Raw genomic sequence first — 55373 nt, 5'->3', positions numbered from 1 at the left:
CTCTGTCGGCGGCGACACGGACGCGACAACGAAAAAGAACACGGGCCTCTCTTGGGGGTCTCGGGACGGCAGCTCAGGGAGCGCAGACTCGGAGCGACCAGAACGTCCCGCTCACGTGGGGAAAACAAGAGGTTCTTAGGACCACGAGGGGACGAGTCATTACGTGATTTAGCTGAAAAACAGAAGAGGAAAGAACCGCTGCTTCGGGGCTGACGGGGCTGACGGGCCGATGGGCAGAGCGGCCTCTGGCTACTCTTGCGGTGTTTGGAGGGTGATCGCAAAGAAAACTATCCCTGGTATGTATTAATTTACTGTCCTAATTTACTGTAATTTACTTTACTCTGGTCCTTTTGGGGAGCTCATTGGTCAGAAAGGAAAATGAGGGTCCCCTGGTGGCTCAGTGGGTTGAGCCTCTGCCTTCGGCTCGGGTCATGATCTCGGGGTCCTGGGATCGAGCCCCGCATCGGGCTCTCTGCTCAGCGGGGAGCCTGCTTCCTCCTCTCTCTCTGCCTGCCTCTCTGCCTACTTGTGATCTCTCTCTCTCTCTCTGTCAAATAAATAAATAAATAAAATCTTTAAAAAAAATAAAACGCACAGCAACGTCCTGTTCTTCGGGAAGGGAGAGGTTTGCAGGAGTCTCCTATGGGAACCAGTTCCGCTTGAGAAGCGCCCTGACTGTTCCAGGATGCATGTGGCTCAACACCCGGGGCGGGTGGACCGAAGCCAGGTGGGTGTTTCATAAAAAGAAAGGCCCAGGGGCGCCTGGGCGGCTCAGTGGGTTAAAGCCTCTGCCTTCGGCTCAGGTCACGATCCCAGGGTCCTGGGATCGAGCCCCGCATCGGGCTCTCTGCTCAGCCGGGAGCCTGCTTCCTCCTCTCTCTCTGCCTGCCTCTCTGCCTACTTGTGATCTCTGTCTGTCAAATAAATAAATAAAATTTTTTAAAAAATAAAGAAAGGAAAACGGTGTCTGTGATGTCGAGAAATTTCCTGCGGTCCCTCCCCTCCTTTCGCACCAGCCGCTGCCTCCGGAGGGACGAGCGCTGGGGGAGGTCGCCCTGCACAGATGCCTCCCTGACATGGGAAAGGGTTGGATCGCCTGTCAGCCGCACTCTCTGAGCACCTACTGTGTACAGAGCAGGCGTGCGTCGGTCTGGAAGACCAGGAACGTGGCCGGAGCAGAACACCCGTGGTTGCTGGCCCCCTGCTGAAGGAAGCGTGCAGGCTGGCAGCTAACCCCGCACCCCACCCCCCCACCCCCCACCTGCACAGCCCAGGCCTCTCCACCCTCTGCTCTGCGACCTGTCCCATCCCGGTGGTGCCAATCCCAGTGCGATGTTCTCCATCAGGTGTCTCCCAGCAGCAGCCCAGCCCGGCAGCTCTCTCAGCTCTGACCCTGGCTACGGGCCTCCCTCCCTCCCTCCTGCCAGCACATCCAGGCTCAGGCTGTGGTGGGGGGGGGGAACCACCCAGGGAGGCCGAGATGTCCGAATCTGCCCTCTGGCCAAGGACTGCCTGCACCTTCCCAGGGCCCTCTGACCGTTCCCCCCGGGCCCCTTCTGACCATCTGGCCTTGGGGAGCACTCCCTGTTCCGGACAGCCACCCGGTCAGTCTCAACCCCAGGCCTGTTTGGTCCAGCTGTGGGCCAGGAGGGGAGGTCAGAGGTCAAATGCAAAATAACCCTTCTGTGGGATGGACAGAAAGGGGAGGGCCAGGAGGTGCTCCTTTGTTCCTAAAATGTCCTGGAGCTGAGGGTTCCTCTGCTCAGCCCTAGGTAGCCAAATCCTTTCCCCAATTTGCGACCTCCCCACCCCCAGCAACCTCCATGGCATTCACCTCCTATTCAAGGCTGAGTAAGCCTCTGGGGGGAGGGTGTCAAGCCCACCCAGAGTCACCCGGGTCCAGGACGGCCTCAACCCCCACCCTGTCCAGACGGCCTCAGCCAGGAGAGGCCGTGCTGCAGGCCAGGGCCCCCGGCCCTCCCCTGAGACAGGCTGGAAGTCAGGATGGCCTTCAAGGATCCCGCATGTGCACTCAGCCCAGGGCCATCCCAGCCTGTCCCCACCACCCACAGACCACCCAGTCAGCCCGAGGGCCCCCCCTGCTCTCCTTCTCCGCAGTCAATGCACCTCTCTCTCTGATGTAATAAAAATTGCAGTTTGTTCTTTTTATTTTTAAGATTTTATTTATTTATCAGACAGAGATCACAAGTAGGCAGAGAGGCAGGCAGAGAGAGAGGAGGAAGCAGGCTCCCTGGCGAGCAGAGAGCCCGATGTGGGGCTCGATCCCAGGACCCTGAGATCATGACCTGAGCCGAAGGCAGAGGCTTTAACCCATTGAGCCACCCACCCAGGCGCCCCAAATTGCAGTTTATTCTTAAAGAACGTGGTCCTCCCAGATTACTGAAGTACATGTCCACGGCAGAAATTCTGGAGGACAAAGAAAAAGTACAAGAAACTGCAAAAACCCACAGTTCCCTGACTCAGTTAATTTCTGGTAACATTTCACGCCTGTCTAGCTTTTCAGGAAATACACCTTTGAGTGTTTGTTTATTTATTTATTTTTATGTTTGTGTGTTTTCAAAATGAAATTGGACCAGGGCGCCCGGGTGGCGCTGTGTATTGAGTGTCTGACTCTTGATTTAGACTCAGGTCATGATCTCAGGGTCGTAGGATTGAGCCCCATGACGGGCTCTGCGCTCGGTGGGGTGTCTGCTGGACATTCTTCCTCTCCTCCTCCCTCTGCCTCTGCCCCTCCTCCCACTCCTGCTCTCTTTCTCTCTCACACACGAATGAATAAATAAATAGACTGAAATGAAATGGGATCAGGTGCTGTCTGTCCCACCTGGGTGTGGCCGCCAGGAGCTGCCGACCCCAGACGCCATCACCGGACACGCCCTGGCTTCCGAGCAGCCCCTTGGGGTCCACACTAGATAGTCTGTGTGACGTTCTTGCAGCCGCTATTGGGCCCCTCGGGTGGTCCAAGAGGTGCCTCTCTGGGTCATGCCCAGCAGGTCTCTGGAGAAGTCTCCAGCCCCCTACCCAAACTGTGGCATCCCTGAGGCCCCCCTCCAAGCAGCCCCTGGAGAAGGTCTGTCTCCGTGGTCCCCAGCTAAGGCGTTTCCCTTTGTGCGAACTGCTCATCCGGAGATACCTCTCGCAACCTCCCTCTTCCCACAGGGCTCATGGGGGGGAGGGGCTCCCGAGAAGGCCTTTGGGTCCAAAGGAGCCGCTGTCCCTCATCCTGGCCCGAGGACCTTGGGGACACTGGCCCTGGCCTGCCCTCTGGTTGGGTTGGGGTTAGAGTCTTCCCAGGGAAGTGTCCTAATTCTGGGGTAATTCTAGGAATCGGAGGCCGGCCGCTGAAGGGAGAGGACAGGGTACAGGTGTGGGGGCCCCTCGTGCCAGTGCCCGGGTGTGCCTGGAGCGCTGGGACAGACTCAGGGGCAGGGCGAGGCGGGCGCCAGAGTGAAAGCTGCCTCTGCTCCATGTTTGGAAATTCCCGCGCTGTCTGATCCCAGATGCCGGTCCCGTGGGACTTCCTGGGGTTGGGGTTAGGGTTAAGGCAAGTCTCCCTGGGCTGACGCTGCTCGGCCCTCCACAAACGTCTGCCAGGGGAGCAGCAGTTCCAACTCTGTGGGAGCAGAGCAGTTGAAACACCAACAAATGAGGGGTGCCTGGGTGGCTCAGTCAGTGAGGCGTCTGCCTTCGGCTCAGGTCATGATCCAGGGTCCTGGGATCGAGCCCCGCGCTGGGTCCCCTGCTCAGCGGGGAGCCTGCTTCTCCCTCTCCCTCCCCTGCTCCCCCTGCTTCCCTCAGTCAAATGAATAAGTAAAGTCTTTAAAAAAAAAAATGGTGAGGTGATGTCCACCTACCAGAGATGCACCTAATGCTTGTAGACACACAGCGGCTGGAAGGGAAAATCTGGAAAAGGATCAGGAATATTCTAAGGAAAGGAAGCTGTTGTTGCTGTACTGACAGCAGACGACACAGCCGGAAATGAGTTGGACGGTCAAGGTGCGGAGGGTCACTAACGATAAAGGCTCAACTCAGCAAGAACACACACCAGTTTAGAATCTGCGTCTAATAAAATTGCTTCCAAGTATACCACCGAAGATCGCTAGGGCTCCAGGGAAATCAACAAGCCCCCATCACACTGAGGGATTCCAGCCCACCCCTCTCGATTACCGACAGTTCAAGCCGGTCAAAATCGGCAAGTACGGAAGCGAGCACACTTCCCCACTGACCCCCTTGGCAGGAGGGGCACAGCCAGGGAACGTGTGTACATCTCAGGACACACGAGGCGTTCCCAAGTGTCGATCGGTTGAGCCATGCCCAAAACCGCTGCGAGGTTCGGAGAAGGGGAACCAGACGATGAATGAAGTTAGAATGGGGTCGCCCGCTGGGAACAAAAAAGTGACCGGACAGCTGTGGGGAGTGTGAGAACATGCTGCTGACCAGCACTTTCAGTCTGATAGGAAATCACAACTGAAACCACAAATTCCAGAAACCCAAAGAAAGAAAGCGAAACCCCACACATCATGTGATGCAGCAGAAGCTATGATCCAAGGAAAGGCAGGGGACGGGGCAGCCTGCAGAGAGGGAAAAACGGGACAGTTCCAAAGGCCACTTTGGAAGGAGCCGAGCACCTGTCCGCAGACCAGATCCCAGGACTGTAGGAAAGTGGAAAGGGTCCAGGAGCGCCTGTGGGGCTCAGTCCGTTGGGTGTCGGACTCTTGATCTCAGCTCAGGTCGTGATCTCAGGGTCATGATTCAAGCCCGGCATTGGGCTCCGCGCTGGGCATGGAGCCTGTTTGAAAAATAAAGAAATAAATAGATTAAAAAAAAAAAAAAGAAATGGGAAGGATACACACATGGGTATGTACGTGTTTGTACACACACAGAACATTTCTAGAAAGTTACGAGGAGGTGTCCACAAGCGTGTCCTCTGGAGAAAGGAGTCTCCATGAGACACACGGGCACCTCTCATTGTTCCTTCCTGGAACATTTAAGTGGTTTCATAAGGTTTCTGCACGATCCAAAATAAACAAACTTGTTTCACTTTCAGGATTCAAGGTGTTTTACCTGCGCACAGAGATAAAACAGTCTCAGCCCTCAGCTCACGCTCAAGGTCCCTCACACTGTGGGACCCTCCTACACTCCCACCTGAAGAGCCCTGTGCCTCAGGGTCTTGGTGGCCACCAGCTGCTGCCCAGGAGCCCCTGCTGAGCCGAGGGACCCTGGACAATGCTGGATGTGATGGGGAGGAAGGGCTGACTTGGGAAGTGGCCTCAGGGATGAGCCCCTCCTTCCGGCCCAGGGGCAGTGCCTGGGGGGCTCGGTTCGGGGAGGCACAGAGGCCTGGGGCAGGCTGGGTGATCATTTGTGGGGCCTCCCTCAAGAGCTTTGTTGGGCTCTGGGTGGGGGCAGGGGCTTCCAGCCTCTGCACCCCCAGGGAAGTGCCATCGTCCTGGGAGCATGACCAGCTCTGGGCCTTCTCTGCCCACCAGACAAGTGTTCCTCCTTTGGAACATCTCCCTGCCTGCAGGCCAGATCCTCCCGCTGCCCCTCCGTGAGGACAAGTGGGCTGGTGGCTGGGGAGCGGCAGTGAGGGCAGGAAAGGCTCCCACTCTGGGTCTGAACTAATCGAAGCGGGGCCCAGGCCCAGGACCGCGCCAAGAACAAACACCTGGACAGCAGCCAAACCTCCCCACGCGCCTCCGTGCTGCGTCTCCGAAGACTCAAGGAGAAAGTTTCTTCTTGGTGATGTTTGTAAGAACCCCGCGTGTACGTGAGCGATGCGCAAACCCTCACACCCAAAGCTGCTCTTTGGTTCTGACCTCATACAGGTGCGCCTCGGGGACGGGTCCCCTCGCCCACGCAGGACCCTCCGTGGGGACAAGCTGGGAGGAGGGCCGCCTTCTGGAGAGTCTGACCTTCTCCCCGCGCGGGCCGCCCCCGCTCACTCCTGCCCGCAGCCCAGGCCCACCTCGACGTCGTGGGGCGCCCGCCCGCGCGCGAGACAACTCCGGGCCTTCCCACGCTCCTGTGGGGTCTGAGCGGACACGGCTGGCCCCACGCGAGCGTGCACACGCCGACGAGGACCGCAGGGTCCCCCGGTCCCTGCGGGGACGCCACCCCACCCACCCCAAAGGAGCATCTGGCGCTTTCCTGGAAGAACGCCCCTGCTGTTTCCCTGTTTTCTTTAGGAGGAACGTCTAATGAAGTGTTTTTATTTTTATTTCTTTACGTAATTTTCTTTTTTCAGTGGTCAAGACTCATCGTTCACGCACCGCACCCGTGCCCCACGCGAGTGGAGTGTTTTAAACAAAGACACGGCGGAGAACTACCAAGAAAGTCGTGAACCTCTTCTGTGAACCCAGGGCGGTTCCCAGGACTCCAGACTTCCCCGAACTCGGGGTTTCCTTCCCGGCGGCACGAGCCGCGCGCGGTCCGGGGGCCTCGCTCCCGCCGCCCCCGCCCCGCCCCGCCCCGCCCCCGCCCCGGCCCCGCCCCGCCCCCGCCCCGCCCCCGCCCCGGCCCGGCCCCGCCCCGCCCGAGCGCCAGACAGTCCGCTCCGCCTCGGCGCACAAACGGCGGCGGCTGCGGCGCCTGGAGCAGCGGCGCGCGGAGCCCGGGCGCAGGTGAGCGCGCAGGGGTGGGGACGCGGGGGACGCACGACCGCCCGCGGCGTGGCGGGGGCTTGCGCGGTCCGAGGGCTCCGCGAGCGGAGATGGAGCCCCTGGGGCGCTGCGCTGACCCGCACCCGCAGACGCGCGGCCCCGAGGGCCCCGCCGGAGTCCGTGCGCCAGGGGACCGCGGGCAGACGGCGCGCGCGGCTGGGGAGGAAAAGGGACAGAGGCCGCAGGTCGCACTGGGGACCTGCCTCCCCGCAGGGCCCGCTCCTGAGAGGGCAGGGAGGTCGCATCTCGGGGTCCCGCAGACTCACACTCACTTTCGTGGACTCACACCCAGGATACGCGCACAGTCGCTCTCACACCCCCATAAAAGAGAAGTGAGTCGCCGGAGACTTCCCCGACCGGAAAGGGACCCCGTGCCTGCGAGCCGGGAGAGGAGCTGCCCCTTCCCATGCTTCCCTTGGCATTTGGTTTGGCAGCGACTTCGTGCATCACCTGCGGCTGGTTAATGAGCTGCGGCACGGAAACCACTTTCCGGGCTGGGCCTGTGGGTAGAGGAGCCCAAGCCCCCGGGAGGCTCGCCTGTCCCCCGGGACTGTGACAGTGAGGGTGGGGGAAGATGTGCTTTTGGCCCCAGGGCCCAGGGGAGGAGGCTCCCGGGGCTGATAGTGGGAAAGAGGGTTCTTGGAGCAGGCGGCTTGGGAGACAGGAAGTGTGTGTGCGCCCAGTCCCCAGGCCTGGAGGATTTACTGCCCAGTGGGGGACCCCTCCCAGCAGGGCCCATGACCCCATGACGGGGGCAGCCCCACCCTGGCTGGGGCACTTCCCCTACTCCTGCTCAAGCTGGGGGTCCAGAGCCCTTGCGGGCCGCACCTGTCTCCTGGAGGTGCACGGTCGCAGCGCTGGTGAGAGGCTCGGCCCGCTGGACCTCGTGCACAGGTTCGTGCTCCCGGGCCGCAGGGGAGAGAGTGGCCTCCCTTCGGGGCTGCGGGAGCACCCGGCCCCCTCCCTCAGCTTTCCCTTTTCCCAAACCCGGACACGCACTTTCCAGATCATGTTGAGTTTTAGAATATGGGTGAGGTTCAGTCGGGTGAGGTCCGGAGCCGACCACCAAGAACGAATTCTTGAGACGTCTTTGGTGCAGAATGATGGTTTGTTAAAGCCCGGGGACCGGACCCGTGGGCAGGAAAAGCTGCTGCCCCAGGGGTGTGAGGGGTGGCATGTTATGGGGTTAGGGGAGATAAGGAAAAAGGGAGGTTTCAGTAGAACTTTCATACGCTAAAGACCTACGGGCTGCGGTACTGGAGGCCTTGCCTTGCCCAGGTTGCTATTCCCTTCTTAGCAGGGTGCGAACATTAAGATGGCTGGGAGACCCCTAAAGAATGTCACATATGTCCCACCCAGGAGTGGGAGTGGGGGAAGGCTGCAGGGCTCAGCTTCTGCTTTGTGCTCAGCCACCCTTCTGTCCCCTCCTCACTATCACTGACTCCCACGTGTGGATAGCTCCAGAACCCGTGAGTCGCCCTTGGTCGGGGACCCACAAATGCCGGCTGTATCGCTCCCTCCCCGGCAGGCAGACGCGTCCCGGGGCGCTCACCGGGGCGAAGCCTGCACCTCGTTTGTTCCCCTGCAGCTCGCGCCGGCCGCCTGCCCTCCTGCTCCACGCCAAGCTGCTATCTTCTCACCTGTCCCTTTCCCTATCACGTCCCAGTCTCCCTCCCTCTGGTTTTCCTCTCCTTTGCTGTGTTGGGAAGTGAGACAGTTCAGGCAGGGGGAGTGAAGCCGCCACAATTAAAAGACACTTTATTTCGGTAAATGAGTCATTCTTCACACACACGTATGTCCCCAATCCTGCATGGAACGTGGGCTACAGATCTGCTCCTCGCACGTACCTGGGTGTCTGTACTGTGCCTGGCAAGCCCAGAGAGGAGCCTGTGTCACCAGAGTGAATTTTCTCCAAGCAGATTCCCCAGAACAGCCCAACAGCTGTCCGTGGCTGCGCTTGAATCTGACGCCAAACAGCCATGGGGGGTCAGGTCAGCCAGGGCTGGGGGCAGGTGGACACAGCCACCGCTGGGAGGGAAGAGCGTGGCTCGGTACCGGCAGCCACCCTCAGGGGCCTCCAGGACCCAGGCACCGAGGTCTGGAGGCCCAGCTGGCCTCCCCAGCAATGAGCTTTGCTGGCCGGGGGTCCAGCTCTCATACTGGGTAAGGGCTGCCTCCCAGAGATGGCCCGGACTGGGTTCTGTTCCTCACAAGACAAATGAACGGGCGGAGCCAGCACACCAGGAGACAGAAACTGCATTCTGTGGGACCTCTGCTGCCTTTGGCTCTGTGCCCCGAGAGTGGCCTCCTGTGATTCATGGTCAAGAGTGCAAAGTCCCCGGAACCACATCCGAATGGGACTCACACAACCTCCGGGCCTGCCAATAAAGATGGGATTCCCCAGACCTGGGAGCAGGAGTACCAGGAGAGCCAGAACAGCGCCGTGAACTGTGAGGGGGAATCCCGCCTGGCTCCCTGCCCTGCCCTCTGGTCTCTGGACTGTTCCAAGGCGGACAAGCTGAGCCAGGGAATGTCCTCATAGATAAGCCCGGGGTTCAGCATTGGCACCCATGCCACCTGCCCGGCGGAGGTCCATGCTCTGATCCAAAAGGAGGACCACTAGTCAGTGGTAAAAGCCAGGTGGTGTCCAGGACAGCTGTGGGAGTCCCCAAGGGCTCAGGGTGGCAGGATGTGCAAGAGGACATTGGAAGCTTCCCAGTCTCTGGTCCGGATCCCCCATCTCTGGTCCGGATCCCCCATCTCTAGTCCGGATCCCCCATCTCTAACTCTAGTCCGGATCCCCCATCTCTGGTCCGGATCCCCCAGTCTGTAGTCCAGATCCCCCATCTCTAACTCTAGTCTGGATCCCCCATCTCTAACTCTGGTCCGGATCCCCCAATCTCTGGTCCGGATCCCCCAATCTCTAGTCCAGATCCCCCATCTCTAGTCTGGATCCCCCATCTCTGGTCCGGATCCCCCATCTCTAGTCTGGATCCCCCAGTCTGTAGTCCAGATCCCCCATCTCTAACTCTAGTCTGGATCCCCCATCTCTAACTCTAGTCTGGATCCCCCATCTCTGGTCCGGATCCCCCAGTCTCTAGTCCGGATCCCCCATCTCTAGTCTGGATCCCCCATCTCTGGTCCAGATCCCCCATCTCTAACTCTAGTCCAGATCCCCCATCTCTGGTCCGGATCCCCCATCTCTAATTCTAGTCTGGATCCCCCATCTCTGGTCCGGATCCCCCATCTCTGGTCCGGATCCCCCATCTCTAGTCTGGATCCCCCATCTCTAACTCTGGTCCGGATCCCCCAATCTCTAGTCCAGATCCCCCATCTCTAGTCCAGATCCCCCATCTCTGGTCCAGATCCCCCATCTCTAGTCTGGATCCCCCATCTCTAGTCTGGATCCCCCATCTCTAACTCTAGTCCGGATCCCCCATCTCTGGTCCGGATCCCCCATCTCTGGTCCGGATCCCCCATCTCTAACTCTGGTCCGGATCCCCCAATCTCTAGTCCAGATCCCCCATCTCTAGTCCAGATCCCCCATCTCTGGTCCAGATCCCCCAATCTCTAGTCCAGATCCCCCATCTCTGGTCCAGATCCCCCATCTCTAGTCTGGATCCCCCATCTCTAACTCTAGTCCGGATCCCCCATCTCTAGTCTGGATCCCCCATCTCTAACTCTAGTCCGGATCCCCCATCTCTGGTCCGGATCCCCCATCTCTGGTCCGGATCCCCCAATCTCTAGTCCGGATCCCCCATCTCTAGTCCAGATCCCCCATCTCTGGTCCAGATCCCCCAATCTCTAGTCCAGATCCCCCATCTCTGGTCCAGATCCCCCATCTCTAGTCTGGATCCCCCATCTCTAGTCTGGATCCCCCATCTCTAACTCTAGTCCGGATCCCCCATCTCTGGTCCGGATCCCCCATCTCTAGTCTGGATCCCCATCTCTGGTCCGGATCCCCCATCTCTAGTCTGGATCCCCCATCTCTAACTCTAGTCCGGATCCCCCATCTCTGGTCCGGATCCCCCATCTCTAGTCTGGATCCCCCATCTCTAACTCTAGTCTGGATCCCCCATCTCTGGTCCGGATCCCCCATCTCTAGTCTGGATCCCCCATCTCTAACTCTAGTCCGGATCCCCCATCTCTGGTCCGGATCCCCCATCTCTGGTCCGGATCCCCCATCTCTAACTCTGGTCCGGATCCCCCAATCTCTAGTCCAGATCCCCCATCTCTAGTCCAGATCCCCCATCTCTGGTCCAGATCCCCCAATCTCTAGTCCAGATCCCCCATCTCTGGTCCAGATCCCCCATCTCTAGTCTGGATCCCCCATCTCTAGTCTGGATCCCCCATCTCTAACTCTAGTCCGGATCCCCCATCTCTGGTCCGGATCCCCCATCTCTAGTCCAGATCCCCCATCTCTAGTCCAGATCCCCCATCTCTGGTCCAGATCCCCCAATCTCTAGTCCAGATCCCCCATCTCTGGTCCAGATCCCCCATCTCTAGTCTGGATCCCCCATCTCTAGTCTGGGTCCCCCATCTCTAACTCTAGTCTGGATCCCCCATCTCTGGTCCGGATCCCCCATCTCTAGTCTGGATCCCCCATCTCTAACTCTAGTCCGGATCCCCCATCTCTGGTCCGGATCCCCCATCTCTGGTCCGGATCTCCCATCTCTGGTCCAGTTCTTTTTCTTTTTAACTTTTTTTTTTTAATCGGCTCCACACCCAATGTGGGTCTTGAACTGAGGGCCCTGAGATTGAGTTGCATGCTCTACTGACTGCCACCCAGTGCCACAGGGACTTTGATGGAGGGCGTGACACCAGCCCAAGGTGGGCAAGTTTGGAAGTGAAAAGGGGTGCAACCCAGGTAGTCCCTTATCCTAAGTGTGGAACCAGGGGATCCCACCAAGAGGCGGGACCTCTCCCAACATAAGGAAAGTGTGGAGAGTGGCGGAGAGAGGCTGTGAGTGAGGGGAGGGCCATCAGAGCCTGGAGGAAGGTTCAGAGGAGGCGGAGGGCTTTGGGCAGTGTGAAGAGAAGCCTGTAGCCCCAGCCAGTGCCCATCCCGGGGCCCATGCCCTCAGTGGGCACAACATCCGGCCTGCCTTGGAGGACACAGCAGAAGCTGGCCAGGGGCTACGGGAAGACGCCGGTGGTGGTAGGAAGTCCGGGACACTTCCTGGTTTGTTGTGTAGACAGTTCAGTGCCCATTAGAAAAACATACATAGAGGGACGCCTGGGTTGGCTCAGTTGGTTGGGCGACTGTCTTCGGCTCAGGTCATGATCCCAGCGGCCTGGGATCGAGTCCCACCTCGGGCTCCCTGCTTGGCGGGGGACCTGCTTCTCCCTCTGCCTCTGTCGGCCTCTCTGTCTGCCTGTGCTCCCTCGCTCTCTCTCTCTCACTCTCTCTGACAAGTAAATAAATAAAATCTTAAAAAAGAAAAACATACATAGAAACAGCACATCTAACCATTGCTGTAGATGCGTATTTCTTTTTTTTAATTAATTAATTTATTTGGCAGACACAGATCACAAGTAGGCAGAGAGGCAGGCAGAGAGAGAGGGAGAAGCAGGCTCCCCTCTGAGCAGAGAGCCCAATGCGGGGCTCGATCCCGGGACCCTGAGATCATGACCTGAGCCGAAGGCAGAGGCTTAACCCACTGAGCCACCCAGGCACCCCATAGATGTGTATTTCTTAAGGTGAGGTCAGAGTAGATAATAAGATTTTAAAAATTAGTCAATGTAAAGTAATTGTTAGGGTTGGGGGATGCATGGTGTGTTAGAAACTGCAGAGGCTGGTGGAGCCCGTGAGGCTGGCGGGACTGGGGAGGCTGGCGGGGCTGGGGAGGCTGGCGGGGCCGTGAGGCTGGCGGGACTGGGGAGGCTGGCGGGGCCGTGAGGCTGGCGGGACTGGGGAGGCTGGCGGGGCGGCCCCCGCTGGTATGCTTCCCTCAGCAGGCAGATGAAAACTTGAGAGCAGAGGTGACCAGGCCAGGACCGCCTGGGGCTCGGGGCACCCGACGACCCATCTCCTCCAGGGGGCCGTGCCCTGGATGAGGACGGCCAGTATCTCCCGCACCAGCTGCCTCCTGGGACAGAGGCGAGGCTGCCTGCCTTTCACTTTCCTTTTGCTGGTTCGCACACCACACCCTCTCCAGGTCCCACCGGTCAGGTCAGCACGTGTGACGTGCACACACCTTCACGGCGGTGACCAGCTCTCTGTGTTGCCCCGTCCAAGGGAGGACCAGAGGAGGGGAGGCGGGGAGGCGGGGAGGTGGCTCAGGTCCCTGGGGCTGAGCACCCGCCGTGCGCGTGGGTGGCACGGGGTCCGGGAGCCTGGCCCCCATCGCAGTGCCGGGGAAGCGTGGGCACCCGAGGCGGCGCTGAGCTTGGCCAGGGGCAGCAGGGAAGAGAAAGGTGCACCGACGCCCGAGAGGAGACCGCGTCGGGGGAAGCTCTGGCCCCCATCTCAGGGGGGCGACCCTGGGAAGCTCAGCAAGGACTCGAGGGAACTCCAGAGGCCCCTGCGGACTGTCCCCGAGGCAGGAGGACAGAACTATCGCGGGGCCTACCTAGGGTTTCTTCCACGGCCGGGCCGAGGCCAGACGCCACAGACGGGGCTGGCGCTCAGCTCGCGTGGTGACCCACGGCCCGACTCGGGGAGGCCGGTGCCCGCACAGAGCTCTCCCTCAAGCTGGCACAGAGGGCTCTGGCCGCGGGCCCAGGAGAGACCACCGGGATCAGCAAGGGTGCCTGGGGCCAAGGGGCACGATTGTGTGTTTTCCCATTTCAGAAGATTTCTGTCGGGTGTGAAAGAAAGAAAAAAAACCTGTGTCTTCTAATTTAAGCGACGTTATTTTGTAATAATGTTTGGGAACAGCAGAGCAGATCCTATCTGAGGTGGCAGGAAAAGACCCAGCACAGAAAGTTTCGGTTCCTCTTCCTAGAACCTTCCATCCACATAAGCGGCATTTAATGGGAATGAGCTGTGCGTGCCTGATCTTGGCGGTGGCTGATAGGCATCGAAACCGGCACGGCTGCCGCGGGATCGCCTCCAGCTGTGAAACGGCCGCGTCTTCTGTGTTATCCAGAGTGGATTCATTCTGGCGGGACCGGGGCCGACACCCCTCATCAGCAAGTTCTGGTTTGAAGAAGAAAATTGATTTTGGTTACACTAATAATATTCTCGTGGGGAAACAAACCTGTAGGGAAAGATAAACAGCAGAGGGGCGAGCCCGCCTTCCCGGGGTGAACACAGCTGACAAGGCTACGTTGGGAGTGGCGGCGTCCCGGGCGAGTCGCCCACGGTTAGCGGCGGGATGGACGGGACAGGGGTGCCGCGCGTGGGATGTCTTGGGCGCCGCCCACTTTCTTGGAAGAAAGCGTGGACCCTGTCACGTGACGCTTGCAAAATGGCCTTGAGGGGATTCGTGATTCGCACGTGGAGATCCAGTTCGGTGCCCGTGGATCCCCCACGGTCTGGGAGGTCTCTGGAAGAGGACACCTGAGAACAGCAAACAAGTAACACTTCACTTAACAAAACCGTGACTTTCAAAGAAAACACGGACGACGTAAACATGTAGAGTCTTGTTGCTCCAGAAACAGTCCAAGGAGAAATGTTGGAGCAGGAGCACGTTTGCCTTGCGGGTGGCAGTTTGTTTCTCTAAAACACGAGTCTTACAGCCCCGTAAGGAGGCGACGCTCTACCCCAGAAACGCAGGCAGACTTTGAGAAGGCGGCGGCAGCACGGGCCCCCGGTATAGTGGGTGGGGACGCGACGAGTAGCTTCCTAGGGTGCCAGGCACGTACAGCACATCAGCCAAAACCGTCAGCCGCGGGGACCCAGGGTCTGTGACCCTGGGAGAGGGGGCACACACTCACACACGGGCCACTTGGCTCAGCACAGGTGCTCGCCCCTGGGAGCCCAGAGCCCCGTGTGGACTGAGAGAGAAGGAAAGCCTCCATCCATCAGCCTGGCCGAATCCCCATCCTTCTGTCTGTCCCTCCTTACCCGTCTCCGTGGAGGACCAGCCAGCTCAGGCCAGCCCTGAGCCCACTCCCCAGGAGTGTGGCCGCCTAGCCAGAGCCCCTTGGGCTGGAGGCCAGGAGCCCAGCAAGTGGTTTGCACTTAACATTGTTGAAACTCTTCCCACCTCAGATTAGATGTTTCTTTCAAAAGCTGGATCCGGCCGTTTTCCTTTCTTAGTGGTTGTGCAGGGCAGGGCAGGCCTTCTCTCGCTGCCCCAAGGCCCCCAGATCAGCGTGTTTTCACAGAAGACCACACCAGGAGACCCGCCATGAACCCTGGGGTTGGCTGGTGGGGTCAAGGTGGGAGGACACGCCTGCCTGCTCAGGCCCCCGGGGGTCTGGGGAGCTACGCGCAGCAGCACGGAAGGGGGTGCTCTGTGGCCCTGGTGGGGCTGGGATCATTCCTCCCGGCCCAACTGCCCTTACTGGGGTCAGGACTGGGCCTGGTCACCAATGGCCCCAAGTGTCTGGAGGCCATTAAGTTCGAAGTTCCCAGTGCTCCTGGCCCTGGTGCCCCATTCCCCCCAAACAGCTGAATTCAGGCACAGCTGCGGAGACACGAGGAAGACCAGGGGTTGCCAGGGGCCCGGAGAAGGGGTGAGCAGCTGGGGCACAGGGTTTGGGGACAGCTCTGTCAGGGACATGATGAGGGATGCAACCCATTACGCATTTGTCCAGACGGCCCTTCCGTTCGACACACGAGTGAGCCGGACTTCGGGCATCGGCCGCGTGTGTGCCGGCTCACGAACCGTGACGCGCGTGCCGCGGCGGGTGCGACGAGCGACGCGGGTGCCACCACAGCGCTCCCACGTGTCGACTCTGCACTTTCTGCCCAATTTTCCCGTAAATCTAAAACTGCCCAAAGACAAAACAAAAAGTCTATTATTGTTATTTTTTTAATCTAAAGGTCAAGAAATGATCTGGCAAGCAATTTTAAAATACTTTTAAATAAGGGCGACCGGCCGGCTCAACGGCCAGGAGGCGAGACTCGGTCTCGGGGCTGTGAGTTCGAGCCCCACACTGGGTGCAGAGTTGATTTAAAAACAAAATCTTAAAAATAAATATATAAAATAAAATACCTTTAAATAATTTAATCAGAAAAAAATGTCATATTAACCAAGGTCAAGAGGGTAGCAGAAGCCCGTGGGGGCGCTTGCGTGAAAGGGGACGGAAGGCTGCCCTGTGAGTCCCACAGGAGGGCTCCTTTGGTTGAGAAGAGCCCGTCCCCTAAGGGCGTCTCGAAGGAAGCAGGTGCCCCCAGCCCAGGAAAGGGCGAGGGCGGGGAGGGCAGGGGTATCCAAGGCAGTCTAGGAATGGGGTCAGATCCGAGCGGGCATGACCCGTGTCCACAGGAACACAATTCAGGCCAGTTTTGCACATTTTATCGTCACTATGGTGCTGTCAGCAGGGCTCTCTCCCGGTGACGTCCCTCCTGGCTTGTCCGTGTTTCTTGTTTGTCTGTCAGTGACCAGCGTCGCGCACATTATAAAGGTACAGAGAAGGTGCAGGAGAAGAGGCCTAGTGGGGGCTCTGGCCTCCGGGCACAGCTGGTCAGGGAGGAGCTCGGGACTGCTACCCGCTCCTGGCCAGGCTGCAGCCCGGAGACTTCTGATCCTGTGGCTTTCCTTCCTCCAGGGAGTGTCCCAAGAACCAATGAAGAGGACACAAGACCCCTGAGGCCTCCCTGTCCTCCTGGCCATGCTGACCCTGACATTCCCCCTCTCAGTTCCCCAGCTGCTGTGGATCGTCCTCCTGGTCACCTCCCTGAGTACTCAGAATGGAAGTAAGTCTCAGGATGCCTCCCTGTCTGCTGGTGGCCCAGCAAGGGGTGGGGGAGGGGGAGGCAGGGGTGGGAGGAGCAGATCCACATCAGGTCCAGTGGGAACCAGGCCCCAGGTAATGACCGTGACCTTGAGAGGGGCTGGCCCAGCACTCCTGGGTCACAGTGGGATAAGCCAAGTCCTCCCACGGATGGCAGACAGGAGGTACCCGCTCCAGCACCCAGTGATGACCATCAGAACGCATATGGGGACGGCTAGGAGCGTGTCCAGTTTCCATGGGAAAGAGGGTCGGGCCCGTTAGTGACAAGAGCTGTGGCCAGAGGAAGGGCGGCAGTCGGAGGGTTCTCTGCCTCTGCTTTGGTCCCCGATCCCTCCTTGGGCCAGTGGCTCCAGCATCACCTGGGAGCTCGTTAGACATGCAGACTCTTGGGGCGCGCTCCGTCCTGCGGCTCCAGGGGAGGGCAGAGTAGATACCGGACCCCAGGGCACCTCATCCCGGTGGAAGAAATCACAGGCGGAGGGAGCATCTGTGACCACCCCGGCTGTTCCTGGGTGCGGTTGGGGTGGAGTGCCCCCAGGATTGGCAGGAAACCTGTGAGCCGCAGAGGCCCGGGGCTACCAGGCACTGGACAGATGACGGCAGTCCTGCCCGTCCCCTCCCGGTTCCGGCTCTGCCGGACTCTGACAGCCCAAGTCAGCCCCCCTCGTGGGCGTGGTGACGGTGCCGGCAACCAGTGCGGAGGGCTCTGTCTGGCCTGGGGACCCCGCCCGGCAGCCTCTCTGTAGGTGGGACGGGGGTGCCTCAGAGTTGTCTGAATTTCTCTGCCAGGTGTGTGTTCATGCAACACTTTGACAATTTTGTAAAGATGCAGAGAAGGCATTTTATTTTATATTTCTATTTAAATTCAATTAATTAACCCAGGGTGAACTATTAGTTTCCGGGGTCAGTGACGCATCAGTTGCTCACAACACCCGGTGCTCATCGCATCCCGTGTCCTCCTTAGTGCCCGTCACCCAGTGCCCCCGGCCCCCCAGCCCCTGGCCCCCCAGCCACCCTCGGTCTGTTTCCTGTGGCTAAGGGTCTCTTACGGTTTATCTCCCTCTGATTTCATCTTGTTTTGTTTTTCCCTCCCTTCCCCTTTCCTGCTCTGTCTTGTTTCTCAAATTCCTCGTATCAGGGAAATCATACGATAATTGTCTTTCTCTGACTGACTTACTCACTGAGCACTTGCAAATGGCAAGATTTCACTCTTTCTGATGGCTGCGTCGTGTCCCTTTCCTCTATAGACCACATCTGCAGAGAAGGCATTTTAAAACCCTTCCTCGGGACAAACTCCCCAGCTGCTGAGGGGAACAGCGGGGAGACCGGGTCGGGCCCCTGCTGCGGACACGCAGGTGGAGGTCTACGTCCACGGAGCTTTGACCGGCCGCACTGTAGCCGCCTTCTGGAACCCGGGCAGTTTCCTGCCGGCTCCCACGGCCTCCCCGAATCGAGCCCCCCCCACCACTCTGGTGCCTGCTGGCCCGTGCCCACTGGCTGAGCCGCCCTGGCCAGCTGCACGACGTGCAGACACGGGACTGCGGCCTGGGAGGGGCCCACGGTCCCAGCACTCCGGGTTTGCTCAGGCTTGTGCCTGCCCTGCAGAATTTCCACCTCACGCACCCTCTGCTGTGGGCTCCCAAGGCCCCGGGCACGTGGCCACATGTGGCACCTGCCACGCTGTGAGGACTTGGTGAACTGTGGTCTCGTGCAGCACACGGCGTGCCCAGAGCTCGTGCCGCTGTCTGGCATCTGTGCACCTGGGCCTGGGCCCCGGTGGAAAGTGCCACAGCAGGACCGGGGGGGCCGGCTCATGTTGCGCGAGGCCCCGACTGCCGTGTGCCGGGGCTCTGGGTCCCTGTCGGTCAGAGCTCGCTCAGACTGTGCGGTGAGGCTGGCGACGGGCGACTGTTCCAGGACTCGGCCTCCCAAGATGGTGGGGCGGGTTCCACGGCCAGCAAGGCAGCCAGAGGTTGGGGCCGCGCTCGTGGCTTCTGACAGTGGCGGTGGCGGTGTCCTGCAGGAGCGGGGAACCTTCCTTGTGGAGCTGGGTGTGCATGCCCGGCCCGGGAGCCCGGGGACGGTGAGGCGGCTGCGGGTCTGGCCACGACTGCACAACACTCCCGTGAGTGCACAGAGTGCGCGCGCCCCTTCCCCAGAACCCGCCTGCAAGGAGGGGAGTTCTGACGGATGTGCCCGGGCCTGGTGACACGCCACACGAGCTGCGCGTGGGGACACACCCGCACGCACACACACAGCCTCCCCGCTTTTATTTCGGTGTTGTTTTCCCGCTTGGGGCACACGTGCTGATCTGTCCGATGGGTGGGTACGGAGCTCCCCGCGTCCTCCAGCACCCTGAGCTGGGCCTGGGCGTCCCTGGGACCCTCGCCTCACCACCGTCCCTCCCTCGACCCCAGGGAGGGCGGTCAGTGAGCGTCCTGAGGCCCCGCCATGACCCGTGTGTGACCCGTCCCCTGCACACAGAATGGGACAACCCCACCTGCACCGAAGGAGTGGTGTCCGTGCCCCGAGGGGAGCGCGCCGTGATGGGCTGCAACATCTCCAACCCCTTCCTCAGCGTGGCCGTCGCCCTGGGCACCCCCGGGGCCAGTGTCCAGCCGCTCTTCCGCGTGCAGTCCCCGGGGTGCTTCTGCCGGGAAGGGTGGCGGCTCTGGGTGCAGGGAGGCGTGGCCCAGCTGGTGATCGACAACGCCAGCGACTCCCAGGCCGGATGCTACAAGTGGCACCTGCAGGGTCTGCAGAGAAATATCGGAGTCACCACACTGAACGTTTCAGGTGAGGGCGGCATCTTTGTCCCCCCAGCCCACCCCACCCCAGGGGCTTTTCGTATTTGGGAGGGGCGGGGGAGCCGTTCTTTCCCCCCCAGAAGTGCCCGGGGCCCCGGGATGGGGCCCAGAGAACGCAGGCCTGGGTTCCGACAGAGCAGAATGAAACGAGACCAGCCTCCGCTCCTCCAAGGACCTGCGCCACAAGGGGGTCAGGCGGGGGCTGCCCTGTCCAGGGAGGAGGCGAGGCCGTGTGCCTCTCCCGCTCTGCCCCAGACCTCCTCCCTCTCACCAGCTCGGTGTGGGGGGGGGATCCACAGCAGCCCCTGCAGAGCTTCGTCTGCCCCCAGAGGGCCCACCTCCCCGCTCTCACCCAGATGCCCCATGATGCCTCCACTCCCCCCCGAGCTGGTCCCACTTCCCCAGCCTTGCCCTGTCCACCTTGTCCACCTGAAGGGTCCAGCGGTCCCCCCCAGACCCGGGCCTGCCCTCCGACCAGTCCACACCCATGCCCCCGCCACCTGCCCTCCCCCTTCCACTGCCCTCACGTGAGTGGTTCCTCACTTCCCCTCTACTTGGAGGAGCGCTCCCTGTCCCGCATCCCCTCCGGGACACTGCTCAGACCCACAGGCAGTGCCCGCCCCACCGGTTCCAATCACAGTCTCCCTGGGCTGTGCGGTGGCTGAGAATGTGCCTGAGAATGGTGCCCCGGCCTGGCCAAGCCCGGGGAAGGGACCCAGTGAGCCCTTCGGGGACTCCTGGTACCCTCCTCTCATCTGATTCCTGGGCCTGGGGGGCTGTGTCAGGGGCAGTGTCCCAAGACCTGAAGGAGAGAGGACGTCTGCTCTTTGCAAATCCCTGTGGTAGGTATTCTTACCCTACGCCCAGGTTCCCCTGGGCTGTCCCCATCCTCCATGCCGGCACCCCTGTCCAGCCTGCACACCCTGCCCCCTGCTCCCGGCCCATGGGGGTGATGTCACCCTCAAGGGTGCGCTCAAGGCAGGCAGTGGCTCCTCATAGGTGAACAAGTGTCCCCCTGCCCCCACTTCCCACAGGCCCAGAGACGCCATGCCCGCCAGAGGCCGGAGACCCGCTCACGGTAGTCCTCGTGGTCAGCAGCATCATTGTCGGCCTCCTCTTCCTGGTGCTTGGCGTGTTAGCCTGCACCAAAGGCACAGGCCCCCTGCGCTACTTCCCCCAGAAGTGCTAAGGACCCCAGGTCTGAGGCCCTGCACCTAGTCTGTGGGCTGGTGGGGGTGGGGGGCACCTTGGGCCCAGAGAGAGCACACGCCCCTCCCTCAGAGGACCCCAGCTGGCTGCGGCAGGTGCCTCCCTCCCGGTCAGGCCCCCTGGGTCCCCAAAGCACTCATTTGTCCCAGGACCCCCTGGGGCAGTACAGAGGCTGGACTTTTGGCTCCTTCCGGGACACCTAAGACGAGGGGCCCAGCGGGTGTGTCTGCATGCATGTGAGCACACGTGACCTGAGTGTGCCCACACATTCTGACTCGGCTCTCATCCCTCCTTCCCTCCCCAGGAGAGCTGGTTCTGAACGGGCGGACGGAGGGCCTGTGAGGAGGGTGATGGACAGGCCTAAAACCCAGAGCCGACCCCAGGAGTCCTGCCCACTCTGAGGCCACCAGCACCCGAAACCTCCCCTCAGGAGTGGAGCCCCACGTGTCCCAACTCCATCCAGTTGACATGCCCGTGCCCATGAACCATGCAGCGGGGCTGACAGAAGCAGGCCCCCGTCCCTGCCTCTGGCCCAGGAGACCCGCTCAGCCCTTCTGCCCCAGAGGCCAGCTTCTGCGGCGCAGAGGAGGGAGGAGGGAGGGGCGGGAGGAGAGGGTGTGACCCGGGCTGACCCCCACCCACCTCAGCCTCCCACAGCTGTCTCAGCTCCCCGACTGCCCCCCCCCCCAGCCCCACCAGATTCTCTGGTCAAAAATGGGAAAATCTCAGGGACGCCTGGGTGGCTCAGTGATTAAGTGTCTGCCCTCAGCTTAGGTCAGGATCTCAGGTTCCTGGGATGGACTCCTGCCCAGCGGGGAGCTGCTTCTCCCCCTGCCTCTCCCCTGGCTTATGCTCTCTCTCTTCCTCTCTCTCCCTCTCTCAAAAAAATAAAAAATCTTTGGGGTGCCTGGGTGGCTCAGTGGGTTAAGCCTCTGCCTTCAGCTCAGGTCATGATCTCAGGGTCCTGGGATGGAGCCCCACATCGGGCTCTCTGCTCAGCGGGGAGCCTGGTTCCCCCCCCCCCGTCTCTGCCTGCCTCTCTGCCTACTTGTGATCTCTGTCAAGTGAATAAGTAAAATCTTTAACAAAAAAAAGAAAAAAAAGTCTTTAAAAAAAAAAGGCGGGGGAAGAAATCTAAAACATTTGACCTCAAAGAACCTCTCCCTTCCCTGCCCCGTCGGCGCCTGGGGCCTGGGCTTCCAGCCTCGGGTGCAGAAGCGACAGGCTGCTCTACCCTGGAGATGCCCCAGCTTGGGTCTTAGCTTGATCTGGGCACACTCCTGTCTTTGGCCCTGGGCAAGAACAAGTTTGGCGTCCCTCCTGCCCCGGGGTCCTGAGGTTAAGCTGTGGGGGAAGGAGGCCTGAGGGGGAGCTCCAGCGCCACCAGCACCAGGAGGGGTCGCTGTAGCCAGAGCCCCTCTGCTAGGGAGCGGCCAGAGGCACCTGGCAGTCAGGTGTCCACGCAGCCCTGCCCACCCCGACCTCCCAGCCGCAGGGTTCCCTTCCCCCACCTGCCCACCTGCAGGCCCTTCCCTGTCCCCGACCCTTTTGTCAGATGTCTTCATAATCTCAACGTGTGACTCCATGGAGTGGATTCTGAAGACGCACACAGGTTTTTCTGAAGTACACATTCGGGGATACCTGGGTGGCTCAGTCGGTTAGGCATCGGACTGTTAATCTCAACTCAGGTCCTGATCCCAGGGTCATGAGTTCAAGCCCCACGATGGGCTCCAGGCTGGGCATGCAGCCTACTTAAAAAATAAATAAAATATACATTCGGTGTTCTGAAAACCCATAGCACTAATCTTTACGATGAATAAAGTAACTCAACCAAGAAATCATCAAATGATCTGAGAAATACTCGTGCTTTAAGTGGGGAAAAGCACAAAAACTAAAAGAAGTTGCTTCCTGTCTTAAAGCACTAACTAACAAGGCAGAAAGGCACCCAGAGATGCTGCGGGGGCGTCGCCCTCCCTCACCGCGGAGAGCCCAGGCTGCAGGCCCTGCCTGCTCCCTTGCCTCGGGCCTAGACCTACAGGCAAGTCCTGGGCCTGGGTCCTCCACTGTTTTCGTTTCCTCCTTGTTGCTTGTGTTTTCGCGGGTTTCTGTAAGAAGATTGGAGTTCTGGGCCTCCCTCCGGGCCCCGCCCCTCCCTCCGGGCCCCGCCCCTCCCTCCGGGCCCCGCCCCTCCCTCCGGGCCCCGCCCCTCCCCGGGCCGCGCCCCTCCCTCCGGGCCCCGCCCCTCCCTCCGGGCCCCGCCCCTCCCTCCAGGCACCGCCCCTCCCCGGGCCGCGCCCCTCCCTCCGGGCTCCGCCCCCTGCTCCTGGGGCCCTCCGGGCCCCGCCCCCACAACGCGGGGGTCACTGAATGGTGGGCCAGATTTCTAGGCATAAATCAGGTTGGACAGAAAGTGACCCAGAGGACCCAGGGCATCCGGCCCCTGAACCCACCCCCCCGAGGGACTCCCCCGGCTTTCTCCTGGTCCTGCCCCCCACCTCGGGCCTGTGGAGACACGGCGGCTGGGGGGGGGGGAAACCAGGACAACTGGTCACCCATTGGGCTCTCAGCAGGACAGTGCGGAGGGGTGAGAGGGGGTGAGGACCGCCCCTCCCAGCCTGGCCCTCCGCACCTCCCCTTGCCGGTGGCGCCGCTCCAGGAAGCCCTCCTGGAGGGCCCGGACCACCAGCCACCACCTCCTGCCGCGCCGTTACCTGGGGGTTCGGGGCGGTGCCTCCGAGCTGGTGGCTCGCAGGCGGGCGCCGCAGACAGGAAGAGTCTCAGCCAGCCGTGAGCCGGGCCCTGCTTCTCCCTCGGCGCTGGTCTGCGGGGGGCAGGCTGCGGCGAGCATGGCCCCAGAGCTCCCTCTGCTCCCCCTGCGCCTCTCTTATGCCTGTACCCTGCTCGGGGCTCTGGCCACCCAAGGTAAGCCCTGCCCGTGCCTCACCGCGTCCCCCACTGTGCCCCCACCTGGGGATGCTCCTTCCTGGGAAGGGGGTGGTCTGGGGATCCTGAGCGTGACCTCCCCTCGAAGCCCTCCCCACCCCCAGTGACGTCTGGGTGCAGAATCTTTTTCTTTACTTAAATGTCTGGCGATTGTCTTTTACATAATTAGCAAGGTTACCTTGGTTATGAGAGAATGTTGTCTGCTAGTTTGCTTTTTTTTTCTATTTTTTAAAAAGATTTTATTTATTCATTTGACAGAGATCACAGGTAGGCAGAGAGGCAGACAGAGAGAGGAAGGGAAGCAGGGTTAGCTGAGCAGAGAGCCCAATGCGGGGCTCGATCCCAGGACCCTGAGATCAGGACCTGAGCCGAAGGCAGAGGCTCAACCCACTGAGCCACCCAGGTTTCCCCACTAGTTTGCTTTTTAAAACAGATACATGTGCAAAGTTCTGCAGTAAGATGGAAATAGTGGGGTGGGATGGGGAGACAGCAGAAAAAGAAAGAAAAGAAAAAGGAAGTTCCAGAATTTAGTTTGCTGAGAAGCTGATGCTTGGATTACATTAAGGAAAGTTCACTGGGACACCTGGTGGCTCAGTCCATGAAGCGTCCGCCTTTGGCTCAGGTCACGATTCCAGGGTCCTGTGATCAAGTTCCATGTTGGGATCCCCGCTCGGTGGGGAGTCTGCTTCTCCCTCTCCATCTGCCTCCTGCTCCCCTACTTGTGCTCTCTCTCCCCCTCTCTGATAAATAAAGTAAAGTAAAATAAAATAAAAATAAAGAAGGTTCATGTTTGCACCAGGAAGTTGGTCTGGCTGGGCCCCAGCTGGGCAGACAGACACATTTCCAGGTGTCCCTCAGACAAGCCAATGTGCCCACCCCACAGAGCCACCAGCTCTAGGCGCCTGAAAATGATGGGGACACTGAGGCAGCCAGCAATGGAAAGAGAGGAGACAGCACGGCCTGGCCGGCCATCTCGGGCACAGTCTGTTAAGAGAAGGAGGAGGTGTAGGGCGGGGAGGTGCTGCTCGGTGAAGGACCAGCTGCTCTGGAAGGAAGGGGCTGCAGCCCAAGCTTCCCTGCGGCCCCAGTGTGGAGAGAGGTCACGGGCAGCTGGCTCCCCGTGTGGCCCCATCAGTGTTCCTATCCCGCCACTGAGGTGTGTGTGCCCCAGAGCAGCGTCCAGTGAGAGGGCTCACTGTGGTGACACGGCCACAGCGGGCTGTCCCAGGGCCCCTCCGTCCCTCCGGCATGCCCTGCAGAGAGGAGGGTCCCTGCCCCCTCTCCCCGGGCCAGGCCGTGGTGACAGCAGGGGGTCCTTCCTGCAGAGGTGCGGCAGCTCCCCCCCTACACGATTGCCTCAGAGGGGGGCTCCATCAACATCACCTGCTCCACGAGCGGGCCCCTGGCCGGGGTCTACCTGAAGCGAAGGTGGCCAAAGTCCACCAGCGTGATTTACTACGAAGACAAGAAGCAGCCCACTGTAGACGAGTGCTTCCGAGGTCGCGTCACCTTCTCCGGGCTGCAGCACAACCTGACCATCACCCTGAGCCGCCTGCAGCCGGCGGATGCTGGGGCTTACGTCTGCCAGGCGGTCATGGATGACGAGGTCTGGGGCCCTGGCACCCTGGTGCTGGTGACAGGTAGGGAACGTGCCCACCCTGGGACCCACTCCGCCTCCCTGCATGGTAGGCCAGGCTCCGCCTGCCCTTGTCTGCCCCGAAGTGTCCTCTACGCTTGCTTGAGATGTTCATTCCGGCTGGAGCCCACTGCCTCCAGGAAGCACCCTGGATTGCCCACCCCCCCCCACTCCAGAGCCCCTCCACGAACCCCAAAGGCTCTCGTGGAGTGGAATCCACCACCACCACATACCTCTCCACTCCTCTTCACAGACGAAGTGTCCCAGGAAGCAGACACGTGCCCCAAGTCTCAGCGGACCTCAGCCTTCCCTGTGGTCCTGGCCGTGAGCTGCTTCTTCCTCGGGCTGGCAGTAGGGGCCGCATGTGTGCTGAGGAAGACACAGGTCAGCGTGAACCCCCAGATGTCACCCGGGTCCCTATCAGCTCCTCTAAGAAAGCAGGGCGGGACGGAGAAGGTGAAGCCCTAGAGGAACCCCAGGGCCTGTCCACGCCCTCATCGGGGTCCCTGGGAGTTCTGAGGCTTCAGGTGGTCCGAGGTGGGAGGGAAACCCAGGAACTGGTGCGGTTAGCAGGGATGGGCACGGCCCCGCCGAGGCTGACAGACACTGAGGAGAGGGAGGAGGGTCCAGGCAGACGTTCAGAGAGCATGGGGGGCGGCCTGTGTGTGGCCGTGCGAGTGTGAGCACGTGTGCGCACGAGTCTGGAGGTGTGAGCTTGATGGGGGCAGGGGTGAACGTGCGCTGGGGGGGGCGACAGAGACAGGTGCCAGCAAGTGGTCAGCTCTGCCCTGGTCACTCACTTGCCGTTGCCCAGCTCCATGTCTCCCCACGCCCCGGGGCGAGGTCCCTTTCATCCTCCACCTCCCTGCCGCTGCCCACCCATCCCACTCCACCCCTGCCCCCAGCCTGGGGCAGCTCGGGGCTGCCCAACGCCCCTCGAGAACTGACTTCATGCAGGCCCGAAGCCCAGCAGCGTTTCAAGGGCGGAGTCTAAAAGCTTCCGGAGCGGGCGTGCGCGGAAGAAAGAGGGTGTCCCGGAGCGAGCTGGGCCCTGTACAGAGAGGACAGGCTTTCCCTTCCAGGTCAAGAAACCGTGCTGTGCGGAGGACAAGAGCTCAGCATGTGTGGTGTACGAGGACATGTCCTACGGAGGCGGAAACAGGATGTGCACCCCCAACGAGTACCAGTGAGCCCAGCAGGCCCCTCTCCAACCTCCCTCTGCCCAGGCGCAGCTCACAGACGACCACCTGGCCCAGCGAGGTCACACCGGCAGCTCCCTGCAGCCATCGGGCTCCCGGCCTGCCGGGGCCTCCTCTAGGAAGCCTTCCTAGCCTACCTCCTGCCGGCCACGCTGCCCTGCCCGGCTGGTTCCGGCACCCTGGGCCCACCAGGGAGGAAGCCTCTGTGTCCTGCTGCCGGCCGCCCTTCCCCCACGTGGCGGGAGGAGCTTCTCCGTGGGTGGATCGGGCCCAGGGCCCGGCAGACGGCCAAGAGGGAGGGAAGTCCAGTCCCGACCCCAACCCAGGCCGGAAATAAAGCTCGCCTCCCGCCTTCTGACTCCAGCATCTGTTCCTCCCCCGGCTCAGAGCCCAGGGGGCGGCTCGACTGATCCCCGCCCCAGACGTCCTCTAGGACCTTTGCACCCGCGCGATTACCTGCGGGACCGCCGGGGAAGGGGCGGAGCAGGGGGGCACTTCCCGCGCTCCAGGCCGCAGGGGGCTGCGGAAGGGGCAAACCGGCCAGAGCCTCACCCAGGCCTCAGCCCCCTCACCTGTCCTCACCTGCCCCCCCCCCACAGAATGAGCTGGGGGGGGGGCGCTGGCAGCGGTCGGCCCGGGGTCTACACGGAGAGCCCGACCCTGGGCGTGCTCCTGCGGGACGGGGGGGCGGTGGGAACTCGGGGACCCGCTTGCTGTCCGGGGAGAGGAAAAGGCACCCCCATTGTGGGCCAGAGCTGCGGGGTGTCCTCCTAGACCCTGGGCTGAGAGAGGACCGTGCTGCCCACCCCCACCCCCGTCCTGCGCCCTGGAATCTCCCACCAAAACCGCAAAAGCAAAACTGGCTTAATCCTTCGCACCCGGGGCTCCCAAACCTGGCGCCTTTTTTTGGGGGGGGGGTTGTTTATTTATTTGAGAGACAGAGAGCGGGAGCGGGGACAGTGGCAGAGGGAGGAGCGGCAGACCGCCCGCTGAGCAGGGAGCCTGATGCGGCCGGTCCCGCCCGGATCCCGCCAGGGGCACCTGGTTCAGCAGCCTTGGGCCCTGGGACCCCGTCTGCGCTGGGGTCACGACCTCGGGATCTCGAGACTGAGCCCTTCCGTCAGGCACCGGCACCACCCCACCCCTCCCCTCCCCGCTCCTCACCCCTCCCAGCCTCCCCGCCGAGTGCAGGCTGCTCCCTCGGTGGCGGTGGCTCGGCCGCCGATCTGGGTTCCGGTCATGGTCTCTGGGGCATGGGGCGTGGGCTGGAGCCCCTGCCCCCACCACAGGAGCGCGCGTGTGTGTGCTCTCTCTCTCTCTCAAATAAATAAAATAAATCTTTAAAAATAAAATCTTGGGGCGCCTGGGTGGCTCCGTGGGTTAAAGCCTCTGCCTTCGGCTCAGGTCATGATCCCAGGGTCCTGGGATCGAGCCCCGCATCGGGCTCTCTGCTGCCCGCCCCCCCCCCCCCCCGCCTCTCTGCCTACTTGTGATCTCTGTCAAATACATAAATAAAGTCTTTTTAAAAATTAAAAAATAAATAAAATAAAAATAAAATCTTTAAGAAAAACACTACAAACAAAAATACAGATTTGTTGGGGGGAGATAAATTACAGAACAAAGGTTAATACGCTTAATTTATAAAGATCTGAATCACAGAAAGAAAACAAAAACTTGGATAAAAACATACAAATAACAAAAAATGAGTGATAAACAGGAACAACAGGAAACCATTCAAATTGCTAGTTATCACTGAGGTATCTGCTGACCTGAGATAACCCTCCACCTGCTCACTGGGTTTGCCAAGATCAAAGTGTCCTTAAAGTAGGACGTTCCTTTTACTAGGAAATCCCACTTCTAGAATTGCATCTCGGGAAATGATCTTTGGGCACAGAGACAAAATTACATTGCTATCCATTGCTTGCTTTCGATACAAAAATTCACAGCTCAGGAATGATCTAAATGTCCAAGGAAGAGAATTGCCCTATCCACTACGGCGCACCCCTATGGCAAGCGTTACAATGGCCTTGGGTGTGGAAAGCATGTGTGACCCACGTTTCTAAAGCACGGACGGGCACACGTGGTTGTTTAAATCTGCGACTCCAGAATAGAAGGAGAGACGGGGGTTTGACCCTGGTTCTCCCTGGGTAGTGGGATGTGTGTTCGCCAGGGCAGGGAGTCACCTCAGGCTCGGGGGAGACGACTAGGAACATGATCTCAGTGGTTCTTGTGGAGGGCACCAGGGACCTGCCACTAGGACCCAAATGGCAGTTAGGAAGACCAACAGAGACACCAAGTCCTGGTGTCCCCGCCTCCCAGGGACCCCCCAGAGGGGATGCAGGTAGCCCTGCAAGCTCAGATACACAGCTATCAGGGGGCTGCTTGCTTCTGGTCCCCTCTTGACCACTCATCAGCACGGCCTCGGACAAGCCCTGCCTCTCTGGGTCTCAGCTTCCCCTCTGTAAATAAGGGGTCTGGGGTCTACTCTTCCTTCAGGAGGGAGGCTCTGTGGTTTCCAGGCCTGGCCAGACTTGCTTCCCACCGCCCGCCCTGGCCGTCAGCTCCCAGGAGCCTCCACCCTTTCCCCACTCCCCACCCTTCTGAAGCCACTTCCTGTAGATGAAAGACATCACCTCCAGCCTCCCTCCGGAGGCCCTTGTCACCCGAGGCAGGCTTGACCTGACCCCCCCCCCAGTGACCAGAGGCTGTGCCCCCATGGACCCCCTCCTCATGGTCCCCCTCCACGTCAACCTCCACGTCCAACCTCAAGGTTCCCCTTCCACGTCCTCCACCTCTCCTGACCCTTATCGAGCATCACTCTGTGCTGGGCATGTCAGGTAGACAGACAGGCAGACAGATACTTAAATATGCCTGGTTCATTCCTCTCGTGACGAAGAGCCTGAGCATTGTCCAAGTCCTGGTTCCCCACTGTCTTCCTCCGTACTTGAGGTTCTCAGGCTTCAATTTCCTCATCTGTAGAATGGGGACAATGGCTGCCCTACCTGGTAGGGCACCATGAGGACTGAACCCCACAGGTAAACCCTCAGAATAGGCCTGCACTGAGCAAATGCTCTGTCAGCCGCACACACAGAACGTGGAAGCAAGGACCCTGACTGTGAGAAGTAAAACTTGAAGGAACAGCCTCCATCCCCAGGCCACAGATGAGGGCAGGGAGCTTTGAGACTTGGAGAAACAGGGTGGTTGAGTGCAGTGGGGAACAATGGAAACATGCACCGCAGGGCATTGACTCCTTCCCACACTGGCCTCCAAAGCCAGAGGATGGCCACTGACCCTCCCATGAAAGCTAAGTTCCCAACACAGGAGCGAGCCAGGGAGGACAGCCAACAGGGAGGGGTTTGGCATGGGGTTGGCATGGGGTTGGCATGGAGGGGTGGGGTCTCAGCCTACCCCCGGGCTCACCCCTCCCCACTCCATGTTGGCCTGCCCCACAACCTTGGACCAGACCTGACCGTCCCAAGACTCATGGCCTGATACTCATATCATTAGAAGACAGCCGGCCAACTGGGCCACGTCCACCTCTGGGGACAGGGCTAACCAACACCAGAGCCGAGGACAGAGTAACAGACACTCATAGAGGACAGTCATCAAAACATCTACTTGGAAAGGTCAGGAATAAAACCATAATTGTTGACCCAAGAAATAGCAGATGGAATGAGCAGCGAGGAGGGGGGCAGATCCGATGGAGGAACTCTCCCAGAAACAGAGAAGGAAAGAAGCTCTCAAAGATACAGGCAGTAGAGGAGAAACTTACCCAAGGAAGCCCAAGAAAGGGAGATAGGATGGTGAGAGCCCTAGGGGCAGAGCACGGTGAGACTCTCCGTAAGGGGGCCCCAGACAGCCCCCCAGCAAAGGGAGAGGGAGAAGGCAAGCACCCACACATTCCAGGGGCAAGAGAGAAATCCCAAATCTCAAGTGACATCAGATTTCTCAGAGACAAGTCTGAATTCAGGAAGACAATGGCACAATACCCTTAACTCTTGAAAGAAAATAACTTGTACTTGAAATGTTATCATTTCAGTGTAAGGACGTGATAAAGATCTTCTCAGGCACATAAAGTCTTAAGACACTCCATCAAAAATCGACTTTGGAATCAGTCTTGGAGGCCGTGTTCAAATAAAGGAGACCCAAACACAGGAGAAAAAAGACGGAAATTACAAGCAAGTTTACATTCCTCCAAAAAACAATGACTAAAGAAAATAAACCTACAATCTACAATCTATGGGCAATCTACTGACAGTCTAGAACGAAACTGTAGATTAATACCAGCACCGTGAGGTGGGGAGGGCGGAGATGAAAGGCTGTGAGAACACGCTGGGACATCTACCTCGTCAGAAGGAAGAGGCAAAAAGAAGCTTGAGAAATCGATCCGTGAAAGTGAACAGGAAGGGGGTCCAGCGCAGCCGCAGTGAGAACCCAAACAGAACATACTACATAAACCAGCAGAAAGAGCTGCCTAGCAGAAACAGGAAAAGAGAAAAAAAATAGATGCAAAGAATGTGCAGTGAATAGAAAATATTAAATGAGGCGACAAAATAAACTAACTTAACAGCAAGCACAATTAGCCCCGATGACAGGACTTACAACTGACGTGATTATACAGGGCACCTGGGTGGCTCAGTCAGTTGGGTACCTGCCTTCGGCTCAGGTCATGATCTCAGGGTCCTGGGATCGAGCCCCACACAAGGGCTCCTGCTCAGTGGGGATCCCTCTTTCCCTGCCTGCTGCTCCCCCTGCTTGTGCGCTCTTTCTCTCTGTGTCTCTCTGTTAAATAAATAAATAAAATCTTTTTTAAAATTATATATAAATAAATAAACAAAGTAGTTATACAATAAACACCTTCACAATAAATGTTAATGGGCCAAACTCACCAATTAAAAGATAGGGCCAAACTGGGTTTAAAGGAAAAGATCCAGGGGCGCCTGGGTGACTCAGTGGGTTAAGCCTCTGTCTTCGGCTCAGGTCATGGTCCCAGGGTCTGGGATCGAGCCCCACATCGGGCTCTCTGCTCAGTGGGGAGCCTGCTTCCCTTCCTCTCTCTCTCTCGGCCTGCTTCTCTGCCTACTTGTGATCTCTGTCAAATAAATAAATAAAATCTTTCAAAAAAAAAAGATTCAACAATATATGATCGGTGAGAGATAACACTTTATTTGTTTTCAAAGATTTTTATTTATTTATTTGACAGAGATCACAAGCAGCAGAGAGGCAGGTACAGAGAGAGAGAGAAGCAGGCTCCCCGCTGAGCAGAGACCCTGATGTGGGGCTCAATCCCAGGACCCTGAGATCATGACCTGAGCCGAAGGCAGAGGCTTAACCCACTGAGCCACCAGGTGCCCCAAGAGATAACACTTTAAACAAAAGGACACTAATAGGTTGGAAATAAAAGGGTGGGAAACATAAAAAGCAAGTATGAACCAAAAGAAAGCTGGAATTATCAATCCCATTTCCTAACAAAATAGAAATACTAGTAACAACAATAGAACAGAAATACAGAACGAATGTAGGTACATATGAACCTAAAAATAAATGGGTAAAATATGTAAACCCAGGAATGACAGAGGCACTGGGAGGAGTCGATAAATCAACCATTTCAACCTGAGGTTTTGGCACGACCCTTCGAATCTGAATCGTGCCATTCATCCATACGGAATCCCACACTCATCAAGCAGAAACCACAGGCGAATCTTTTTTTTTTTTAATGATCATTTACCATCATCAGTTTCTGAGCAAAAACAGAAACAGAGTGAGGTCTACAGGCCCAACGCGGTCTCCGTGAATTACAAACACGCACCCCCAAAGTAGGAGTGCACATTTTACCTTCACTGGCGGCATGGGATGGCATACATGATCCTCGAGAGGCCACCAGTGGGACAGCCGGGAAGGGACGGGTGCATGACAGGAGAGCGGGCCCCTGCATGTTGAGGAGGGGCAGAGAGGGTCGTGAGTCCCCTGGACGGTCCACAGGGGCCCCTATCAGGGCCCAGCCTGAGGGTCACGTGGCCCCGAGGCTGCACCGCACCCGAGTCCTCACCCTGTCCCCCTGCACCCTGGGTGCGGCTGGGGAGGCGGCCTCCCAGATGGTCCTGCGTGGATGCGGAAAACTCGGGGCAGGGTGGGTGCTCCCCGGGAAAGACAGCAAGTCCAGCCTCGTCAAGTCTGAGCCCGTGCGGACTGAGAGGGGCCCCTCCAGAAACAAACACAAGATCACAGGCGGAACTCAGGAACAAAAGTGCATATTCAGGACGGGAAAACAATCACACATTTCTAAAAGCGTCCAAACCATCCAGAAAATGATATTTTTTTAAAATAATGGACACCACCAACCATTCTGCTTCTTGCTACATAATTTCACTGCCTGCTCTCTGGCCTCGCCTTCCGACGACCAGGACTTTGTGATGCCGTTTTCTAGAGAGAGCACAGAGTTTAAATATCGTCCCTTCTACGGCACAGCACGGGCAGGACATGCTTGGCCGGCTGAGTGAACACAGGACGTGTGCCTTGTCTCCCTACAAACACGAGGATTCTGGGAAATTCCATTTTTCAAGACTCTCATCCAAAAAGAATAAAAGGGGGATGGCACCGTTATCACTGGGCCGGGCTCATCACGGTGCACCGTCCTGGAGATGAAATGTGTGTTCACCGGCTCTGAGCGCCCAGCTTTGGCCACCCGTGTCCCGCTCCACAGGCCGCACACCTCGCTCCCGGCCAGCGGGGCGGCGCTCTGGAGACACGGGCCCCTCTCAGCCGGCGGCCTCACCCACTCCCTCCCCAGTCGAGGTGGGTGCGCCTGGAGGAAATCCGTGTTCTTCCCTGCAGACGCTGTAACACGTTACTACAAACTTGGTGGCTTCAAATAATGGAAATTTATTTTCTCCCAGTTCTGGAGGCCAGAAATTCAAAAGCAAGGCCCAGCTGGATCCTCCCGGGGCATCTGAGGGAGGCTCGGCTCCAGGCTTCTCCCACGGCTGGCGGCTGCCTGCGATCCGCAGTCCTTGGCCTGTGGCCTCTGTCATCACGGGGACTTCTCTGTGGTGCCACCTGTGTCCACATTTCTCCCTTCTCGCAAGGATGCCATCCTACTGGGTTTAGCACCGTCTAAGATGGCCTCATCGTAACTTGACGACGTCCGCAGAGACCCTCATCTCCACACGAGGTCCCCTTCTCAGGTTCTGTGTGGGCATGACTTTCGGGGGAGACGGGGCAACATTCGGCCCCGTATACCATCCCCCTCCCACACAGACGGCAGGAACTTCTTCGCTCTGGGAGAGACCACACGCCCCTCAGGGGACCCCAGATCATGTATGCCCGGACTCTGAGGGCCTCCGGGCCAAGCCACCTGACGGCTGCACAGGGATGGAAACAGGGCTCGGTGCCGCTGTGGTGAGGGTGCGCACTGGGCACGTCGGCCCGGGCCGGGGCTGAGGCCTGAGCGGCGGGAGGTGCACGCACCCCTGCTTGGGGCCCAGCAGCCGGCCGGCCTCCGGAGACGCTGCCCCCCCACCCCCGAAGCATCCGAAAGCCGGGTGGTCATTTCTGTTACAGGAGGCGAGCTGGGGTCCAGGGGGCTGAGGGGCCGCCCTGCTCCCGGGTCGCAGATGTCCTGAAGCTTCCCTGAGGGTGTACCGTGGGGTTGCGGTCGCCCCCCGCCATGGGGATTGGCAGCCCGGCCGCACGGCAGACCTGCCGGGGGTTCGCCTGGGCCCCGCGGGGTCAGGAACCCCCGGGGAAGGGGCAGTGGGCGCCCAGCAGGAGGAACAGGTGGGCCGTGCCTGACGGATGTCCGCGCGGCTGAGACCAGTGTGGGGGCGACGCCCGGAACCAGGAGCAGGTTGCTGTCCCTCTACATGAGTGAGGGACTTTCACGTCCATCCAACAGTCCTGACGGAGTGGCCGCTGTACACGGGGGGTACAGGGGCAAACAAACTCCAGCTCACGTCGCCGAGGAGCCAGCGTTCCCGGGGAGACCGGAGGGAGATCCGGAAGGAACTAGCCCAGGGCCGGAAAGCCAGGGTGCGGAGGAGCCTCGTGGTGCGGGGAGAAGAGGGACCCACAGTGCTGAAAGGGTTGCTGTGGGGACACGTGGGGACAATGTCCAGGCAAGGGAGATGGCAGAGGGGCTGGACGGGAGCCCCCGGTGCGTCTGGGAACCTGGATGAGGGGAGTCAGGCCACGTGTTCCGTCTGGCAGGGAAGGGAGCGCGGGACCTGACCGAGAGGATAACAGGGTCCCTCTGGCTGGGGACAGGGGCAGCAGGGCCTGGAGCAGATGGAGGCTGAGGACCATGACATGTCTGGTCTGGACACTGCGGTGGACCAGCCAACGTTAAGCCAAGGCTGGGCTGGCCCGAGCGGAGAAGAGAAGGGGGTGAGGGTTGTGGCTCTCGGGGTGTGAGAGCCGGAGCAGACAGCCTGCAGAGGAGAAGGACCTTGGCAGGACACTGGGGTGGCCCTCAGCACCGGCCGAGAGCTCAAGGGCTCCGAGCTGCAGAGCCGTCCGCCCCGACCCGGCTGGCCCTGCAGGCGCAGAGCCGAGCGCCACCCCCACCCAGGCTGAGGCTCTGGCGGGGGGCGGCGGGGGAGGCTACTGGGGGGAGGCAGGAAGGAGCCGTGGGCCTGCAATGCCTCCACCAGCCTCGCCCCTGCCCCCAGTGCTGGTGAGGCCTGCAGCCCCGTCCGCTGAGTCCTCCGCAGCCCCCCAAAACCCACAGAGGCAACAGCAAAAGCAGCACCCGCATCCGGGCGTCTGTGCCTTTCACACCCAGGTCGGGTGAAGGCGGGTAAACACAGTGTCTTCCCCCCACCGGCATCGCCCCCACCGCATCGCCCCTGGCACACAAGTGCCCACAGCCACCTGCAAGCCCGGCCCCAGCCCTGCTACAGCCAGGGCTCAGCCCCAACGTAGGCCGGGGCAGCGGGGTCCTGGCAGGCCCAGGCCCCCACCCTGCCTGCGGCTCCGCCCTCAGGCCTCTGGAGCCCTTAGCCAGCCCTCCCCACCTGCCACTTACCTTTTTTTTTAACCACTTTCTTCCCCTTTTCCCTTCCGGATGGCTGAGGGACGCCATCGCTTTCCAGACTCTGATCTCCCTGCTGCCGGGTGGGCCTCACCCGGGACCTCCCCAAGCCTTCCTGGTCTCCCAGCGGACGGACTGGCCATCGGCCAGCGGTCTGTCTGCTCGGGGGACACCCCTCAGCCCAGGGCTCCCACAACTCCTGAGAGCCCCCCCCCCACCGGCCCGGGCCCTACGGCCGCCCCTCTGTCAGCCACAGAGCCCTGCTGCCCCCTTTAACAAAGCCAACCCTGCCGTGGAGAGGCCAGCGAGGCGACTGGAGGCACGGCCCAGAAGGAGGGACCGCAAACACCCAGGGAAGGTCCTACGGCCCCAGCTGGACAAGCCTCTGGAACAAACCGCAGTCCCCCCAGACCAGAGCAGCCCCGGAGCTGGGGCGGGGCAGGGCTCTGCTTCCCCAAAAGACCTATGGGAGGGGGGGCAGCTCCCCATCTGACAAAAGGGAAAGGGAAAGGGGAAAGCCAGTGACACACAGCGAATGGCCGGGGCAGTCCACACACTGGGCCTTGGGGGGCAGGCGGCTGCTCGCGTGCAGGCCCTGGGGACAGCCGCCTCTCCCACTCTCTGTGCTCAGTCTCAGGGCCTCCCGAGTCACAGATAAGGCTTCCCTGGAGATCACAGAGGAAGATACCAGAAAACCTGGGGGTGGGGAAAAGAGACTCCTTTGTGGGCTCCTAGGAGCCATCTTGTGCCCAAACCTGGTGCCCCGGGGGAGAGGGAATGTCTGCTACAGACAAGAGATCAACCGGCTGGACACTGGGGTCCCCAGGCCATCTGGGTAAGATGGGGCCACCTGGGGCCCACAGGTCTTTGAGGGACCTCCCAGGCCACAGCCCAGCCAAAGCCAGGAGGTAGCCCTTCCCCACACCATACGCCCCAGGCCTGCTGGCCATCACCTACAGGCCTGGGGAGGCCTGCTGCAGGGTCTGGGGACAGCTCCCAGAGGTGATAGGAGAAGGCCTGCCTGCTCTGTGACCCTGCAGGGCTACCCGGGGCACTGGCCGCAGGGGGCCAGTCCAGACCCTCGGCTCCTCAAGGCCAGGTTCACCCTGCAAGCCCACCAGGTCGACGCCACTGGAGGCAGGGCTTCCTGTCTCAAAGATGGGCAGGAGACCACATCCTGTCTCTCCTGGGGTGCTCTTTCTTATGAAAACCCTCAGCTCTGGGACAGTGTTCTCACCACCCCCAAAACCATCTACCCATGGCCTGGGGCCTCCACCAGCTGCCCCTGGTGCTTGAGACAGCTCCCACTCCCCGCAGGACTCCCCACCCTATAAGACCACCACCCCATCATGGTGGGATGGAACTTTCTGGTCCTCCTAAAGACTCCACCACCCCACAGCGGCTGGGCAACTGCCAGTGTGGGCCAGGAGAGCAAGGTCCAGCAGATGCCCCACCCGCTCAAGGCCGCCTTGACCCCCATCCAGTAGAAGGCCCCGGAAGGGAGACCCCTTTGGGAGTGACACCCCACAGAAGTGATTGCACCTGGTGAGGCAAAGCTGTTGAAAGTAGGCACACTGCTACAGTCCGAGTGACACGGGGCCTGTGGGATGCGGGTCACAGGAGTGACGCTCTGGTCTGGGGCAGGCATGGGGTGAGTCAGGCGGTCTCTTCAAAGGGGGCTCCTGGGGGAGGGGCAGAGGGCATCAGGGCAACCGCACATTCTCTCCCAGACACGGTACATGGCAGGAGGGTCCGGGCTGTGCTCAGCATGTTCAAAGAGAGACCACCTTGACCCCAGGGCCCTCTGCCTTCCCTTATCTCTCCCCACATCTTCTGCCTGAGTGGGTGTCTTCCCACCTGGGCCTCTAGGCTGCAGCCTCTCAAGGGACTGGGATGACACTCATTGTCCCATCTCTGTCGCCTTAACCACCTTGGCCAAGGGGCTGTCACTTGCCAGGTTTCGGGGCCTTGAGTGCAGTGGCCAGGCCCCAAAGTTGGCTGTGACCTTCTGGCCGCGGGGTCCCAGGAATGTACTGTCACCCGTCACCTGGTCCTCATCAGCATCGTCAGAGGAGAGCTGGTCCTGGTCAGTGAGCTCGGGCAGGGAGCCCTAATGACAAGGTGGCCACGTCATCTCACCCGCAGCTGGACCACTTAGAGGAGGGGTCGTCTTTCCTGTCCCTTCTCCAGCACATCGTGCATCCCCCAGGTCAGGTCTCGAGATGCAGGACCCCCGCGCCTGATCCGTCTCTTGGCTGCAGTGCCAGTGTCACTGCTAACCGCCTCCCCGGCTAGTGCATTTGTCTTTGGGATCTCCTGCGGCCTCCAACGGCAGGCTGAAAAGCCGGCCTCCTCTCCTCCCTCCTCAGGCTTGGGGGCGGCACGCTGAGCTCAGATCAGCCCCCCGAGGCCACACTGTCTGGGCTGAGCCCTGATGGGCCCGTCCCACCCATTTTGTGCACTCACGCTGGGTGGTCAGGCCAGGTGCCTCCTTGCACGCGATGCACCCCTGCCCCCAGGCCCTGGCCCTGTCCTTCTGGCCCTCTCGACCCGCCTCAGCCGCCCTCCCAGGGCCTCTAGGATCCCCTGCCAGGCTGGTTTACGGGGGACTCCGCTTTCATCTGCTTCCAGGGGGCCGGGGTGGGGGGCGGCAAGCAAAGGAAGGGCCCTGCGGGGCGGCTGCGTCCACAGCTCTCTGCCCGGCCCCGCGCCCCCTACAGCTCACTCTCCTTCCCGTCAGCCTGCCTCTGGGGGGACAAGCAGTGTCTGGACCGGCAGACGATGGCTGAGTGGGGCCCCCACCCTCCGTGGACGCAGGGGACGGCAAATCCGTCTGACCCGCGGGGCCGCCCGCAGCTGCAGAGCCGGAGCCCGGGGCCGGCCGGGGCTCCGAGGAGGGCCGCGCGCCCTCTGGCGGCAGGACCCGGCAGCGGCGGGGCCCGCCCGGAGGGCGTCCTGGGGCTCGCCTCGCTAGGCTTGGAAGGAGGACCACGTTCCCGGACTCTCCCTGGCCGCAGGAGAGCTAAGGTCTACCCGCGGCAGGGGGCTTTGGCAGGAACGGAGCACCCCCAGCCTCGAGGCGTCCTCCCCAGTTTGCGGGGCTCGCGGAGAAACGAGCACCCCCGCAGCTGTCCCCAGCGGTCCCCAGCTTGGCTGCTGGGGGTGTTTGGGCCTTTGATCTCCTCTCAGGGGACCCCTCCAGGTCCGAGGGCTCGCCAGACTTCCCGGCCCTGGGGACTTGGGTTTGGCCTCGAAACTCCTGCAACTGTCAAGTCCGGGGCTTTAGGTCTCGTCACAAACGTCCAGGTGGGGAGGCCATTCTCTCTGCCGGAACTCAGTCCCGTCTCCTAGGAGGGGCGACCCGAAGCCAGCAGCTCGGCGAGAACGGGCTCACCAGGGCAGAGCAAAGGAAACAAGTTTATGAACACACTGCCCGGGAGTGGGGGGAGGACTGAGCGGGGGGGGGGGTGCCAGGAAGGGGTGGTGGGGACTGTAGTTAGGGGGGTGGAGGGGTGAGGGGGCACGGGAATGTATGGGGGGAGGAGGGGACATGGGAATGTGGGGGGGTGAGAGGACAGGGGAATGCATGGGGGCATAAGGGGATGTGGAGTGAGGGGAGATGAGGGGATACGGAATGTGGGGGGCACTAGACTCCCCTTCCAGGGCTCCAGGACCCTCTGCCCCTTGCCTCTAAGCGCCTGACCAACACTGGAAGGTGGGGCTCTGTGGGGGCAGGAGCCCAAGTCCCCCACACCAGTCAGCGGCCTGCACCCTTCCCTGGGCTGCGGGCTTCCTCTCCCCGACTCTCCTGCGCCTCCTCTCCCCACCCTCCTCTCCCTTCAGACGTACCCACCTCTGCAGGAATCTGGATCAGATCTCGGCACTGCCCCGCCGCCCCCCACAAACCGTCGCTGAATAAGTTGGGTTTTCACCGCTGTGACTGGCATCAGGTGGTCTTGACCTTTCGAGGCCCTGGGCCTCTGACACACTCAAGGGACTCGGAGGGACTCTCTGTGGACTTCGGTCCTGCCCGCAGACCGGCCTGCCTACTGCTCCCCTTCGGGGGCAGACACCGCCCTAGACAACTGGGGGGTCACACTGGGCCAGGTCGCCCAAAGAAGCCACCCTTATCTGGACTGGGAAGGGGGTCCTGGGGACACTGCTCAGCTGCAAAGTCCCTGCCAGCCCTAGGGGTGGCCCCACACAGGGTGCGGAGGCTCGAGGCACGGTGCGAGGAGTGATCAAGAACGGTGGCGCTGGGGCACCTGGGTGGCTCAGTGGGTTGGGCCTCTGCCTTCGGCTCAGGTCATGATCTCAGGGTCCTGGGATCAAGCCCCGCATCGGGCTCTCTGCTCAGTGGGGAGCCTGCTTCTCCCTCTCTCTCTGCCTGCTGCTCTGCCTACTTGTGATTCTATCTCTCTCTCTGTCAAATAAATAAAATAAAAAATCTTTAAAAAAAAAAAAAAAAAGAACGGTGGCGCTGACATCGGCTGTGACCCTGGGTCAGTCAAGAGTCTGTGCTGCTGGGTTCGGATCCGTGTGTCATCATTCCCACGCAGAGGGCTGAGTCTTCAATCGCTCGCCTTCTCCGAGCGGTGTCATCGCTCCCAGCCCACGACTTCCTGGTCGCTGCTGGCCGCCGCTCACTGATGCACGTCGGCGAGTCAGGGAACCTCACGGGAGCGGCCCGGGATGATGGCTCAGCACACGCGGCGAGTACAGGACGGGAGCCCTCCTGGGGGCCGGAGGCCGCATCCCAGCAGAAGTTCCTGGAGGGTCTCAAACCCCGAAAAGCCTGCTCCGTGGCGCACATGCAACACACAACACGCAAACACACGGCCTGCCCCCAACACGTACACACAACACACAAACACACAACCTGTCCCCCAATACACACACACACACACACAAAACACGCAAACACACAGCCTGCCCCCAATACGCACATACACATAACACGCAAACACACAGCCTGTCCCCCAACACGCACACACACACAACACACAAACACACAGCCTGTCCCCTGACACGCAAACACACGGCCTGCCCCCAACACACGCACACACAACACGCAAACACACAGCCTGTCCCCTGACACGCAAACCCACGGCCTGCCCCCAACACCCACACAACACACAAACACACAGCCTGTCCCCCAACACGCACACACACACAACATGCAAACACACAGCCTGTCCCCTGACACACAAACACACAGCCTGCCCCACAACACACAGTGTGCTTCTACACAAGGCCGATACACAAGGCTGCTCCCCTCCCATGGTGCCCCCTGGTCCTATGGGACTCTCCCCCAGCACTCACCCCTTCAGCTGTTCCAGGCCAGCACCTCCCCACCGTCACCCCCACTGTGGCCTCAAAGGGAAGGGGCCTGGACGGGCAGGTATTTCCCAGCTCTATGCAGCATGGGTCCCCAGGGCAGACCTCCCCCCTGCACGGCAGGAAACGGAAAGGCCTCTTACTTATTATACTTCAATTCAGATTACAAATAATTTATAAAAGTAAAAATAAAAGGATAATAAAAGCGTTTATTAGAAGCTTTAATAAGAATTTAAACAGAGAAAGCCTCTTTGTATTTGTACCAAGTACATTTTGAGGCACAGACATCATAAAAGATGAAGGAATCCTGTCCTGAGTCCTTGCAGGCACACGAGACGGTCCGGGTGCGGGCCACAGGACTCTGGTCACGTCCACCTGCCGAAGGACTGACTGGCTGGGAAACACACTGCTCACTCCCTGCACCTCGAGCCTGGGATGCTTTGTCCGGAAGCTCATCATCTGAGGACAGTTGTTCTGCCATCAACGGGGCCGTGAGTGCTCTGTCCCTTTTGTCTTCCGACTTGTCCTCCATCAGGTTTCTCCTCTTTGCGCTCGCGGGCGGCGCATGGAAGATCCAAGCCCTCAGCTGCGCGGGGTGAGGCCGCACAGCGACCCGCAGAGCTCGTGAGCAGGCGCCACCCGCACGATCAGCCCCGCACGTCAGTGTCGCTGTCACCTTCCCGGTACTGTCACCCTTCCCGGTGATGCCCTCGTTCCTCGCTTTCTTACTATCTTAGCCATTGTGGGCGTAGCTGGGAGGGCTTGATGAGTCACGATGAAACGATTCCTAGGATGGTGAAGTAGCAAAATGTCTCAAGACATAGGAAAGTAAGACCACTGACGTGGCCTCGCGGGGCCAGCGGGACCGGGGGCTCGGGGGCAACGGCAACCAGAGATGCCTTTTTTCTGTTTCAGCGTGGAAGTGTCTGTGGGCTCTGTCTGTACTGTGGAAGACAGGTGAGAACTAAAGTCATGAAACGCCAGCCCTTCGGTCCCGTGCGGGTGGTGGCCGAGGGTGGCCGAGGGTGGCCGAGGGTGGCCGAGGGTGTCTAAGGGTGACCAAAGATGTCTGAGGGTGGACGATGGGGGCCAAGGGCCAGAGCAGATGGTGACAGACAATGTCTGAGGTGACCGAAGGTGACTGAGGGCCCACGTGATGGTGACTGAGGCTGCCTGAGGGTGGCCGAGGATGGACGAGGGTGACTGAGGATCTGAGGGTGGCCGAGGGTGGCCGAGGGTGACTGAGGATCTGAGGGTGGCCGAGGGTGGCCGAGGGTGGCCGAGGGTGACTGAGGATCTGAGGGTGGCCGAGGGTGGCCGAGGGTGGCCGAGGGTGGCCGAGGGTGACTGAGGTTGACGACGTGTGTCTCTGGCAACGGTGGCGGAGGGCCCCGAGTGCTCCCGGGGGTCCGCGTTTTGTGACTTTAGGGGGTTCCGCCGTAGCCCGGCCCGCACCCCCGTGAGACGGTTGGAACCTGCGGCGCCTGCATTCCGGGGCGCGACAGGGGGAGGCTGAGGGCCCTGAGCGCTGAGGCACAACCTGGGCGGTGCTCCCTGCGTGAAATGCCGCGTTACACAAACGCCTGAGGGGAAGACGGCGCGCCCTTGGGCTCTCCGGGGTTGCCGGACGCGAGGGGCCTCCAGGAGCCCAGCGCACAGCGCGCGAGACGGAGCGCGGCCACCCGGCCTCCGCGCTCCCGGCCGCCGCGGCTGCGACCGCCCGACCGGACCTGGCCAATCACAACGCAAGCCGCGGCTGCGACCGCCCGACCGGACCTGGCCAATCACAACGCAAGCCGCGGCTGCGACCGCCCGACCGGACCTGGCCAATCACAACGCAAGCCGCGGCTGCGACCGCCCGACCGGACCTGGCCAATCACAACGCAAGCCGCGGCTGCGACCGCCCGACCGGACCTGGCCAATCACAACGCAAGCCGCGGCCTCTCCGATTGGGCCACCGGTGGGCGCATGACTCCGGCTAACCAATCAGAACTCACGGATGCCTATTTAAGGCAGAGCCGGCGGCTGCGGGGCGCGGGTGCGTCCCGGGCCGGGTCAGGCTGTCCGGCCGGTTCGCGTCTCTTCCCGCCCCGGAAGGGCGACTTCCAGCGGGCGTCCCGCGCCGGCGCGCGCGGGTCGTAGGGAGGGAGGCTCGCGAGGGAGGCTGGGGAACACGAGACCCGGGCTGCAGCGGGGTCGCTGCCGGGGGTCAGTCCCGGCGTTCCCCTGCCCGGGGCGGTAAGGTCAGCTGTGGGTCGGGGGCCCCGGCCCGCCCGTCACGAAGCGCCCGGCCGCGGCGGCCCCGGAGTCGGGCGGGGGGGCGCGTCCCCGACGGAGCGCGGGCTGCCGGGCCGAGGACGGGGTCGGGGGCGCCGGCGCGTTTCCCACAGCGCCCCCCGTGGAAGTGCCCGGTCCGCTCCGGCCCCCTCAGAGCCGCGCGGCCGCCCGGCGGGAAGCGGCGTCCCCCGGCCGGACGCGCCACCGAGGGCCGCGGACTTACGCCCGTTAAGGTCGTGAGCGAAGGTCTCGGCGCGGCGGGGAGCGGCCGGCAGCGGCCAACGGCGAGACCCAGAGTCCGGAAACGTCGCGAAGTCGCGGGGCTCTCGTCCGCCCCCGCCTCACCCTTCCGCCGCCGGTGCGGGAGCTGCCGCGCCGTGGCCGTGGCCGTGGCCGTGGCCGTGGCCGTCCGCACCGACCGAACGCCGCCGCTCTCCGACGTCCTGTCGCGGAGTGTCCCCTCGCTGCCCCGGGATCCCGCGTCCCGGTCAGGCGCCGCGTGCCCGGCTGCGTCTTGGCTGAGACTTGCCTCTGACCGTCTGTTGCGGGGGACCCGGCGGTGCGGGGACGTGCTGGGCCCACAGGTTGGAGACTGCCCGGCGGACGGCCCTGTGGGTGTGGGGAGGAGACCGCAGAGGCAAGCGGCCCCCTCCTCCGTGAGGCGGGGGTCGGGGCTCCCCGGGGGACCATGGGTGTGGCCGTGACCGCCTGGCCGAGGGGCCTTTGTCCTCGTTTATGCGCGTTCGGTGCGGGGGAGCACCGTGGCGCAGGGCGCGCACCCCGATTCGTGGGCACAAGTGTCCTGCAGGCGTGTGTCCATGGCGGTGCGGGCTCGCAGGCGTCTCTCCAGTCCGGCGCTGCTACGGGTCTTGTTGCCCAAATCAGTCCAGCTTTAGCCACCGGGCCGCCTTCGGCCTGCGTCCCTCTGAGGTGGCCCCCTTCGTGGGGGAGGCTTCCCTTTGAGCGCCACACAGCGGGCCCCGCAGACCCGGGGCTTAAACACCAGCCCGCGACCCCTCAGAGTCCAAGATCCAGATGCCGACAGGGCTGGTTTCTCCTGAGGCCCCTCCGTGGCTGGCCCACGCCACCTTCTCCCCCACGTCTCCCGTGGCCGTCCTCTGTGCCCTCACCCCTGCTGTGTCTTCCTCTTCTTGCAAGGACACCGGTCCCCTCGAATCAGGGTGCACCCTTACGACTTCCTTTAACCTTAATCAGCTCCCCAAAGGCCCCGTCGCCAAATCCTGTGGCACTGAGGGTTAGGGTTTCGCCTATGACATTTGCGGGGAAGGGGACACAATTCAGTCCATAACACTAGTACTAGATACACTACCAGTATCGTCTTGCGCATGCAACGTCCCAGTCCTCAAATCAGCCATCTCCCCAAGTGGCCCTGGTTCCTTGTCTTGGGGAAAGGTACGAGAAACCAAGATCTGAGTGCTGGGCATTCTTCTTGGTGTCGTTGCTTCTCCACTGACAGAGCAAGGAGGCACGTGTGTGTGTGCGCCCACCCACACAGACACACACATCTACAGGTGGTTCCGTGTTTCCCCATAAGTACCTATATTAAGCATGAGTCCCACAGCACGTGGATCGACCTACCCTGCCCCGTGCTTCTCTGTCAGCTCCCACTCCAGCAGTGCGAAACCCGCCCCCAGCACCCACCACCCTCCGACACAATCACTCGGTCGCAGCGCACGGGCTGTGCTTTCAGAATTGCCGACAGGTACCCCGTGGGAGCAACTTGACCAACGGCAGCGCGGGTCCCGTGACGTTCCTTCTGCCCTTCCAAGCAGCCTGACTCAGCACCGTGTCCCCACCCCCTGCCTCTGGTGGCTTCACCACTCGGGAAGCAGCCAGATTCCTCTCTCAAGCCACCCTGACGTCCTTCGAGCGTGTGTGATGCGCACGGTGAAGCCTGTTCCTTCTGCCGGGCAGTCTGTGGGCTTTAACAAATGTGTGGTTTCACGTGTCCGGTGTTCCAGTATCACACAGAACAGTCTCATGGCCTTGAAAACCGCGTGTGTCATCCCTCCTCCCTCCCACCCTGGCCACCACTGATTTTTACCGTCTCCATAGTTTGCTTTTTCCAGGATGTCAAATGAAGAGCCCGCAGCCACTGCAAACCAGCTGCTTTCATCCAGCAACAGGCATTTACAATCTACCTATGACTTCGTGTGTCTTGACAGCTCATTCCTTCTTATTGCTGAACAACATTCCACCACTCGAATGTTCTTGACCCATTCCTCTCCTGAAGAACGTTTTGGTTTCTTTTACTTTGGGGCAACTATGAACAAACCTGCTAGAAACATTCACATGAAGGTTTTCCTGTGGACATAAATTTTTAACTCCTTTGGGTAAATACCTAGAAGCACATCTTAGTTCAACAAATGTTTCTTTCTCATGGTTGTGGAGTCTGGAAGTCCAAGGTCGAGGGGCTGGCAGGGCCCGTGTCTGATGAGAGCCTGCTGCCTGACTCACAAGACTGCTGTCTTCTTGCTGGGTCTTCTGGTGGTGTGTCGGACGGCAGGGAGGGCGAGGAAGCCGCCAGGCACCTTCTTAAGAGGGCACGAGTCCCATCACGGGCACTGCCCTCGTGGCCTCGTCAGCTCCCAAAGGCCCCATCTCCTCACACTATCAGCATAGGAACGGGGCGGGGGCACTAACGTTTAGTCAACCGCGGAGCAGGGCTGCTGGGTCACATAGCATCGGACCGTGGGAACACCAGCGTCATGAGGCAGCTTGTCCTGGTCGCAATCTTGGCCACCAGTTTCTCCGCTGTATACATGGTGCTGTAGGCTTGGGCGTCTAACCTCCACCCTGCGAAGGAAATGTTCTATTTGTTTTGTACTAAGAGCTTTTTAATCAGTGAGAAAATACTGTATTCAGTACAAGTGTCAAAGGCTTTTCTGTACCTACTAATTATAGGATCTTTCTTCTTCGGTCTATTAATGGGTTGAATGGACTGAAACTGTTTTACATGAGACTAGAGACACCCAGATCATGAGGTCAATTTCTCACTTGTAATCGTCAGTAACCTAATATTTTATTTCAGATTTTTTTTTTAATTTATTTATTTGTTAGAGAGAGCGAGCGAGTGAGCACAGGCAGACAGAGTGGTAGGCAGAGGCAGAGGGAGAAGCAGGCTCCCCGCCAAGCAAGGAGCCCGATGTGGGACTCGATCCCAGGACGCTGGGATCATGACCTGAGCCGAAGGCAGCTGCTCAACCAACTGAGCCACCCAGGCGTCCCTTATTTCAGATTTTTTGAACCAAAGTTCCTGAATGAAACAGACCTCCTGTGTTTTCTTTTTGTTTATCCTTGTCTGGTTAGGAGCCACAATCCGCCTGGCCTCTTTTCCACTTTCCGGATCATTCTGTCTGAGACAGGAGTTACTGGTCCCTGGGCTCCGGGTGGGACCCCTCACAGAACAGCCTGCAGCCCAGGCTGGGGAGGGAAGGGCTCCCACAACCACGTTTCAGTCTATTCCTGTTCTTCTTGCCCTTTTTTTGGTCATTTTATATTTTTTCCAGGAATTTGTCTACTACATCTAGGTGCTCTGTTTTATTAGTTTGTAGGTGTTCCTCTTACTTTTTAGGTCTATGTTGGGTCTGTTGTTGTTTCCGCTCTCGTGTATTTTATTTGTGTTGTTCTGCTTTTTCCCTTCTTTCTTGCCAGGGTGATTTCCTGTGATTGTTCCCACCCATGAGGCGGCTTTAGGTTGTGTTCCCGCTCTGCCCTCTGTCCCCCGTCCTCCACTGATCGCTGCTTGTACTCTTCTCCTTTTATTCTTGCTAGATGGGGAGAGGGGAGGCTCTCTGAATTTAGGTGCGTTTCTGGAATCCATTCCTAGCTACAGCAGAGCTGGTCTGGAGCCAGCTGCCTTTACCAGCTCGCCCCTTTCTTGAAGTCACTGCAGTTCTTTTGACCACGACGATCATGATATGACAGCTGCCCTTTCCCAGTGCTCAAGCATTCTGCACGGTGCCGGAGTCCGCACGGCTGCCCCTTAGACACATGTCCTGTACTTCCACGCAGGTCTTGTCAGCCGTGTTTCAGAGTGCTCCGAGTCTGGCCTTAACCTGACCCCAGTACCCTCCACTCCTGCCTTAGCACCCAGGACCCCTCCCAGAGGCCTCCCAAGGAGGCATGTTTCCTGCTGGCCTGGGTCAGCCAACCCAGCCCCCTTCTGCCAGCTGAGCTGCTGGGTGTCCTGGCTGGAGGAGACTCCTGGGGGGAGGGTCCCTCTTTCTCCAGAGGCCCAGCTCCCACCCCTGCTGGACTTCTGGGAGTGTGGCAGGAGCCCCACGCCTGCCCCGTGGGCAGACCTGGGGAGCTTCAGGGGAAGGGGTCCTGGGGAAGTTCTTGTGGCTACCAGCTCATGGGGGGAGGGACACCTGCAGAGGCCCTGCTCCCCTGGGGCAGGTAGGACACCCCAGCAGGCATTGGAGCCCAGAGAGGCCCGGCGCAGTGACTCACTGCCCAGTCACGCAGCACAGTTGGAGATGCAGAGATGCGCGGGTGATTGGGGGGTGTGAGCAGGAATGCCGGGCACCAGAGCTGAACTCTCCCGGCCAGCCTCCCTGCAGGGTATGCCGCGGGCCATGAGAGAGAGGACACCATCCTGAGGCCGAGGACAATCGTGACCTGCCCCCCCCCCAGCCTTGCCCTGGCAGGCTAACAGCCTGGTTCATCAGGCAGGGACACTCGGGGGTCACCTTGGCTTCTTTCAGGCCAGGACCACAGATACTTTGGTGGCACGGGCCTCACCTCCCCCCCTGCAGGCCACCGCCCCTGGCACCTGGACATCGACAGCCCTCCCGTCTCCAGGGCCCCAAGGCAGGGCTCTCTGGGGAGTGGTGTGGATAGGAGGGCAGGAGCAGGTCTAGACCCCAACCAGAGGACAGTCCCCACCCTGCCTGGCAGGAGAGGACGATGGAGAGAGGATGGCAGGGCTTGGGGGACAGAGGGGAGAGGTGATGTGGCCAGGAAAGCCTGCAGGAGGCGCTCGGCAGGGTCGCCAGCAGCCCAGGGGACAGGGTTAGAAGGCCAAGGGGCTCCGCCCGCGCAATGCTGTGGGGACCTGCTTCCCAGCCAGGAGCAACGTGTGGGGCCGCTTTGGGGCCTCCCGAGTCCATGAGCAGCAGGTCACAGCAGGGCAAGTTCCAAGAACACCTCCTGTTTCCGGGCCCCCCTGAGCCAGCAGCTCGAGCTGGAAACCACCTCCCTGAAGCTGGGAAGTAAACAGGGACCCGGAAAAGGGGTGGGAGCTTGGGGTCAGAGGTCAGGGTTGGGTCCCGCCGGTCCCTCTCTGCCAGAGGAGAGGTGGGGAGCCTGCGGGCTGCCTCGAGCCCCTGCTGGTCCCTCTGTCGTTCACTCTGTAAATGCCGAGGCCCTACTGTGTGCGGTGGGAGCAGGGCCTCCGCCCTCCTGGAGGCTGGGCGTGGGCTTGAGGGTGCTCCTCCACTCCACCAGAGACCCGAGGCCCAGGCCGTGCCCAGCTCCCATGGCCAGTTGCCTCAGGGTTCCCAGCGGGGGGTGTGGGGGAGGGCCGAGTGTCTGGTTCTGTGAGGTAGGTGTCCCTCACCCCTGCAGCTCTAAAGCTCAGGGCTCCAGATGTCAGACCCGAACCAGCTTCGTTCTGGAAGTCTGGCCCCCGGCCTGCAGAGTGACCGACGACACTTCCACCCGTGGACTGGCACAGCAGAGCCCAGGATCCTCCCCATCTAGGTGAAGGCCTGCTTAGGAGCCAGGCTCACTAAGGCCTCCGTAGAGCAGTCAAGGAAGCTAGTCAGGTGCTGGCTCGGTCGAGGGCAGGGCATCTGCATCACACCCCACGGACGCTTGGCACTGGACCATTCTCTGTGGAAGGCCGCCCTGCGCACTGTGGGGTGCTCAGCAGCACCCCTGACCTCCACCCACGAGGGGCCAGGAAGCCCCAAACTGTGACAAGACATTGCCCAGTGCCCCCCACACCTCCAGCCCGGTTGGGCCCCCTGGTCTCCTGTAGGCCTGCCCAAGAGAGCTTTCCAGAACGATAGAAGGGCTCTGTTCTGTGCTATCCAATCCAGGCATCACTGAGCGCTTGGGACGTGGCTAGTGAGGCTGAGGAATGGGATCCGTACTTTTGTTTTAATTAGGAAACATACTGAAATAGAGAGATCAAGGTAAGTTAGAGATAAAAACTGCAAATGAAACATGGATATATGTAATAAAGATCAATATTACAAAATAAAAATCATGTTCTCAAAAAAAATTTTTTTTAAGATTATTTATTTATTTGATGGAGAGAGACAGAGAGAGAAAGCACAAGCAAGGGGGGCAGCAGCCACAGGGAGAGGGAGAAGCAGGCTCCCCAAGGAGCAGGGAGCCCGATGCGGGACTCGATCCCACGGGACCCCAGGACCACGACCTAAGGCAAAGGCAGTTGCTTAACCAACGAAGCCACCCAGGCGCCCCTCGTTTTAATTAGTTTAAACAGCTATGCGAGGTTGGTGGCTGCTTTCAAAGCAGATGCCTACCGGGGCTGGAGTCCCAGCCCAAGCCTGGCCTCTGTCCCGGACCCCGGAAGCTGCCTGGGGTCGTGAACTGACTTCCTTTACCCTGCTGCTGTGCGTTCAAGCTGCACGCCTCCGCTCGCCAGTGGCAAGGCTGGCGTCGAGTGCCTGGGACCTGACTGCTCCTCCTGGCTCCGCCTGGTGCTTCTGGCCAGCTGGGGCCCAGGTGAGCCCAGCATTTCCCAGAGTTTTCCTCGGCCGGCGGCTGGACACCAGCTGCACGGGACACGTACACACGAGCAGCCTCTCACCCCCGGGAGACCCGTCAGGCCCCACCACCGACCCTCCCTGCTGGCTCCCCTCCTCTGGGCTGAGGTCACTCCTTCAGGTCTCTGGGGGAGGTGGTAGAAGCTGCTGGAAGCTATTAACCACAGCCTGTGCCTGCCTGGTGCTCCTTGTCCAGTTGGTAACTACTGTTCACCTTACAACAGTTGGCTTATCCCTCCCCATGCCCTCAGGGAGGCAGCTGGCGAATTTTGTTAGTTAAATGAGGCTCATCATTAGTGCTGGGCCCAGCCGCCTCAGTGCACAGGTGGGTACAGGTCCAAAGGCGAGGGGTGGGCGTGGGTCCTGACTCGCTGTGGTGATCTGAGCGGGAGGCAACTGTCAGGCCCAGGTCCCATCCACAGCTGTGCAGGCACACGCCACCCTGCCACCTGCCTGACGATTAACTTCCCAAATAAACAGTAGTTATGTGAGCAGCTAATATTCACATGGCCACTGCTTGGCTCTGGGCCCTCTTCTAAACCCCGTTAGCCCTCTCTACCACCTCCAGACTTGGCACTGGGATTATCTCCGTTTCACAGCTGAGAAAGGAGAGGCACGGGGAGGTGGAGTCGCCTGCCCAAGATTGCACAGCCGGTGGTAGAGCAGGAACTGAAGCTTGGGCAAGCTCCAAGCTCAGCCTCCCAGCCACTGGCTTTACGGTGGTGACGCCTCGGACCCTGTTTGGTCCTCTGCCACTTGTGTGTCCCATGGGCACTACATCAGTATCATTCGCTGGGGAGAGGGGAAACAGGGAACTTAGTTGAGCAAAGGTCAGAGACAAAAACATTACAGGTGGAAGGGATAGCGTGTGCCAAGGCCCTCCGGCAGGAGACACTGATGCTTTCAAGAAACTGCAAGTCATTCCTGTGGGGGCACGAGAGGGGACACGGTGAGGACCATTTAAACCCCAGCAAGGAATCTGAGTTCAGTCCCCAGGGCTAATTTGTGTTATTTCAAGGTAAAATTCACTTAACATACAATTCACCATTCTTGCCATTTTAAAGTATACAGTTAAGTGGCTTTTTACACATTCTTGATGTCACATAATCATAACCTCTACCTAGTTCTGAGATGTTTTTGTCACCCCAAAGGAGGAGTAGACCCCTCGCCTGTCAGCAGTTTGCTCCCAGCCCCATTCCCAGCTCCTTCCCTAGCCCCCAACCCACTTTCTGTCCCTGTTCTGGACATTTCACATCCACAGAACCCCACAGGACGTGGCCCTCTGAGTCTGGCTTCTTTCACGCACTGCTGTTTTCAAGGCTCATCCGCCCTGTGGCATCCGTGCTCCACTCCTTGTGACGGCTGAACAGTAAACATTCCATTGTACGGACAGACCGTGTTTCGTTTGTCCATTCATCCGGTATGGACATTCGGGCTGCTTCTACTTTGGGCTAGAATACTGTAATTATACATAATAGAACATTGCTGTGAACGCTTGCGGGCATGTTGCTGTGCGGACAGACGTTTTCAGTTCTCCAGGGAACTGCTGGGTGACCCGGGAACTCTACCCTCACCTTTTCTTTTTCTTTTTTTTTAAGATTTTATTTATTTATTTGACAGACAGATCACAAGTAGGCAGAGAGGCAGGCGGGGCGGGGGGGAGCAGGTTCCCCGCTGAGCAGGGAGCCCGATGCGGGGCTCGGTCGCAGGACCCTGAGATCATGCGGAAGGCAGAGGCTTTAACCCACTGAGCCAGTGAGCCACCCAGGCGCTCCGACCTTCACCTTTTCGAGGGAACGCCAAACCATTTCCCAGCTTTCCAAAACGGCTGCATCGCTTGGCACTCCCACCAGGAGTACACGGGTTGCAAGCAGGGCAGTTCCTGCAAGGGACTTGAGCTTCCGAACAGTGCCGTGGCCGTGTAGCTGTGGCCAACAAGATGAAGTCTCTAGAAGACATTTATTCCCCTTTCCTCCCCTCCTCCCCGCCTACAATGAGACCTCTGGAAAGTCCACTCCCCTCAGTCCCTGCCCCCAGCGTCCAGTTTTTTCAGAACCCGCCCCCCCCCAGTGCTCCTTTCCATACAGAGTCTTTACTTAGCACTTCCTTTCCCCAGTTCCAGAGCGATGGTCATTCCCACCACATGCCAGCATGCAGGCAAGCGTGTGTGCCCATATGCACGGGTATATGGGCACGTGTGCGCACACATGTGCACAGCATGAGCTCACAGGTGCACACATGCATGCCCCTGTCTATGTGTGCTGCCTGCTTCTCTGGCGGTGCACACATATGCACACACAGTGTTCTCTGCACACAGACACACCCCTGTGCACGCCGGCGTGCACACACGCACACGTGCAGATACAGGAGGGGCTGGCAGAGGGCCCCTTATCCCTTTGCCTCCCTGTCCTGAGATCGGGTTCCGTCCCGTCCGTGTGTATCACTCTTGCCTCTCTGGGCCCTTCTGGCTCACAGGCTTCAGGGTGTCCCACACCGCCCTTCCCCTACCCTGCCAGCAGGTGGTGCTCCTACCGCCGCCTCCGCAGCTCTTCCTCTGGGGAGGTGCAGGGCTCCTTGCTCAGCAGGAAGTCAGCTGCTCCCTCTGCCCGCTGCTCCCTCTGCCCGCTGCTCCCTCTGCCCGCTGCTCCCTCCGCCCGCTTGTGCTCTCTGTCTCTCTCTGTCAAATGAATGGATAAAATCTTTTAAAAAAAAATCATACAGGATATTTTAAATTGCAGCCGCCCCGGAAAACCTAGAAATTTTAGCCGGACAGCCTCTGGGCCTCGGTTTCTGCACCTGGCGAAGACGGTGCCCTCGCGCCGCTGTGGTTTGGCACACGCAGCCGGAGCAGAAGCGAGCAGCTCACCTCTGCGCTCCCGTGGGACCCAGACGAAGAGGTGGCCGCTGCGGTGACCTTCTCTCCAGGTGTGAGCCTCTTGTCAGTGACCGGCAGCTGCCCCAAGCTCTGGCCAAGGGGAGCCGCAGGTCCTCATGTTTGTGCAAATGATTCAGTCCCCGTTCATCAGCTCCGGAGCAAGGTCCTTGGGCCTGCCTGCGGCCTGCGACCCGGGGCAGAGAAGGAACCCGCGGATCCGGACCAGGGCGTCACCTTCTCTCGGGTCGGAGGAGCTAAAACCACGGGAACGCAGCGCACGCCCGCCGGAGGGGAGGAGCTCCGAGCGCAGGGCCGGCGGCGCAGTGCGGGTGCGGCCGCGAGATTCCGCACCGCAGGGACCCCAGGCCCGGCCCAGGGACCTTCCCCAGGACGCGCGCGCACCGCCCTCCTCCTTCCCGAGACTGGGGGTCCGACAGCAGCCCAGGCCCGAGGCCGGCTGGGGTGGGGGGACCGTGCCCTCGCAGGGACGAGACGTCTCGAACCTGGGCAGCCCGGCGCCAGCCCCGGCCACGCCGGCGGGCGAGAGCGCGGGGCCCCGATGGTTCCCGGGGTGCGGGGCCCAGGGCGGGCACACGCTCTCCTCGGGGTGGCGGAGTCGTAAAGCGGACGGCGGGGATGGTCGCGCGCTCCGGGAACGCACGAACGCCCTGAACGGCGCCCCGCGAACGCGCGAGTCGAACAGCGAGTGAACCGCGTGTCCGGCCACGCGCAGACACACGCGCGACGGCGGGCGAGGGCGGCCCCCCACGGCGCGGCGCACGCGCTCCCCGTTCGCCTCCTCGCGCTCTGCTCCCGCGGGAGGACGGCGGGGCGGCGGGACCCGCCGTCCTCCCAGGCCTCCGGGCTGCCCAAGAGGCCAGGGGCAGTTTGGGTGGAAGCGAAGGGGACAGCGGGTCCGACGGCAGAGTCCACGGAAACCGCAGCGGCGGGGGCAGCGGGAAAGGTCTGCGGCCTCGCGCGCCCCCGCCGCCCGCGAAGCGCGGCTCCCCCCCCCGGACCGCAAGGGGCGGAGCGTGTCTGGGGGTGGGGCGCAGCGGGGGCGGGCCTGCGGGGCGGGGTCTGGCGGCAGAGACCCAGGGAGGGGCGGAGGAGCCCCCCGCCCAGTCGGGAACACCCCCGGAGAGACCCGGGCTGGAGTTTCCGAGGGAGCAGACCGCAAGGGCCAGCGCCCTTGCCAGAAGGGGCCAGTGAGCCGTGAAGGGGGCAGGGAAACCCACCCAGGGGGAGGCCGGGGGAGGCCGCCCCAGCGGCAAAGGCCTGGCTCGGGAGTGGGGCGTCCACCCGTGTGAGTCGTTCACGAAGCCGGGTTTGCTGAGGGCCCACTACGTGCCAGTGGCAGTTGCACGTGTTGCCTGAGGTCAGTGTGAGCTGGGACACGGGTCAGGCTGTTCCCGACAAGACCACAGGCGCACCCGTGCCAGCCTTCTCGCTCTATGATTCCTGGCCCTCTCACCGACGACGCTCCAAGGGTCCGGGGCATCGACTTCGGCCCCGCACGACAAGTGAATGGCAGAGCACGTGAGGACAGAGAGGACTCTGGAGAGTTGACCAGCCAGGTCGGCCCCACTCCGAGGCATCCTGGCCTCTGGAGGCTGCAAGCGGGGGAGCCTCTGTCACAGCGCGGCCTTGGCAAGCCCCCCTCCCCCAAGGTGCTTCACAAACGGGAAACTAAGGAATGTGCAGGGGACAGCTGTAGCCTCAGGGGCAGGCCACCTGCAGCATGGTGCAGGGGTAACAGGCCTCTGTGCCTGGCACAGGCCCTGGTGAATGGCTCCTTGAGGAAGGTGCCTCCGGTCCTGGGTCCTGTGCAGTCTCTTCCTTCCGGGTACTCCCCATTAGGGGGAGTAAAACACAAACAAGGACTTTGGTCCTGCTGTCGGCTGATTATCCTGACCAAGTCCAAGCATAAATGGGTGACATGGGCACAACCCTGGGGCCTGAGGGAGGCCCAAAGAGTTGCAGCTTCTTTTTGAGAGAGGACACTTAGTCCCCAGGATGGGCGGCTGGCCAGTGATCAGCCCAGGGCAGTTTGGGGAGTGGCTGGTGGACTGTACTTCCAGGCCCCTTTCTGTTCCCAGTTTGTACTCACGGCTTTCTGGGAGGGGGAATAGGCCCCTTTTCATCTGGGAATTCTGCCAACAACCTATTTTTACTGGTTTGACAAAATCCCCCACCCCCACCCTGTGAGACAGAGAAACCAGGCTGACACATGGCCGTGGGGCATTCCCTGCCTCTCCTGTCTCTAGGCATTGCAACACACTGCTCAGGACTTGACACCAGCCTCCCCAACCCTTTTGGGGCAGGGGCTGCACTCCTGAGACCAACTGCTGGAGAGGGGAGACCTGCCAGGGGAGAGCCCGCCTGCTTTGTGCAGGGGGGAGGGCATTGACTCCCCTGCTTTCTTCCTGGCCACCCCAGGGAAGGTCAGCTTGTGCTGCTGTCTCGCCCACGCCTGCCAGGACCCCGTGCACAGAGCAGTGGGTATCCACTAGATGTTCAGAAGTGTGTATTAACATGATGCTTGGGGCGCCTGGGTGGCTCAGTTGGTTAAGCGACTGCCTTTGGCTCAGGTCATGATCCTGGAGTCGGGAGATCAAGTCCCGCATCGGGCTCCCTGCTCGGCAGGGAGTCTGCTTCTCCCGCTGACCTCTCTCCTCCCATGCGCTCGTGCGCGCTCTCTCTCTCTCAAATAAATAAATAAAATCTTTAAAAAAAATTTTTTTAAATATTAAAAACAAAACAAAACATGAT

General features: G+C 60.4%; 2 protein-coding genes and 2 long non-coding RNA genes across 5 annotated transcripts; 2 read left to right on the top strand and 2 right to left on the bottom strand.

Annotated features, from left to right (window-relative positions):
- The first annotated feature begins 6571 nt into the window (after nucleotides 1-6571).
- On the top strand, nucleotides 6572-21628 carry SECTM1 (secreted and transmembrane 1). The gene is made up of 7 exons (XM_080825554.1): nucleotides 6572-6641; nucleotides 16344-16491; nucleotides 18553-18654; nucleotides 19014-19325; nucleotides 20122-20178; nucleotides 20371-20534; nucleotides 20850-21628. The coding sequence occupies exons 2-6, from the start codon at nucleotides 16407-16409 to the stop codon at nucleotides 20523-20525; spliced, it is 711 nt and encodes a 236-aa protein (XP_080681680.1). The 5' UTR covers nucleotides 6572-6641; nucleotides 16344-16406; the 3' UTR covers nucleotides 20526-20534; nucleotides 20850-21628.
- On the bottom strand, nucleotides 17391-22653 carry LOC308356521. Its single transcript, XR_013968113.1, has 4 exons — nucleotides 22582-22653; nucleotides 22187-22296; nucleotides 19030-19285; nucleotides 17391-18546 (listed from the first exon to the last, which is right to left on the bottom strand). It is a non-coding gene; the product is annotated as an uncharacterized lncRNA (long non-coding RNA).
- A 248-nt stretch (nucleotides 22654-22901) lies between these two features.
- CD7 (CD7 molecule) lies at nucleotides 22902-26680 on the top strand. Of its 2 annotated transcripts, none has more exons than XM_080825544.1 (4): nucleotides 22902-23467; nucleotides 24814-25128; nucleotides 25378-25508; nucleotides 26207-26680. In XM_080825544.1, the coding sequence occupies exons 1-4, from the start codon at nucleotides 23392-23394 to the stop codon at nucleotides 26312-26314; spliced, it is 630 nt and encodes a 209-aa protein (XP_080681670.1). In that variant the 5' UTR covers nucleotides 22902-23391; the 3' UTR covers nucleotides 26315-26680. The 2 variants fall into 2 exon arrangements, with proteins under 2 accessions (XP_080681670.1, XP_080681669.1); XM_080825543.1 differs by having other exon boundaries at nucleotides 23315-23467; nucleotides 26193-26675.
- On the bottom strand, nucleotides 23719-26599 carry LOC308356520. The gene is made up of 3 exons (XR_013968112.1): nucleotides 26461-26599; nucleotides 25358-25493; nucleotides 23719-24228 (listed from the first exon to the last, which is right to left on the bottom strand). It is a non-coding gene; the product is annotated as an uncharacterized lncRNA (long non-coding RNA).
- Nucleotides 26681-55373: the final 28693 nt, after the last annotated feature.

The sequence above is a fragment of the Martes martes genome (assembly GCF_963455335.1).
Source record: "Martes martes genome assembly, chromosome: 16".
In the NCBI taxonomy this organism is placed as follows: domain Eukaryota; kingdom Metazoa; phylum Chordata; class Mammalia; order Carnivora; family Mustelidae; genus Martes; species Martes martes.
Note: the sequence above shows the minus strand (reverse complement) of the source record. Positions and strands in the feature narration are given on the sequence as shown.

What these genes read in the sequence shown, in the direction of transcription:
- CD7 (XM_080825543.1), top strand. Translation starts at nt 23,392, where the DNA reads ATGGCCCCAGAGCTCCCTCTGCTCCCCCTGCGCCTCTCTTATGCCTGT. An exon ending in CGGGGCTCTGGCCACCCAAG is followed by an intron (nt 23,468 to 24,813) that starts GTAAGCCCTGCC and finishes TCCTTCCTGCAG; the next exon opens with AGGTGCGGCAGCTCCCCCCC. An exon ending in CACCCTGGTGCTGGTGACAG is followed by an intron (nt 25,129 to 25,377) that starts GTAGGGAACGTG and finishes TCCTCTTCACAG; the next exon opens with ACGAAGTGTCCCAGGAAGCA.
- SECTM1 (XM_080825554.1), top strand. Translation starts at nt 16,407, where the DNA reads ATGCTGACCCTGACATTCCCCCTCTCAGTTCCCCAGCTGCTGTGGATC. An exon ending in CCTGAGTACTCAGAATGGAA is followed by an intron (nt 16,492 to 18,552) that starts GTAAGTCTCAGG and finishes GGTGTCCTGCAG; the next exon opens with GAGCGGGGAACCTTCCTTGT. An exon ending in GCTCTTTGCAAATCCCTGTG is followed by an intron (nt 20,179 to 20,370) that starts GTAGGTATTCTT and finishes CACTTCCCACAG; the next exon opens with GCCCAGAGACGCCATGCCCG.